Source organism: Notamacropus eugenii, chromosome 1 (genome assembly GCF_028372415.1).
Source record: "Notamacropus eugenii isolate mMacEug1 chromosome 1, mMacEug1.pri_v2, whole genome shotgun sequence".
NCBI lineage: Eukaryota > Metazoa > Chordata > Mammalia > Diprotodontia > Macropodidae > Notamacropus > Notamacropus eugenii.
In genome coordinates, this window is record NC_092872.1 from 332,321,158 (window position 1) to 332,393,246 (window position 72,089).

At 36.4% G+C, this 72,089-nt stretch overlaps 1 long non-coding RNA gene across 1 annotated transcript; it reads left to right on the plus strand.

The window, feature by feature from the left end:
* The first annotated feature begins 34,577 nt into the window (after nt 1–34,577).
* LOC140518046 (uncharacterized) lies at nt 34,578–58,410 on the plus strand. Its single transcript, XR_011971813.1, has 3 exons — nt 34,578–35,960; nt 49,734–49,783; nt 57,040–58,410. It is a non-coding gene; the product is annotated as an uncharacterized lncRNA (long non-coding RNA).
* The last annotated feature ends 13,679 nt before the right edge of the window (nt 58,411–72,089 follow it).

Here is a 72,089-nt window from a genome sequence, read left to right on the forward strand (position 1 = left end):
GTGAATACAGAAAACAAAAGTATGATCATTTAATCCACAGATCACCACCAGTGGAAAGATAGACTTAAAACTTCAAGGTAAGTACTGGGTGAAGTGTCGTAATTATAATAACAAAAAAACAGATATTACCAAGTAAAACTCCCTTCACCTGTGAAGGAAGGTCAGTTTGAATAACGCATGGTTATTTCAGTGTCATAAAAAGGACATAAGGAACGATGAAATATGACATTCCCCAAAAGTAAAAGAGAACAACCTACAACCCAGAATAACATATCCTACGAAGCTAAGGCTAATTGGTGAAGAAAACAAAATTCAACCAAAAAAGGGGGGGGCACTGGAGGCATTCCACAGAGAATGGGGAGGGAATCTCAGAGGTGAGCAGAATACTTTACTTGCAAACATTTTACAGGAGAGAAACATAAAAACATAGTTAACAAGGAAAGATCAGGTAATGAAATCAGTTTTCTTATGTTTTGGGGGTTGTTTAAAGATGAGAAGTTGAGCTGAGAGACATAGAACAAGGGACAAAGCTGAGAATTTAAGGGGAAGTTAAAAAATCAAGAGAATTGAAAGTGGAAAAGCTGAATTAACATTCTGTGGGCTAAATCCTATGATCCATCTTAAAGTGAATCAAATATCTGTTGTGAGAGCATAGAATGTGGTAGGACATTTTGCAGTATCGGGGTTGGGAGGTAAGAAACAGAGGGAAGCTGGTGATACCCACCTAGTCCATAAGCGAGCAAGAAGAGATAGTAATTTTTTTGTTGAGCTACATGGGGGCTATTAGAGAATAAGTTAAAAACAAGGAAGGAGGGCAGGGGACTGGAGAGAAGGAAGTCTTAGTTCTGGAGGAGAAAGAAAAGGGTTCTAGTAAAGAATTTTATCAATGGGAATGAGGTTTATGTATGTGATGGGATTGAGGGGGTCTTCTAATGTATTTAATATGGGAAGAGTTTGCTCATTAGGTGAGCAACACTTCAGAGAAGATTTGCACTTCCTATGATTGCCTTTCATTGTACTACTGGAAGGAAGGAAGGACGCATTTTTTATTAAATGACTATTGTGTGCCAGACACTGTGCTGAGCACTTTATAAATATCTTATTTGATTTCACAATAATCCTGGGAAATATGTGCTATTATTATCTCCAGTTTTTTAAAGGAAACTGAAGTTAAGTGATTTGTCCAAGGTCACATACCTAGTAAATATCTGAGGCTGGATTTGAATTCAGGTCTTACCTGACTGCAGGTCCAATGCTCTCTCCACTGTGCCAACTTGCTGCTTCTGTAGAGGAAATGTATGAATCCCCAACGATCTTCAAAACAGGGTGATGGGGGGGATGGGGTGGAACATAACCAGATAACTTGATCTTAGGAATTGATAGTAATTCAAGTGAAGGCAGAGGTTTGCACTAGGCCTTTAAGTTGGGACACAATCACCTTCACCACAAGATACTTCCTTTTAAAGTATTTTGAACTGTTCCTATTGAACTGATTTTTTTTTTTTTTTTTTTTTTTTAGCGAGACATAAGAGGAAAAAAAAGAGGGGAAGTTAGGTTTACACATAAAATAAATGCAATAGAAGAATTCAAATTTGGTATGGAAAAAGGATAGTATCAAAATGCAGTGGAAGCAAAACTATAGGGACAGTCCTATTAAAAAAATCAACAAAAACATGTATATAGATGAAAACATAGGCTTAACAATTGTAAACTTAAATGTGAATGGATCAAATAATTTAATTAATAAAGGAATGGATAAGAAAATAAAGCCTAATGATTTGCTTTATATAAGAAACTAAAACTAAGCCATACAGAATGAAAACGAGAAGTTGGAAAAAATTTACAAGTCATGATGTTATTCTAAAAAAGCCAGAGTTGTAACTATGGTATCAGACAAAACAAAAGTAAAATTCATAATGTTAAAGAAAAGAAATAGGGGTATTACATTATGCTTAAAGGTACCATAAGGAATGAAACATCAATTCTAAATGTTGATGCACCAAATGGAGTAGCATCTAAATTCACAATGGAATTGTTAATTGGATTGCTATGTCATTTATAGTAACAATAACTGTAAGAGATTAAGATGTATTTAGTTTTAAGACAGGAAAATTAAATAGATTAAAATAAAGAATATAAAATTGAAGAGATATGAAAGATACGGCATCTTTGGAGTTGGAACATTAAAAAATATTTCTTGGCATCTTTACAAAAATAGATCATGTCCTGGACAAGTTATAAATTTCAAAAAATGCTTAACACATTTTTATAGACCACAAAGCAATAAGAATGATTAATACAGGAAACATAAGCAAAAGTTATAGACCTAAAAGCAGACTTAATGATATCTGGACAAACAAGTGACTCCAAGAATACATCACAGAAACAGTAGCTCTGTGAAAAGAGAAAGGTGATGAGACATGCTATAATTTGAGGGATGCAGTTAGTGCACTCTTCAGGGAGTGCTTTACACAGATATGAAAATATATGTTAAGAAAATGAAAGGGTTAATAAACTGAATATGAAAATTTAAGAACCAAGAAAATAAAGCCAAAATATACCCAAACAAAATATACCCAAAATGTCCAAACAAGGACATTTTGAGCATCTGAAGAGAAATAAAATGGAAGGCAAAAAGATAAAATTGACTAACAAAGCTAATATATCCTTAGCTAATCTAAGAAAAAAGAATTTAATTACCAAAATAAAAGATGAATAAAGTGAAATCTCAACAATGAAGAAAAATAAATCAGAATCCACTATACATAATTATGTACTAGGAAAACAGATAATTACAAAAATGGAAAATAGCCAAATTAACAGAATATGAAATAAAACTCAATCACCCCAAATTCAGAAAATGAAGTGGAATAAACATAGAGGAGGAATAAAGAGGTTTGTAAACATAGGTTTATGTGAATTCACAGGTAAATTTTCTGACACATTTTAAAGAGCATTTAATCCCTGAGCTACACAGATTATTCTACAAAAAAAAAATTACAAAGAAAGTGAACAAGTCAATTAGCATTTAATAAGCACGTACTACGTGCTGGTTCCTTGCAAAGCACTGGGGATACAAAGACAGGTAAAAACAATCCCTCAAGGAGTTTACATTCTAAGGGGGGAGATCAGAGGCAAACATACAAGATATATGCAGGATAATTTGGAGGTAATCTCAGAAGAAAGGCATTTGCATTGAGTGGGCTGGAAAAAACTTTTTGACTGGAAAGATAGAAGGGACCAGGGTATGAAGAGCTTTAAGAAGCAAACAGAGCATTTAATTTGATTCTGGAGATAACTGGAAGCCACTGGAGGGTGACTTGGTCAGACCTGAGTTTTAAAGATCACCGGTAGCTGTGGAGAAGAAAAAAAATGGGGAGGGTCCTGAGGCAGAGAGACTAGCCATCTGGCTATTGCAACAGTCTAGGCATGAGGCGATGAGTTCTTATAACAGGGTCATGGCAATGTCAGAAGAGAGAAGGGGGTTTATACTAGAGATGTTGTAAAGGTAGAATCTACAAGATTTAGCAACAGAAAACACTCTACTAAACTCTCTTTATGAGACAAATGTCCTAATAAATAAAAAGATAAAGTAATTTAAAGAACTGTAGACTAATATAAATAATTATTGATACAAAATATTCAATCCTAGCAAAAGGACCATAGCAATATAATCCAACAAATAATTCACTGTATATGACTATTTAAGAAGACATGATTCAAGAAAAAAGGAATGAGAGAAAAACAAAGATTTGTTGACTACTCAGAAGTCTCACACAATTATGAAAATTTTCAAGAAAATAATTTTCAGGTCCTAGATTTGAAAAGCACCAAGGCACACTGCAAAAAAAGGAAAAAGAAATAGACTACATTTTAGCAGACAGGATAAGACTTTGTTGGTATTGGACTTATCCCTGTTTCAGCTACATGTAGAGTTAAATCACCAATTTGTCAGGGGGAAAATTGGAATAAATAAAAAGCAAGAAGAAAGAATTCTGAGAAAATGATGCAGCATGCAGTTGAAACATCTCAGTTCTGAACTATTGAAACAAGTGATCATTTACGAGAAATGTAAAATCAGAAATGATTGATAGTGATTCAATAACAATGCACACTACAGCCAGGAGACAAAAGAGCCTCCAAGGTTCCTTAGGAAACATTTGACTTCCTACATGGATGTTGCTCTTTGGAACACCATTTTAGAATATAAACTCATGGGTAAAACCTTAATAGTAATAGTGAAAAATTATGAGCATTCTCTCCTCATAAAGCAGAGGAAATCAGTGGAAGGTAAAAACCATTTTTAGAAGAACCTGGCAAGGGGTCCATCTAAGCAAAGTCAACACAGGGTTTTTAAGGACAATATTGGAAGGGCAACAAATAAAAATAAACTGGAAAAGACTTATAAAGATTATTATAACAAACTGGCTTTTGGGGGACCCTAACTTCATAGCCCCAGAAGTACTTAGAGATAGAAATGGTACTAAAGTGAATAGAGATGGGTCTAGCAGTCAAATTGCACCAAGAATGGTTAGAGGAGGGCCATGCTGGAGGAGACACTGAGTAATATATACGTATACCTAAATACATACCTAGCAGATACCTAAAGGACAGGAAGAAATTAGAAGTATGGAAAAATTCCTGAGCTTTAATAGCCAAAAAAAAAGTGACCAAAAATCAGCAACTATTGACCTATATGCCCATTTTCCCACTTATAAAAGTCTTGATGTGAGTTATTCTTGATGAGGGTATTGGTAGGCAACAAGCAGGCTTTTTATAAGTGATATTTAACAATGAAGCATTTATATCTTTGCCATTTTACGCTGAAAGATTTAGAGAATATGAGTGTTTACGATCTTTTGCTGGTTTTTGTATCCCCAGTGCTTAGCATAGTGCCTGGCACATAGTAGGCATTTAATAAATGTTTCTTGAATAGAATTATTTGTTGATTATGAAAGAGCATTGGATTCAGTGGTGCAAAATGCCATGACAGAAATCATCCGTATTTAAGGTTTCTTGCAAGACATAACACTTGAATTAATCAATCCTAGACATTTATTAGTTGTATGACCTGGGCAAGTCACTAGCACTGGCTTCTGAAAGAGATCTGTAACCACTCAGGTATGGGCCTGATCATTCCCATAAAAAGAAAATGTGGATAAAGAATAATGTTCAGATTATGACATGCATATAAATGGACAACTATAATGCTTTCCCATCACTGTATATATCTGAAACAGACAGAGTAGATTTACAGTGCTTTGGGTCCAGAGTTGAACAGAAGGAGCCCATGGTGGGCTGAATTGTCTTTAGGAAACTATTGAACTCCTTTCATTATTCCAAATTTCTTATGGAAAAACAGTCTGATGTTTTAAAATGTGCAAACATTTTATCTCTATTGATGTTTATCAGCGATACATGGAATGTAACAGTCTTTGAAGAACTAAAAATGAATATCACTCAGATAGCACCAGAGAACCAATGAGGAACTTTGAAGATGAATAGGAGTAAAATATCTCATCATGGAACTGTATGATAGAGGAAAAAGCAGTTCAGAAAAAAAAACCTACCAAAACATTGACAATATATGCAATGTTTTATACTTATAGCCACCTCCCTTTGCAATGAAAGCAGAGAAGTGCATTTTTTCAGCTCCTTTTTTTGGAACTCAGCTTGGTCACTGTAGTTATACAAAGTTGAATTTCAATTTCAATTTTCTTTCCATTTATGTTGCTGTAGTCGTATATAGTTTTCTTGATTCTGCTTCTTTTTGTTATCAGTTCACATAAGCTTTTTCATGCTTCTCTGAATTCTTCATATTCATAATTTCTTGTGATACAGTAACATACCATTACATTTCCAAGACCACAGCTTATTCTCTAATTGGGCATCTACTTTGTTTCCAGTTCTTTGCTACCATAGAAAGTAGGGTAGGAATGGAAATAGCAGAGAACTGCTAGCTCAGTTGGAGCCAGAAGGGCATGTAAAATAGTAATGGGAGTTAAAAATGGAAAGGTAGTATGATGCCAGGTCATGGAAGACCTTGAAGTCTGGTGAAGGAGGTTTGTAGGGAAGGGATTCACTAAAGATATAAACATATAATGGGAGAAAAGTGACATAACTTATGTGCATAAGAAGATTAAGTGATATGAAGGTAATGAGGTTCTAGACTAGAGTGTTGGCAATAGAAGGAGAAAGGAGGGGATGGATTACAAAGATAATGTATAGCTGTGGCACTGAATCTATTAATTAGATGTGAGAGGTAAGGGAAAGAACAGAATCAAAAATAGCTCCCATGTTACAGATATGGGAGACGGGTGAACTGTGCTGTCATTATGAAGTCAGAAGGTATGGCATATTTGGAGGAAAAACTATGAGTTCAGTTTTGGGTATATTGAGCTTGAGGTGCCAGTGGGATGTTCTCTGCTTCTGTTTTTGTATATGCTCATTTTAGTTGGTCTTAAAATCCATAACATACACACACATGTCTATGTATATGTGTATGTACACATATACATGTATGAATATACATATATATTTAAAGTTGAGTAGAAAGACAAGGAAGGCTAGAGTAGGAGAGATAGACTGGGAAAACAGACTCTTCAAGGAATTGAAGTTACCTTTAAGTGCAGCCTAAAATAGCAGTATTTATTATTTAGTGTCCCACTCCTGTCTTTTACTAATGACAGAAATAGATTATCAAAAAAAGTTGTCTGCTTATGTGGTGAAAGTGGAGGATAGGGACAATCCATGTTTCATTGGTAGCCTCAGAATGTCAAAAGAACTTGGGAAAGGCTCCAGCAATTTGGGTGGGCTCTCCAATTCAGTGAAACACTTGTGTTGGGCTTATAGGAGTCCATGGATTAGAGTCTCACAAGGAAGGGTTATGATTTACAATGTTAGAGTAAATATAGGACTATCCTTTTAAAAATTTCACTCTATGACCTTTGACCTCTTAAGACCTTTTCATATCCTGATTTTTTTCTTGGTAAATTTTTTGTTCATTTTAAACTTAAATATGAGATGAGAAAAGGAAAAAAAATATAATATTGGCATGTGCACAGCAGAACATAAGAAAGGATTCAGTATAAAACATTCCATTTCAAGAAAACCTATATAACAAATACTGGATATTGTCTTCCAGGTTACCTGGCTTTTCTTTATTTCCTTGTAGGTTTTCTTTTGTTCTCTGTTGTGTACTTTTTACTTTACTTTTTCGCCTTCCCAGCTTCCTTTCCAATTAAACATGGAGACATACGTAAATATCTTTAAATATACACATATGCATATATACTTGTATACATATATGTAAGATCATACTATGCAATTTCCACTTGTGATCTCTTTCCCTGAAGGTGGATAGTACCAAGTCTTTCCATGTTTTTTAAAATCAACCAGCTCATCATTTCCTATACCACAAGCAATATTTCAACACAATAACATCCTATCTGAGAGATTGTCAATGAAAGTTTTTTTCCCCCAATTTTCTGCATTCCTTCTGTTCTTGGCTACATTGATTTTATACAAGAAAATTTTCAGTTAAAATAATCAAAATTGTCCCTTTTACAATTCAACAATATTCTCATCTTATAGTTTAAGGTCTGAGACTGTTAAATCTCCTCCCTTTCTGATTTCTTTGAAATTCCTGACCAATGATCTTTGCTATTATTTTTCTAACTCAGTAAGATAATTTTTTAGTAATTTAATTGAGATGGTATTGAATAAATAGATTAGTTAGGTAAAATTGTCATTTAAAAAAATTATATTGGCTTCACCTGCCCATGAACACTAAATATTACTCCAATTATTTAAATCTGACCTTATTTGTGTAAAAAGTGTTTTATGTTTATGTTTATATAATTCCTATATCTGTTTTGGTAGGTATACTCTCAGGTATTTTATGCTGTCTAGTTATTTTAAATGGTCTAAAATAATATTGCTGACAGTGTAATTTCCCTATTTTTCTCTTTTAATTAAGTCTATTTTAGCAATAATTATATCTGAGATCATGATTATTACCCCTGCTTTTTTAAAACATATTCCTGTCCTTTATTTTATCTTTGTATCTCTGATTTTTACTGTATTTTCTGAAAGCCATATATTGTTGAATTCAGATTTTTAATCTTTTATCCATGTCCATTTTATGGGTAAATTCATCTTACATTCTAAGCTATAGTTACTTATTGTGTATTTTCCTCCTTCCTATTTTTCCTCACTATGCTTCTCTCCCTATTTCCCTATCCTTCTTCACTCCTCTACTTTACTTCTCTACCCATTATCTTGCCCTCCTATTCCTTAACTTTTCCACCCCTCTAAGAATCCCTCCCTTATCTTCTCTACCTAACTATATCCCTTGCCCTCTTATTTCTTTCTAAATTTAGAAGACTTTTATACATATATGTGCATATATATATATATATTTCCCTCTTAAACCCATTCCTGATGTAAGGTTCCAGCATGACCTGCCTTTCTCCCTACTACCTTCTATTATCAGTTCTTCCTTTTATGCCTCATTTGTATAAGTACTCCTTTTTATCTCTCCCTACAGTTTTTTTTTAAATCACCGCATCATACATAGCTCAACCCATAGCTCTTTCTTTCAAACTACCTAAATAATGTTAACCATCATGAGTCCTGATAACATTTTCACATATAAGAAGTAAACAATTTGACCTTATTGAGTCCCTTGTAGTTAATCTTTAATATTTACCTCAGATTTCTCTTGGATCTTATATGTCAAAATTTCCATTAAGTTCTGTTGTTTTTGTCACAAATACTTGAAAGTCTTTCAGTTTATTAAATATTCATTTCTTTCCATTCAGGATTGTACTTAACTTTACTGGATAAGTTACCCTTGGTTGTAACCCCAGCTCTTTTGCTGTATGAAATATAGTGTTCCAAGACCTACAGCCCTTCAACATAGTAACTGCTAGATCTTATGTAATCCTTATTGTAGTTCTAATTTATTAATTTTTTTTTCTTCTTGCTTGCAATATTTTGTCCTTAACTTAGGAACTTTGAAACTTGGCTATGATAGTCCTGCAAGTTTTCCTCCCAGGATCTCTTTCAAGTGGTGATCAGTGGATTTTTTCTATTTCCGTTTTGCCTTCTTGTTCTAAAACTTCAGGGCAGTTTTCCTTGATAATTTCTTGTAATATTGTGTCAAGATTCTTTTTTTTAAATGATAGCTTTCAGATATTTCAACTATTCTTATATTATTTCTCCTTGATCTGTTTTCCAGATCAGTTGTTTTTCTAATGAGATGTTTTACTTTCTCTTCTATTTTTTCATTCTTTTGATTTTGTAAAAAATTATTTCCTGGTGTCTTAGAACATCCTTAGCTTCCCTTTGCCCAATTCTAGTTTTCAAGGAATTATTTTCTTCTTTAAATTTTTGATTCTCTATTTCAAGTTGGATCCTTTCCATAATTTTCTTGATTTTCATGGATTGCTCTTATTTTTTTCCTAATCTTTCCTTGATCTCTCTTATTTGACTTTTAAAGTCCTTTTTAAGTTCTTCAAGGAAGTCTTTTTATGCCTGGGACCATTTGACATTTCTCATTGAAAAAGGAGTAGCTTTTTTTTAGCTTCATTATCTTCCTCTGAATATGAACCCTAATCTTCCCTATCCCCATGGTAGCTATCTATGGTTGAGTTCTTTCTCCTTTGCTTGCTCATTTTTATTTATTTACTTTTTGTCTTATTTTGTTTTTAATAGCTATTAATACAATCAAATTCTAGTCCGAAGATGTGGGGAATGATGCCCCAAGTCTCGGGTCCTTCTTACTATTATTTTCTGAGGTCTGTCCTGGGCCCAAGCTTGGATTCTCCTCTCCACTCCTAAGACTCAGCTAGGGCCCCCAGCCTCATTGTCCCATAAATGCTCTTGCTCCCTGAAGTCCCTCTCATCGCTGCAAACTGTCCTTTCTGCATTGGAACTGAAACCAAACCAGGAACTCTGCTCCCCCCACAAGTATACACAGCCAGCAAGATCCTTGCCCATCTGCTACAGCACTTTCCAGGCACGTGCTAGCTCCTTCTCCTTGTAGCTGCAGCCCAGGAAGCATCAGCACAGCCATGCTTGGCTTCCTTAAACACTGGAAGGTCCTTCAGTTTTCTTCTCAACCTTCTGACCACTATACTGTCCATGAGGTGAAAGCTCCTAAGACAGAGGCTGCCTCCCAATTCAGTTGCCCCAGGGCTTGTTGTTCATAGATTCTGCAGAGTCAGTCTGGAGATGTTTGCAGTTCATTCAGGCAGAACCTTAGCTCCTGAAAGTCAGGTCTTTCCTGGGGACTTCTTAGATTGTCTTGGGAGTACAACTGCTTTATCCTGGCTTTTATTTATTTCCACTAGTCTGCATTCCCTCTGAGGTGATATTGCCGTTTTTTATGGATGAAATTTGGAGAGCTGAAAGTTTTCTGACCTACTCTGCCATCTTTCCAGAATCCTCTGACTTTATTTTCTAATGTTATTTATCTATCCAGCTAATTGCCTTTGATATGTTCAAGTCAAAAGCTCAGATGAATGACTTTTTAGGTAAAACTGGACATTATACTTGTTGATCTTCTGTCAGCAATCTGTGAGGATTACAGAAAATGGGAGAAATACTATAACTGGAAAAGGATTAATTACCTGATTTTAAAAAAAGAAAAAAAAATTGAACTCAGCAAACTCTAAACCAATTGGCAAAATTGCTACTACTGGCAAATTTCTAAAATGTTTTACTAAAGAGGTGGTTAGTGAACATCGAAGAAAAGAAATAGCCAGCATAAGGAAGGAAGTATGGTTTTATCATAAACAATTTATGCCAGATTAACTTCACCTTTTTTCGGGGAGGGGGAGGAGAACCATGTTACTAGGCCAGTAAATCTGGTGAATGTTGTTTGCTTATGCTATCATCTACGTTTTAGCAGAGTATTTTATAAAATATTTCATGCTACACTTATGAAAAAAATATGGAGAGATGTGAACTAGATGATAGGTGCATCCATAAAGAGTTGAATGCCTGGACCCAAAGAATAGTTCTTCTTAAATGTCAGCTTTGAAGGAGGTGTCTTAGTAGAGTGCCACAAGATTCTGTCTTAATCTTGTGTTATTGAGCATCAACAATGATTTAGATAAAGAGATAATGAAGAGACCAGTCAAGTTGATAGAGCAGGAGGAAGTAATTCAGCCTATCTCTCCCCCATAACTCCAACAAAAATTTAGGAAGAATTTCAGACTTTTGGAAAATCCAAAGAGAATACACAGTAAATAATTTTTCCAACTCAGGGAACAGGAATAAGAGCCAGCTGGCAGCTATGTTGCTTTTAGTCTTGAGCTATTTGTGGGAATAGCTTGAACTATAGAAACTATCTAGGCACCGGGCTGACCTGTGACTGTGTTCTTAGGTAGCAGGGACAGTATCTGACTATGTTACACTGAGCCCAGAGCTGTACTGAAGAACCAGTGTGGAATAAGGAGCATATCCATAACCAGGTGTGAAGTTGACTTGCATTTGTGTTCCAGGGCAAGGGGCATCCCAGATCTAGCTCCTAAATGGCCTGAGGCTGAGTACTAGACAAGGATCTAGAATAAGAGAGCAGCAACTGTCATGGATTCAGTCAACAAACCTGGGCAGAGAGCTCAGACCAAGTGTAAACTCAAAGTTCTATTGCTCTGAACTCATAAAACCTTCCAGGTAGCTTTTGGGGCTAGACCAATAGGAGTGTAATGAAACTCCAACCAGGGGCATGTCTACAGTACAGTTATATCACTTAGATTCTTCTAACTATGCATAGACCAGGGGACAGAAATCAGACTTCATTCTGGATCTGACTGCTTAGGATGCACTGAAAGTCTGCAGGTCTCTGACATGAGCTACTCCTGAGATCCTTGAGAACCATACCATTAAACATCCAGAAAAAGCACCAGCAGGACCGCAGAAAACATAAGTCAGGGACAAATAAGATCCCAAAATTACCTCCAAAAGTGTGGAGAGCCTTGCTCTAATAAAAAGTCCTAACTTGAGAAAAAAAACGTAGAAGAATAAATGATAAAACAATAGTACCCAAAGCAAAAACCTAGAAGAGAATAACTTCAAAATTAACAAAGCCTCAGAGAATAAACACAAATGGGCCACAAGGTCAACTAGAATTCTTATATGTTACATAACTGAAATATACAAATAGAATACACAAACAAGAAGGAAGGATGAGACAAGTAAGTGTCACTTAAATCTTCCTTTTCATCTGAATGGATCAAAGTTCATACACATATGAAGTTCACACAGATACACACCCACACAAGACAAAGAATTTGCTTTACAAATAAATTAAAGCAGGAGTCGAGAGAATGGGAAGAGGGAGGAATAAGAAGGAGGTTGTATACTGGGAGGGTGTAGTGATAAGCAAAATAAACTCCAATCTTGAAGGGTGGATTCTTTCCTTTAAAAAGAAATAAATAAAAGGAACCTTTGTTTGGAGTCTGGATGAGAGGAAGGGAAGAGGGACAGGGAAGGAGAAGTAGATTGCATCAAAAATAGAGGTCTGGTGCTGAGCTCATGCATCTCTCTCATCTCTCCCGTAAAGTAGACACAGGGAATAAAGAGAAGAAAAATTATAAGAGAATATGGAGGGGGGAAATAATTATTAGTTAATGATTACAACTGTGAATGTGAATGGGATAAACTCACCTATATTATGGAAGATAGCATGATGGATTAGAATGCAGAACCAGACCATAAACATATATACATATATACACACACTTATATATTACAAGAAACACACTTGAGACATAAAAACTCATACAGTTAAAACTAGAGGCTTGAGCAAAAGTGATTGTATGATTGTATTGCTGATCTTGAAAAAATGCAGATAGTCATTTTGATTTTAGATAAGGCAATAACAAAAATAAATTTTATTAAAACAGATAAACAGGGAAATAACATTATATATTGAAAGGTACCAAAGACAATTAATTAGTATCAATACTAACACAGATGCACCAAATGGCATAACGTTTAAAAACTTGAGGCAGGTATTTAAAATCTTTTTGTTGTTGTTGTTGTTGTCTCATGGATATTTAGCAGTCAGGACAAGTCTATGGACTCCGCAGAATAAAATAAAATTCACAGGATTACAAAGAAAACCAATTGTGTTGAAATGCAGTTATCAAAATATTTTTTAAAAGTTCACAGACTTTGTGAAATCTATCCATGTACCCCTTTGGAGAATTCATGGACTCCAGGCTAAGAACCCCCGACTTAAAAGAAAACTGAAATTACAGGGAGAAATAGTAAAATAACAATATGGGGTATCTCAAGTTATCCCTTTCAGAGCTAGATGAATCTTTAAAAAAAGAAATTAAGGATCTGAATGGATTTTAGAATAGTTAAATATGATGCATTTCTGGTGATTAGAGAATAGAAATAAAAAGAAATATATATGTTTTTGTGAATGAATCTTTATAGAAGTTCATCATGTATTAATGCATAAAACATCCTAAAGAAATGCAGAAAAATGAAATACATCCTTTAGTGACCACTATGCAATAAAATTACATTCAATAAAAGCCCATTAGAAAAGGACTAGAATTAATTGAAGATCAAATAATTTCTAAAGAATTAGTGAGTCAAAGGACAAATCGTAGAAATAACTAACTACATTTATGATAATGCCAACAAGACAAAATAGTAAAATTTTGGAGATGCCATCAGTGCAGTACTTAGGTGAAAATTCACATTTCTTTCATTTACACATTCATTTCATATTTTCATTCACATGGGGATCTGCAAGCTTTCAGTGCTTTCAAAATACTCTGACCCAGGACAGCTGGGAAGCTTTGCTGGTTTAGAGTGTCAGAACTGCAAGCTTCCGTTTGTTCTGAATTCCTGTTCTGGTTACTCCTCCACAGGCTTCAAACTGGGAAGGAGGCTGGAATTGAGATCCTGCCCTGTTGCTAGACTCAGTCCTGTTGCTTGCTTCTGAACTTCTTTCTTGCCCACTGTACCTCCCAGAGCCCACTACCACTCCTCACAGTGGGTAACCACCCCTAGGAACAGGTTCCTCTTCAGAATGCCTTGGATCTGTGACTGAGAACTGGGTAGTGAGCAACAAGCCTTCTGGTTGGCATTTGTTCCTGTACCCCACAAAATGGTACAGTACTTTGGTATAGGTCCAAGACCTCCTCTTGACCTGGAGCACAGCCTGTCCTGGGGCTGGAGGGCTCCTTGTAGTGTGCTATTGACCACAACCTATCCCCATTGTCCACAGACTTCTTTGTTTCCATGTGCTGACCTCAGCAGAATAAATGACTGATTATGGTTATTTTGATTATAATATATAAGCATGATTTTTAAAAATTTCTCAATCACAATTTGGTCTGGTGTGGAGGAGGTGTGGTGGGGGTGGGGCTCCAACTATACTTCTTCCTGCTGTTCTGCCAACTTGGCTCTCCTTCATGGTTATATTCTTGGCTACTATTTAAATCAATATTTCATTAAGGGTATCAATCTGTAATTTTTTCCTACTTTATCTTTTCCAGGTTTAGATATTGGAGATATATTCTCATGGTTTCATACTAACCCTTCTTTTTTGTAAGTAATTTATGCAATGTTATTTTTTTCCCTTCAGATGTTTCATAGAATTCACATAGAATTCATCTCATTTTTCATTTTTTTCCTTTAGGATTTTTTTTAACGGCAAGCTCAGTTTATTTTTATAGTTTGAGGTTATTCAGATTCATGATATCATTAATTTATTGTTAATCTACATATTTTATATTTTTGTAAAATATTTTAATTATCAGCTTTAATTACTTTAATTGGACACAATATTTTCTAATAATTTCCTTTATTTTCTCTTTTATTTTTGATTATCCTACAGTTTAACAATAAGATTAGCTAATAGTTCATCTCTTTTAATAAGTTTTGTCAAGAAGATACCTCCTAGTTTTAATCAATGTGGCCGTTTTTGTTTTTAGTTTTATCTCTTTTTTATTTTTAGAATTTTTTTTTGGCTGGCATTTTAAAAATTTGCTTTTTTTAAAGTTTTTTTTTAGTTACAATGCTAATTCATTTACTTGTTCTTTCTCTTTTGTAGATAAAGTATTTAGATTGATAAATTTTCCCCTAAGAATAGCTCTGGCTGTATTCCAAAAAATTTTTATGTTGTCTTATTGTTGTTATTTTTTTAATAAAATTATTTGTTTCTATGATTTGGTTTTTTTTTTGAAGCTCCAATTCTTTAGGATAAAATTATTTAGTCTCCATTTAAGTATGAATCCTTTCCTCAAAGGCCCTTTACCGATCCTAAATTTTTTTTATATTGCTAATAAAGCATGTGTTTAATATTTGTCTTTATTAATTTGTTTAAGAGATTTTTATGCCAAGTATATTGTCAGTTTGCTTGATATTCATCTGAGTAATACACATATAGGTATATGTATATCTATATCTATTCTCATTAATTATTCATTAGGGATCTATCATATTTAATTTTTCCAAAATTCAATTTAGGTCTTTATCATTTTTTTTTTTGTCTTGTTAGATTTTTCTAGTTCTGAAGGGGACACATCAAGGTATCAACTATTATGGTTTTGCTTTCTATCTTACTTTGTAATTTGGTTAACTTTTCCTTCAAGTCACTATGCCATTCAGTACATATATATTAATTATTAATGTTATTTCATTAGGTATAATGACTTTTAAAATTTTATAGTCTCCATACTTATTTTAACCAGGTCTATATGAGATTATAATTATTATTCCTGCTTATCTGAATTTGTATAAAGCATAATTCTGCTTCATCCCTTTCATTTTAAAGCCATGTGAATCTTTATATTTAAGTGTTTTGGGTTTTTTTGTTAAAAATATATTGTTAAATTCTGCTTTCTAATCTATTCTGCTACTGCTCTCTGTTTTATGTGTTAGTTCATCCCATTCATGTTCATGGTAAGGGTTGTTAATTTATTGTTAATTTCCTTGCATTATTACTTCATATATTCTTCCCCATTTTCCTGTTGTTCTTCTTTTCTTTCAGTTGTGTCTGACTCTTGTGACTCCTTTTGGAGTTTTCTTGGCAAAGATACTTCAGTGGTTTGTCATTTCTTCTTCCCTCTTTTTCTACTGTACCATTATGAAGAATGAGGTGAAGAAAGAAAAGGAATCTGATCACAGTAGAAATATCCTAATGAAGTGGCCTTTTCCAACTCCTCTGCTTCCCTCTTCTTCACCATTTCCAGACCCTGATCTCTAGTTATTGTACTTTCTTTTCCTCTTTTTTATTGCCCTTTATGATCAGCCACCAGAAGTTGAAATGAATGGTTATTTTCCTTGTTCCTATTTCCTTTCCAACTCTGTCTCTTATACTTCCCTCCCCTTTCCATTTTTCCACCTGTATGTCGTTGAGTTTAATGTATTAGTATTCCAAACTCTTTGTGTGCATGTGTAGTCTACCCTCCTTTATCCTGTTCATGAGATAAACTACCTTCACTTCTCTACATTCGTATACTTTTTGTATTCCCCTCATTTATGTGGAAATAATAATTTCCTCCTCCTTTGTCCTTATTTCTTTCCTGTATATTTTTTTTCCCCTCCATTTTTTCCACCTTTAAAAACAACAAAATAAAACATCAAAACACGTTGGCCCTGGGTTTGTCTTATTTAACTCCCTGTGTTATCCATCAGACAGTGAGACTGAAGGGATACTCGTACCTCCCTTCCTTCTAAGTGTTTCATCATTGTTTTGCTCCTTCCAAATGAACAAATATATTTGCTTTTTAGGTTTCTCTTGACTCCAATGTTTGTCTTCAGCTCTAGCCTTTTCATCAGGAAGGATAGAAAATCCTCTATTCTATTAAAAATCCATTCCCCCTGTAGAATTATACTCATTTTTTGAGGTTAAGTTATTCTTGATTGTAAGCCTTTGTACTTTGCCTTTTAGAATATTATATTCAAAGATTATTTCCTCCTTTATAGTAGGTGCTGCCTGTCTTGTATGATCTTGGCTGTGGTTCTATGGTATTTGAGCTCAGTTTCTAGCTACTTCCTTTGATCTGGAAGCTCTAGATTTTGGCTGTGATGTTTCTGGGTATTTTTCCACTTGAGATTTCAATCTACTGGGTTCATTTTGGGTTTAGAGTAGCCCACATTCATATTGTTCCCTGTTTTGGGGTTGCTATAGGACATGAATCAGTAAAGGCTCTCTCTTCCTTATAGCTCTGAGTCCCCATCATTCCCAGAAATGTCCCAAGAGCAAACCTGTCTTTCTTTTCTGTGTTTTACCCCTGTTACCTCTTATTCTTCCAGCATTTGCCCAAGGACACCCACACAGGTCTGCCATGCTGTTAGATGCTTTGTCTTAGAGAAACAAACAAACAAAAAACAGAAAGCAAAATAAATTCTGAAGAAAGTAGCATCAGGAATCTAGCTCATTTCTCTCTCTCTCTCTCTCTCTCTCTCTCTCTCTCTCTCTCTCTCTCTCTCTCTCTCTCTCTCAGACAAAGTTGAGAATAAAGCAAAGGACAGGAAACACTAGTTCTGTTCTCAGAAACATGAACTGCCCTGGTCACTGCATCTATTCCACATGGCTTCCATAGAGGTTAACTACAGTCCTTATTTCAGTGTCTCAGCTTTTGCTCTCTCACCAGTTTGTTCACAACTGCTACTATAGTGGTAGCTGAGATGGCAGCAGCACCTGGGGTCCCAGCCCTCTCTGCTCACCCATTTTCCATCTGCCTTTCACTTTGCCCTGCCTTCATACTTGCCTCTTGCTCCATGCCATTCAATCTTGCTCCTCTCTTAAGTCTTCTATCTTCCCTTTCTCTTAGAAAAGATTTCAGATAGTCCAACTATTTATATATTATTTCTCCTTGATGTGTTCTCCAGATCAGTTGTGTTTCTGATGAGATGTTTCACTTTCTCTTCTATTTTTCCATTATTTTGATTTTGTAAAAATTATTTCTTGGTGTCTTGGAACATCATTAGCTTCCCTTTGCCCAATTCCAGTCTTCAAGGAATTATTTTCTTCCTTAAATTTTTAATTGTCTTTCAATTTGGTTACCTTTCTTTTCATAATTTTTCATAATTTTCTTGATTTTTCTTGGATTGCACTTATTAAATCACTTGACAGTCACAGCAGGACTGTGTCAGGGTTAACTTCTTGGTCAAGGAGTAGAACAGATTTCCATTCTGACTGGTGGTCATTCATCTCTAGCATTTATATCTTCTTGGCAACTGAACGTCAGCCACAATTTTGACTTTAAAGTCCTTTTGTTTGTAAGATGCCAGGTAAATATACTCTTAATAGTTTTTTTAGGTGCATTCCCACTTTGGTTAGGAATATGTCAATCCTTTATTTTAAGTTGTCTTTCAGAATTCCATTTTCAGGGACCATCTTTTTTTCCCTTTAGAATTTTGTTTTTATTATGAATTCATCAAATGCTAATATTTCAGTAAGCAAAAATAGAAAGGAGGATTATATATAAAATCATGGTTTTATATTATGCAGTTTGTTTTAAAGTATATATTAAAATAAAAATGATGGTAACAAAACTGTTCCATTTGTCTTTTGAATTTTCTTCTTTCCCTTTTTTTAATGTTTGATTGCTACTCTGTTCTTTATTTTCTATTTTTACCCACTCTGGTATCCCTATTACTATTCCTACCCCACCTTGAAAATAAAAACCCTCTGTTATAAGAAATGAAAATGGTAAAGCAAAACCAATCCATGGATTAACTATGTCAGAAAATGTATGTTTCAATTTGTACCTCTAGTCTACTAGTCAAACTCTGCCAGGATGTAGGCATGACTCATCATCAGTCTTGTGGACCTGTGATTGGTCATCACATTGATCATAATTAATTCTTTCACTTTTTTCCCTTTATAATCTTGTTTTAATTGTACAGAACGTACTCTTGGTAAGGTTCACTTCACTCACCTCGGCTCATACATGCTTCTGAAGTCTTCTCCATCAAGCACTTTTGGTGTTTTTCTTAGCTCCAACTGCGAGATCATATCTGGTTTAGAAAATGGTGGCCTCAGAGAGACAAGATACCTGTAGTTCTTCAGCATCACATGCTTGTACAACCTCTTTTGAGAAGAATATAGTTGCCCCTATCCTTCCTGGGTGAAGTGCTCAGTGATATCACTGAATATCACCGATTCTTGGTACCACCAGTTTGTCAGAAACACTGTGATCTTTCACTCCTCAATTCTCTTCTCTGGTGAAAGGTGTGTGTGTGTATGTGTTCATCCTTAGTTGCCGAAGAAGACCATGCCATCAGAGAAATGATGACATGACTTGCACTTGACTTTGTTTTGAGTGAGGGAGGGCTGTGCAGGTCACCAGCCTTACTTCTCCTCCAGAGCCATCTGAATCCAGTGACCAGATATTCATCCACTCAGGATGACTGCAGATGACCCAGGATGAGACAATTGGGGTTAAGTGGCTTGCCCAAGGTCACACAGCTAGTGAGTGTCAAGTGTCTGAGGTGAGATTTGAACTCAGGTCCTCCTGACTCCTGCTCTATCCAGTGCACCACCTAGTTGCCCTGGTGAAAGGTAAGAGTTTGCAGAAAGCAGAAGAGGAACCAGTACTCAGGAAAACAGAGGAACTCCGGACTCAGGCACCATCTTCTCAAATATCTGTTCATTTACCTAATTTGCCTTTTTCTTCTGAAGCCCCTGCTAATGGTTGGCAGCAGTAATATACAAACAAACAAACAAATAAATACAATTTACGTCCCTCAGCTTCTTTTTTAAAAAGTGATACTTTCTTTTTGACACAAGATACTTCCCCCAATGCTCTATAAACAATATTCTCTAAAAACAGTTATAACCACTTAATAACATGATTTTGGCTGATACTACATATCCTTGCCATCCTAAAAACCCTTCACATTATCCTACTGTTTCTTCAAATTATTTAGTCTCTCTCCTTCCTTTCATGGCCAGCCTTCTAGAGAAAACTATCTACAACAGTTGTTTCTATTTCTTCTCCCCTCATTCACACCTCAACATTTTGCACCTGCTTGGCTTCTTACCTCATCTCTTTAATTGTTAAGTCTGGTGTTTTTTTCTCAATCTTCTTTCTTGATCTCTCTGCAACATTTAATACTACACTTTGCTGGACACTTTCTCCTTTATCTTCTCTAGACTACCATTCCCAGTTCTATACATATCCTATCCTAATCTCTCTCCCAAGGTCCAACTGAGCATCTCTAACTTGCCTGTTTCAAACTGGATATTCCATAGGCATCTGAAGTGAGATTATATACATAAAGCTCTTCACAAAACTCACAGTGTTAGCTATTGTTATTATTAGCTACTCTATGTCCAAAATGGAGTTAATTCTCTTCTCCACCCCACTCTGTAACTTTCCTATTTCAGTCAAGAACACCACCATTCTTACAATTAGTTATGTTTGTAACCTCAATGTCATACTCAATTCCTTATTCTTGCCCACCCTATGTATCCTTAGTTGCCAAATCTTGTTTCTGTCTTGACAAATCTGTCTGCTTTTCCCTTCAAACAGGGTTACCACTCCATTTCAGGTCCTCAGAATATTTTGCCTGGACTATTGTAGTAACCTCCTAATTGGTCTCCTTCCTTCCCCTCTCTAATTGACTTCATACAGCAATTACAATGATTTTCCTAAAGCACAGGCCCACTTGTGTCACTTCCCTACACAACAAACAGCCTGGCCTCCTTATTGCTTTTAGGATTAAATATAAACCTCTGGGTTTTAAGCCTTCAAAACTTTACCCCAATCTAATAATATAGTATGCCCTTCCCCATACTTTGCTGTACAGCCATACTGGCCTTGCAACTGGCCTCATGCTTGCAGGAAGACATACCTTCCATTTCTACCCTTTTGCACTGATTGCTTCTCATGTATGTAATGTATTTCCTCTTCACTTCCAGTTCATAGAATTAATTTCCAAAACTCTGCTCAAGTGCCACCTTCTACATAACGTCTTTCCTGACTCTCCCCTCCCCCATTCTTTTGCTCTCCCTCTCAAACTGGATATTTTTGCATATACTTATATACATATCTGTTGTCTTCCCCCATTAAAATGTAAGTGCCTTGGGGTCATTGTCCGTTTCGTTTTGTCTTTACATCCCCAGTACTAGCACATATTAGTCATTTAATAAATATTGATCGATTGGTACTAGATTTCTAGACATTAGGATACAGTCCCACTAGTGTGATTTCTTGGTCACATTGTATGGACAGTTTAGGAAATTTTCTCACATAATTGCAAATTGTATTCCAGAATGTTTGATTCAATTCATACCTCCAGTCAAAATATTTTTCCTTTTATTATCATTTTTGCTAATTTGATTAGTATGAGGTGATTTTTCAGGGTTGTTTTTATTTTATACTTTTTCTGTGTATTAGTAATTTAGAATAGGTTTTCAGATAGTTGTTCACAATTTTGAAAGGAAGAAATTCAAGCTTTTCCTCGCATTTGATCACTTGTCTTTTAAATAATAACTCTTAATCTCATAAAGTTGTGGCAATTATTCATAGATTTTTTGATAATAGTTTTGTAAGAGAAATTTAATGCAAATATTTATTCCCAATCTGTATATTTTTTCCTATTTCTAGCTGCATTGATTTCAATTATGCAAAAGCTTAAATTTTTTTATAATCAGGATAGTACCTGGTACATAATAAATACTCAATAAATGTTTGTTGGTTGATTTTATTTGCCTTTTCTGATCTCTTCTATCCTATTTGCTTACACATTTTCCCCATATTTATGAAATATATTCTTTAAATTTTAAATGGTATAACTATATTCAGATTGTTTATTCATTTGGAATTTATTCTAGTACAAGGTATGAGACTTATCTTTAGAATGACATAATTATGAAGGCTTTGAAAATTGATTCTACAGGAGGAGAAAAATACCACCAGTACGGACAAAATTTCAGACCTCCACCATCTAGATTAAGATTTCATAAAAATAAATGATAGCCAGAAGCTACAGATACTAGAAGAGAGGGATGCTGCCAGGGAAGCCAGTGAAAGCCTAGGCAAGTGGGTCAAAAGTTCGTAGCAACATCCAGAATGGGGAAGACCTTGACAGTGCCCTGATAGGAGAAGATTCAAGATGGATAACAATGGCAACACCTTAACTAATGAAGCCCCCTGAGGGAGGGGAGGAGAAGATCACTCAGTACCCTAATCAAATAACTTAATCAGGGAATTCCCAGGTAGTGGAAGAAGATTCCTATACTTTAAAAAACCATGAAAATCCCCTGATCAGGAACAGCCAACCACAAAGACACTAAATATCACCAGCACTCAGAGTACAGGCACACCAAGGGAAGTAAAAGATACCAGCAGAAATCCAGTAAAGTGGGGTCAGTATCAAACTTCACTACTCACCCCCACCTGCCGAGAGAGAGAGAGAGAGAGAGAGAGAGAGAGAGAGAGAGAGAGAGAGAGAGAGAGAGAGAGAGATTAAACTGAAGAATGGAAGGACAGAAAAGGGGAGAGCAGAAAGAGGAATCTAGATATAACAAAAGCCCCAAATCAAGGACAGATGAGATTTACCCAAGAGAAAACAGCAGAGACTAATTCCACAACAATTGCATACAGAACCTCAGATTAAAAAATAGTACAAAGGAATTACAAGAATGTTGTTCATTCATAATTTTCAGTTGTGTCTGACCCTCACCGAATTTTGGAGTTTTCTTGGTAGAGATACCAAGTACAGATGCTGGAATGGTTCTCCATTTCCTTCTCCAGCTCATTTTATGTAAGAAAACTGAGGCATACAGGGTTAAGTGACTTGCCAAGGGTCACACAGCTAATAAGTGTCTGAGGCCATATTTGAATTTAGGTCTTCCTGACTCCAGGCCTGGCATCCTGTTCACTACATCATCTAGCTGCCCAATTATAAGAGTATCTAGAAGAAATGAAGCAAGAGATTTTAGAAAGTGGAATTTAAATTAAATGAGAATTATGGAGAATAAAACTGAAAGGAAAATTAGTAGCTTAGAATAAAAAGTGCTAAACCTTACTCAATAATGGACTCCTGAAAAATTAAAATGGGCCAAACAGAAATCAATGACTTCATGAGACAACAAAAATTTTGAAAATTTAAAAACCAGAATAAAACTTAAGATATCTAATATCAAAAATAACTAACTTAGAAAACAAGTTAAGGTGCTATAACTTAACATATAGCATATGTTATGTCATGATATTGTTGAACTACATGAAAACAGGGACCAGAAAGAATGCTTGGTTGCCATATTTCAAGAAGCACTAAATAAAAACTTGCCAGCTCTACTAGAATTAGAAAATAGAGTGAAAATAGAAAGATTCTATTAATCACTTCCTGAGAGAAATCCCAGAATGAAAACATCCAGAAATGACATAGCTAGAATCCATAAATAAAATATAATAATAATAAATAGATTGAATAATAAATAAGTAAATGAATAATAAATATATTTTTAAAATAATAAATATAGTAATAAACAATATCATAAACCACCAGAAAGAAAGCATTCAGGTACCAAAGAATTCTAGTCAGGATCACACTATACCTGGTCTTTATTACTTAAAGGAAAGACAATTTGATAATAAAATATTTCAAAAGGTAAATGATAAAGATTTACAACCAAGAATGACTTACCTTAATAGACAGTATAATATCACAGAGGGGAAAGTGGATCTTTTATGCAATAGGAGACTTTCAAACATTTCTGATGTAAAGGTAAGAACTGAGCAGAAATTTTGAAGTACAAATAGAGAAGTCATGAGAAACTGAGAAAAGTAAACACATCTGATCAACCTGAAGGGGCTAAATGATGATGACATACCTATTTTCTAATGATTGTAAGTTTCATATCGGGAATTAAATAAGAAAAGCAGAAGGATCAGGGTGCTTTTATTCTATTTTGATGATCTTAAGAAAGGAAAGGGGAAGGAATAAGGAAGATGTTAGAAAGAAATGAGGAAGAAGGGGGGGTACTTCATATTACTCATAATTGGGATAGGAGAGAATATATAAAAATAGAGAAAGGAATAGAGGAAATTGACATCACATGAACTTCACTCCCATCTGAACTGGAGAAAAGGTTGAACATACAGATTTGCATGAATGCATGAGCATAAAGAGTTTGATCAACTTGCTTTGATCTCTTTGGGGTACAGACCTAGCAGTGGTATAGCTAGGTCAAAAAGCACTCATTATTTTGTAGCTCTTTGTGTATAGTTCCATATCGCTTTCCAGAATGGTTATACCACTTTACCTGTTTTTTCATAGCCCTTCTAAAATTGATCATTTTTCATTTTTTGGCTATCTTTGCAAATTTTATAGGTGTGAAGTAGAACTTCAGAATTATTTTGATTTTCATTTTTCTAATTAATAGCCATTTGGAGTAATTTTTTCATGTGGCCATAGATAGTTTAGATTTCATCTCTAGAGAAATACTTAAAACATTAATCAGTTGGGGAATGACTCTTATTCTTATACATTTTAATTAGTTCCTTATATATCTTGGAAATTAGATCTTTATCAGATGAATTTACTGTAAAGAATTTCCCCTAGTTAATTATTTCCCATTTAATAATAATTTTGTTGAATTTCTGTGAAACGTTTTAATTTTACATAATCAAAATTATTCATTTTATTTTCTCTCTATCTCTTATTTATAATTCTATCTCTTATTTGAGCATGATTTTTTTATGTATTCATAGATCTGATAGGTAATTTTTTCCATGTTTCTTTAATTTCCTTGTGATGTGACTCTTTTTTTAATGTGTCCTAGGGGACTCACATTAGGACTTTCTTCTTTTCCATATGCAGGATTCACTCTTCCCTATGGAGTTTGAAAATAGAGGGAATAGTGGAGTCTGCATGCCTAAAAGAATGTTTGCTGATTAATTGATACCTGAGTGGTTTAAGGAGCCAGTACAACAGGAGAATGTAAGCCTCTATAGGGCAGGGGATGCTTCATTTTTGCCCTTTATACCTAGAATCGAGTAAATGTCTTGCACTTAGTAGGTACTTGATAAATTTATTTGTTGAATTGACCCGGAGGCATATTGCTGTGGCATGACTCCCTTCCCAGAAATTAACCAATAGAGATGTTACAATTAATCCTCAGATAATTATAGACTCTTAGCCAGAAAGGGCTTCAGAAGCTTGTCCATCTGTTACTGAACAGAAGTCCACTCTACAACAGACCTGACCCATGGGGACTCCTTTCATCTTGTTCCCTTGGCCTATAATGTTCTCTTCTACCACCTTAATCTGCCCTTCCCTCTCTTAACTATTTTAAAAATCTGAACTCAAATATCACTTCCTTTAGGAAGCCTTTCCTGACTTTAATCTTTCCTCCCCTAAACCCTCCATTTACTTTTTCTTCATGCCTATGGCAGCAAAAGCCTCTGAAAATTGTTGGTGTTCCCTCCCTCCTCTCGCTCACCCCCGTGGCAAAATGTGAAAAATTAGAATCTTATCACTGAATCACAGAATTTCAGAGTTGTAAAGGATTTCAGTAGTCATCTATTCTAACCCATAATGGATAAAGGATTCCTGCTTCAGTATACCTGATAATGGTCATCTAGTCTTTATTAGAAGACATTTAGTTATTTTGAATTTAGAAGGTGATTCAGCAGATGCAAGACAGTTGGTTCTCCTTTACCATGGCAGATGTCATGTTTTAATGTAATTCAGAAATTGTTCATCCCAATCTTCAAAGGATCTAGGGGGCCTAGAGTCTAGACCCTAGACCAGAGATGGAGAACCTATGGCCTTAAGATCACAAGTGGCCCTTTAGGTCCTCAAGTGTGACCCATTGTTGTCAATGGTATGACTTGGCTTAATGACACAGTTATTAGGCATCGATATCCTGGGAGATCAAGGACTGAGGTCAGGAAGTTTGTGAATGGGCACTTGTACTGAACATCACAGTATGAGCTAATTGGGAGAGTACCATGGTCCCCAGTTGCCTTAGTGCCTACATGCTCTAGTGTATAATTTTATGAGTCACTCAAGCTCCAGCTCTTGACCACTTTATACAAAATTGGAAGATATGAGTGAATCTCATCGCCCATGCTGTAGTCTGGAGCAGAAGTAGGAGTCCTAAGATTGTTCTGTACATGTTGTGCACTTCCATAATAATGAACTCCCAGTTAGCATCACCATGATGGCTAATGGGAAGGCAGAAGAGTTATAACCCATCCATGGACAATGGGGTTCCCCCAACCCCTGCATTTTGCAGCCATGTTCTCTTTCTGAGGTTATGTAATGGGATCAACCCAGGAAGATTGCACTTTCTTTAAGAACTCATTCTCTCAAAACTATTTCCTCCCTATTACATCCAGAAATTAACTCAACAGAGTTAAGAGAGAATAGAGAAAATTTTTAAATAATACTACCTTTTGTATACTACTATAAATCATACTATATGTGTATACTACTATATATTGTGTACTACTATATATGTACACATATATACCACTATATATCTATACTGCTACATATAGGTATACCTATACTACTATATATGTATATATGCTACATATTATATACTACTATAAATCGTACTACATATGATTTATATAATAGTTCATATTTTACAGGCATTATTACAGCTCTTAAATAGTTCATTATTACTGAGAAGAAATGAAAATGAATAGTTATAAATTACTTCTTCAAGGAGCATGCATGTTCTTCATGTATGTTGTGGATCCTGGATTGAAAGAACTGACCTCACCCTCTCCCCTACTGAGTTTCCATATGTAGAGCAAGGAGGGGAATGGGAAGAAGAGGAAGAACTACTGAACTATCATTCAGCTTCCTTCAGGTGTTTCCTCCAGGTGTGTTGCACCTCTAATGGAGAAAGCTGACCTTGAGTCCATTCTGTCCTGCATAATCGATCAAAATGTGGCAGTTGTGAATTCTAGCTTCAGTTCCAATAGTGGTTTTATTGTTTTGTTCTCCATATATTTCAGTGGCAATTAAATTTTCCTCAACTTCAAAATAAAAGAGATTTATATTGGGCAATTAAGGCATGTGTTACACATCAGAAGATGTGTAACAAGATTTCACTTTATCTTTACTGTCAAACTAACATAGCAGTAGCTTAATAGACACAAAAAAGTACCCAAACTCTTGTTAACACAGGATTCTGGGTTATGGTTACCAGCATTTATTTATCATGATTTTATGGGGCTGTCTTTTGTGTCTTTTGCCTCTGTGTCCCCAGTGCCTCTCAGCTTAATAAATATTTACTGATTGGTGTATCTGATGGTAGAAGGGTATCTGATGTATAGAAACAAGCTTTAAATTCTGATTCTTAATTTCCCCTATTTTGTATCAATAGCAGTTCTAACAGGAAAAAGGAAAACTTGTTTATCATCTATCTCTCTCTTTCTGATTTTCCTCTCCCTGGACTTTCTATATTCTCTTTTTCAAAATTTGGATTATGTCTGGAGGGTTGAATGATGCAGATCTGTCTTGGCCCCTATAAAAGAAGGGTGCTACAACAAAAGAAAGAATAAAACCTTTCTACTTGCCTGGATTGATCCTGGCTTCTTTATGATAAGAGCTACTTGGTAGCACATTTACCCAAAAGTGGTACCTATTTGGACTGTGTAACCAAGCCAGGAGGAGTGTTACTAAATAATGGTACATCGTTCATGGCAAGAAATGATAGTTGTGCTTTGCTTTTCATTTAATCTTATAGCAAAGGTAGCCTGTTAATGGATAGGGAGTTGTCCTCAAAACCGGGAAGACCTGGGTTTAAATTTCACCTTTGACATATGTCAGCTGTGAGACCCTGGGCAAGTCTTTTAATCTCTTTTTTACTTTTAGCAACTCTTTCACTTGCAGAGAAGGTACTGACCTGCATGAGTAGGGGGATTTTTCTCATCTAGGAGTTTCTGATATCAATGAAATGATAGGTCCAGTCCCTATCCCAGTTAGAGAATCCCATTGATGACCTATTGTATGAGACAGTAGCATAAGGGATCCCTGTCATTCAGGAAATGTACAACAGGAGAAACCAGTCATGTAGCAAGAGTAAGGTGTAACAGATGGAGAGCCCATATGTTGTACTGATACCCAGAAAATGTGAAAAGACCAAGAGGAAGGCCTTTAGCATGATGGGTGAATCAGCTGGTAGTATAAAGACATTTTTAGGCTCTCCCTATAGAGATACAAACCAAAAATCTGTGTGTAGGATGTTAAAACAAAGGTGAACTGATTATCTAAAAAGGACAAGGGACCTAGATATTCATTATGAAGTGCTTTTCTTATATTTAATAACTGGTAGAATCTCTAAAGAAAGAACTGATGGAATCTGAATGCAGATTTTCCTTATTTTTCTTATTTGTGTGTGTGTATGTATGTGTGTGTGTGTGTGTATGTGTGTGTTTGTCCTTCGTTGCCGAAGAAGACCTTGCCATCAGAGAAATGATGACATGACTTGCACTTGACTTTGTTTTGAGTGAGGGAGGGCTGTGCAGGTCACCAGCCTCACTTCTCCTCCAGAGCCATCTGAATCCAGTGACCAGATATTCATCAGGATGACTGGGGATGACCCAGGATGAGAAAATTAGGGTTAAATGACTTGCCCAAGGTCACACAGCTAGTGAGTGTCAAGTGTCTGAGGTGAGATTTGAACTCAGGTCCTGCCCAAGGTCACACAGCTAGTGAGTGTCAAGTGTCTGAGGTGAGATTTGAACTCAGGTCCTGCCCAAGGTCACACAGCTAGTGAGTGTCAAGTGTCTGAGGTGAGATTTGAACTCAGGTCCTGCCCAAGGTCACACAGCTAGTGAGTGTCAAGTGTCTGAGGTGAGATTTGAACTCAGGTCCTGCCCAAGGTCACACAGCTAGTGAGTGTCAAGTGTCTGAGGTGAGATTTGAACTCAGGTCCTCCTGATTCCTGTACTGGTGCTCTATCCACTGCACCACCTAACTGTCCCATTTGTGTGTGTATGTTTTCCTTCACATGACTAACATGTTTTGTTTGACGGTACATGTATAACATATCAAATTGCTTGCCTTCTCAATAGGAAGAGAGGAATGTGAGAGAATTTGGAATTCAAAATTTAAAAAAAGGAATGTTCAAACTTGTTTTCACAAGTAATTGAGGGAAACATAAAATAGTAAATAAAAATATTGGTAGAACAGGTAAATGTTTATTATTGTGAGTACTACAATTTCCCAGATGTTAAAATTCTGTTCTAATACAGTAATTCTTTCAACCGGATGTTGAGAATACAGTCATCAGTTCTTTGGGTAAGAGAAAAGGGTGTTAAGAAAAGTCTAAAAAAATACAAAAGAAGTTTTAGGTCTTTGGACTAATCCTTAATCACTCTTCAGGGTTGAGGTTCTGCGGCATGGCTTCCTGCCAGCATAATATTCAGTTAGAAACAATGTAGTTTTGACCTAGAAACTCAGTAACCAAGGTGACTAATATAGCTTCATATACTGTCATTTTCTGCCTCCCCTCAGGAAAAAATGAGTAGATATCAGTTCTTCCTCAACTGAATGTATGCAAATTTATAACCATATTTGGAAGGGTCATAAAGTGCAAAGAAACGTGAGTAACTTACTCTTGGAGGTACAGTTGATTTGTAAAACAGATTCATGAGTATTGGGACAAAAATGGGCAGATCTTTCATTTTTATGGTTGTTTAATACCTTTGAAAAATAAACTACAGTGTTGATTAAAAGTATATTTTAATAAACAATAACTGAAGAAAGCTGAGATTACAAAAGTACCACTGTAAGACTATTTTTATGTGGATTCTAGAATTAATGTATCTTTAAAAATCAGTTATGTATTTAGTAACTCCTTTGGATGAAACCACACATAACATCTTATTGTCCCAGATCTTTTACTTTTTTAAGGTAAAATATTCTTTTTGTGTTTCACCTTAAACAGTATTGTTATCGTCAAATTTAGTTTTCCATTTTGATACCTCCATGTATTAAATTCCCCATTTGTCAAAAAGAAAAGAATAACATCTCATAAAATCGTGCTAAATAAATGGTTGTAAATTACACCGTCACATATACTGTATTTATGTTATTGGGATGGTAAGAAAGGATGGATGATGGCAGGCCTGTACTTCACGATGTCCCATATAGTAGGTACGTCTGTTTGGTCAGGACTTCCCCACTCCCCAGCCCCCCGAAGTTATTGCTGTATCATAGAGAAGAAACAAATATATTGGGAAGAAGAAAAGGAAGAGGCTTGAAAAGGGAAGGCACATGAAGAGGAGTGAATAGAGCTCCTGGAAAGATGTTGAGCTGATGTGCTTTCAGCATGCTGCTTGCTATGAGGAGGTAGAACAGCAGAATTGTAGAGAAGGTGACAGATAACTAGTGACATATAGTCAGCCAATAAACATTTATTAAGCACCTGCTGTATGCCAGAGCTAAGTATTAGCGATAGAAAGAAAGGCAAAAATACAGTCCTTACCTTTGAGGAACTCATAATCTAATGGGGCAGGGTACATGCAAGTAACTATGTACACACGCTATAGCCAGGATAAATAGGAGAAAAGCACTAGAATTAAGAACAGTTGGGAACGGCTCCCAGTAGAAAGTGGGATTTTAATTGGGACTTAAAAGAAGTCAGGGAAGTCAGGAGGTAGATATGGTGAGGGAGAACATTCCAGAAACGCCAGACAGGATATCCAGAGTCAGGATATGGAGTGTCTTATTGAAGTAACAGCAAGGAGGCTGATGTCACTGGATCACAGAGTATGTGGGGGTGGAATGCAAGGCATAACAAGATGGAGAAGGTAGGAGAAGGCTAGGTTCTAGGGTTTTGGAAGCCAAACAGAGAGTTTTAAATTAGGTCCTGGAGGTGATAGAAAGTCACTGCTGTTATTTAAGTAGCAGAGGGAAACTCACTTTGGTGGCTGAGTGGAGAAAAGTTTGGAGTGAGGAGAGACTTAAGGCAAACCCTCCCAACCTACAGGATATTATAGTAGTCCAAGCATGAGGAGATGAGGGTGATGCCAGTATGAGATAAGAGAAAGGGGCATGTTTGGGAGATGTTACAAAGATAAAATTGATAGGCCTTGGCAACAAATTGAATATGGAGGGTGAGAGAAAGTGAGGAGTCAAAACTTTATAGAAGTTTCTGATAGCAGATTAATTAACTTTGATCCATAGGAAGGCTAGTGAGTTTCATTAGGTCCTTTCAGGCTTTGGACCTCCAAGTCTTGCAGGGTCTATGTGGATAATGATTAGGACTAGGGTTTCATTTTATCAAACAGTTTGTTTTTTAAATTTGAAAATCAGTAAAGAATATTTTTCTGACAAAGAAAGAATACCAAAAAAGCATGTACTATAAGTATATGTACATATTAAGTATGGTACATATATGTACTATAAGTATTCTATACTTAATATAGAATGGTAAAAATAAAGGTAATTATTATAATACATGTAAGATTTTTTTTTCTGCCTTAAGATCATAGAATTTAAATACCAAAAGAAACCTTAGAAAACATTTACCTTAACTCTTTCAGTGTATAGACAAGGAATTAAAAAGAGACATGAAGTGACTTGGCCATATCACATACCTAGTTAATAGCATGAATAAAAATTCTGCTCTACGCAACAAGCCTGCTAAAGACAAATACATTAATTTCATAAATATAATTCTAAGCATTTCTTCTTAGACAGAGGGAAATCCAAAAGGGGCAGAGTTCCCCTATATCTTTGCGAATCTCTCTGACAGAAGCTATTTCCCCTTACAATTTAATGTATTCCCAAACAAAAGATGCAATTCTACCAGAAAAAAACGTAGTTACAGGGGGCTCGTGAAAGTTCAGCTAACGGCTTTGATTCATCAGACAGAACAATAGTAACTTAATTTTTTGGCACATCCTAGAGAATAATTTTCCTAAAATCATTCAATCCCTCTTTAACCCTTCCCTCTAAAGCTTTTAAGCTGAATAGTTACTTCTGGTAATTGACTTACTCAGCCTTCCCTCTCTTAGTCTTATCATTAACCTTATATTTCCATGGAGGAATATGAGCTGAAAAGGCTTCTCCTTTTAGAAACTATCAAAGGTTGGGCCTTTGATAAAAATGATGTAAATATATTTCACTGAAGGACATTGTTTCAGAACTGATAGTTAAAGAAAGATTGATAAGTACATTTCATTAAGATTAGACCAAGGACTTTAGATTAAAGTACCATCCTCATATTATTTTGTAATATGTAACCTAAAAAGGAAATGGGGGAGGGTATGTTTCCCCAACAGCAGAACCAGGACCAGAACTTGGACCTTATTATTAGAGCAGAGTTCTTTTTATTATGAACTCTCTGCTTCCCAATAGGAGCTTTGGTTTCTGCAGAAGGAACAATGGATCTTTTTTCTTTTAAGTGCTTATGAAAACAAGGAAAGAAGCCAAATTCCTTGTTCCTCAGAAGCTCCTTCAGTTTTTAGAAGACAGTGACATTATTTAGCACATGAGTCAAATCGGAGTGGAACAAACTTTATTGCTTTTGCAGAATCTATTATTTTAGTAAAATATTCTTCCACAACTTGGAATGATTTTAAAATTTAAGTCCCATTACCACCACCTACCATCAAGGAAACTTATCAAGGCAAAAGGATATATTAATCTGCAATAGTAATTAGAATCAGAGAATCTTAGCGTTAAAGAGACCTCAGAGGTCACAGTTCAATTCAGCCCTGATCTTGAATTCTTTCTCTAATATCCCAAAGGGCCATTCAAACTCTATTTAAGTTTAGTAGTTCTTCAGTGATCTGAAGCAGTGACTACAGTATCAGTCACAAATGGTAGCTTCCACCTCCTTTCTATAGGGAATCTCTCTTCTATCTGGACCATTTGCAAGTCCTTCTTGACAGTAGCAAACACTCAGTGAGCTATTGTATGATTTATGTGCACTGAATTGTAATTGTTGAACAGAATAACTCTCTTGTTGTATTTATAAAAAAAAAATCTTTTAATGATCTTAATATATCCATGAATTATGCCTTATTGGAAGAGATCCTTCAAGGCTGTATTTTGATCTATTAAATGCTCTTTTGTAATTAACAAGTAGTAAGCTCAGTGGAATTTTGTATTCTGTGTATGTTTCAGCCAGTTGTGTGACTTATGATATGGTCTGCTCTAGAAAACAGTTTGTGAAAACCTACTCTTACATTCTTGGCATACTGGATAGAGAGCTATTTTAAAGACCTGAATTCAAGACCTGTCTCTGACATATCATTGTGTGCGATACTGGGTAAGTCATTTAACCTGTCTATTCTCTAGGCTTATAGTTTCTAATTTTCTCACCTGATAGTTCTTAATACTAATGAAATCATAGATCCAGGCCTTATCCTTATCTCTATCACTTTGATATGTGTGCAAAACATTCTCATAAAGATGAAAAAGTGAGTATGTGAATGGATGGATATTGAAGCTTTCTTACTTTCTAGGGTAATAATATAAGTGATTTTCCATTCTTTTGACATCTTTTAAACCTCCCTGATAGCTTTTAAACCCCTTTTTGAGAATTAGTAAAATGGTCTCTCAGTGCTTGGAAGATTGTGTCACTTTCACAATGGGCTTCATTGATTGGTACATTTTTTCTGGTCTAGCTTCTCTTTCTGATTTTGTCAGCTTTCAGTGCCATTTCAGTTTCATCACTGGGGGTAAAGGTGTTAGGGTACAAATCTTGTGGCTTCCCTATCACTAATGATGAAATAGATTGTTGCAGAAGGATAAATAAATTTGTTCCATTAAAAAAATGTTTTTTCATCCTTCCAAGTTTTATATAATATTCTCAGGATCATGTAGATCTATTGTGTCTCATACAAAGCCTTGGAATCAGAGAAACAAATTTAGGTTTAGAACTGAAAGAGATCTGAGAAAGAAGAATATCTGGTAAAGGGAAAAAACTTCAGAATACTTAAATGTAGTAACAAATCATGAGTTCAGAAGACTGATGGTAAATTTGCTTCCCAATTATTGATGTAACCAACCTTAAAGAGCTGTATAAATATTAACTATTATGATAATTTGGCATTTACAGACACAGCCAATGTGTTGATATATTTTGTTTGACTACACGTACTGGTCACAAAGGATAACTTCTTTTAGGCAGGGGGCTGGAGTTGGTGGGTGATAAGAAAAGAGAGAAAAAAACATCAATGAAATATTAAAAATACACAGAAAATTCCAGAGGAACAATGGGGACACCTCTTATCAGAGAAGTGATTCCTGGTGTAGAATGAAATATATATTTTTTGGATGTGGTTGATGAAGAAATTTGTTTAACTTGACTCTGCATATTTGTTACAAGGGTTTTCTTTTTTCTTTTTTTTTAAATTGAGAGAGGACAGGAGGGAGAAGAAGTAGATTTTCATTCATTGAAAATAAATTAAATTAAAAATAAAATCTTGACAATGGTGAAAATCTTTTGTTTTATAAGAAATCCAACATCAAAATGCAAAATAATATTCCAGTCAATTCACATAATGAGCTTATTAAAGTACTTTATTGCTTTAAAAGAATAAACAGAAGAAAGCAAAAAGAAGTCCAAAAGAGGACAGAGAATGCTAGGTAGTTTTGTTACTGTGTATATCAAACAAATTCCTTTTCATATGTAATGCAATTCTATTACTTGTGTATTGAAAAGTTCATTTTGTGGATGTTTTAGTTCTTAATAAAAAGTTGAAAATATATTTTAAAAAGAAGAAAGGAAAAAATAGACATCTGGTTTAAATCCTTTCGTTTTACAGATGAGGAAATTGAGACTTAAGTGATTTGCCTGAAGTCAGTAAGTGGAAGAGCTAGAATTTGAACCCAGGACCCCTGATGACATGTCCTGCATTCTTTTCAATGTACCAACAATTTCTAAAAACTTGTTTTCACTTCTGCTGCTTTCCTGTTTTATGAGATGGTTCTACTTATAGTTTTCCTTTATTCTCCTCTCTAGTATTTTATAAATGGAGTGGTATTCCAAATTGATGATGCCCTTGACTACCATAGTTGTTAAGGAGATCAAATATTTCCAGGCTAACACAGTTTTGGGCTCTTTTGGCCTTCCTGTAATAATAGCTATTTTATATTGCCCTTTTTTTGTTGTTGTTGCTGCAGAAACTGGTGAAAATAAAGGTCAGTGTTTTTTACATTTTTTTCCTTTTTCCATTTTTTGGTTTCAACATCTGGTTTTGATGGGGTGCTTAGGTACATGTACTTTGGCCCCAATTCTAAAATCACATTTCTCTTTAAAAATCACATTTCTCCCTAGCCTCAAAATACTATCTCAGGCAGTTTCTCCCCAGCCCAAGGACACAGCCTACCCTAGCAACAACCATTATCTCCCTTCCTGCTATCGTAGCCAGATGCACCTATAGAAATCATTAGTTTGAACCAGCTGTGTACTGAACTGACTTAACGGGCTGTGCATTGGGTCATAATGACATTTATTACTCACTGACCAATCATATGTATCCTAGACTTGGACATACCTATACTCCCTTACATTAATCTTGTCTAACAAGACATTGATGAGAGAAGCCTGGTTATTTCTGGTCAGCCCTAACCACTGGTTGACTTAGTGATGGTTCAGGCCTAAAACCACACCTCCAGGTAGCCCCCACCTTGGGTTATTTCCCGATGAATTTTGGGTAAAATACCTACTCAGTAGATACCAAAAGTGCATGTTCCTTTAAGAACTGACCACTCCTTAATCACTCCCTAATCCCACCCCAAAACACCTAGTTAGCATATTTGGCACAAGTGATATTATAGAATACCCTGTATAAGCTTTCCCTGTACCCCTTTAAGGTGGCAGGTTCAGTAAGAACTCTTGCCCGCTGAAAAGTGTAATCAATCTTTACCTTGACTTCAACAATGCTTGAGTCTGTGAATTCTTCTCCAGACAACCTGCCCCTGATACCCTGGTCTTTGTGGGGGTCTCACACCTCCTTTCCAGCCCTCATCAGTTTGAAAAGGTAGAGAAGATGCTATTGCAAAAGTTTACAGTGTGTTCTTTCTATCTTTTTCCTTTCTTTTAATTTGATGATTTTGGCCTTTGCTCTAACTGGCTGATAGTCAGACCACACACAAACTACTAATTAGTAACTAATTTCCCATTTGTTAGATATAATCAATTGCCTTTTGTGTATGTGTTGTGATGTTTAGTGTTCATCTCTAGACCAATACCTTCTGACTTTTTCTTGAAGGAAGTATTCATGATATGTAGGCATGAGACTTCTGAGGAGTCTTTAAGTCTTCGGCCCTTTTCATTTCTCAGACCTACTTTTTACCACTCTCTCCTGAGTTTACTTTTGCATTGGAGTCAGAGTACATAGGCTGATTTGATTTGAAGCTCCTTGGCAAATTCTTTGTGGAGCTTCCTACCTCTTTGCCCTCTGCATCACATGGCAATGCCAGGGCTGCAACTTTCTCCAAGATGGTTCCTTTGCATGAGAACTGCAAGATGAGATGACCAAGTGTTCCATGAAATTATGTTTCTTGTTATCTCTGGGTACATGATAAAAACATGATAAAAACTCTGATAGCTTCTCTGCCTCTTTAGGCAGCGCCTATGAGTTGTCCTCCTTAGTTTAAACTTTATTCCTACTTTTGCTTCTCAGTAAATTATCAATACAGATGTGGTTCAATTTTTTCTCCTAGCATGTCATCGGACAAAGTCCAGAGAAGGGAAATACCTACAGTTAAGCTAATGTTCATTGAATGTTAAAAAAAAAGTGTGATCCTTAGTTCCTAAAGGGAAGGTCATGTGTTTGTTTGTTTGTTTCCTTGGATCCTGTGGCCCAAGAATTTATTACCCTGGGGACTGCCTGCTGAGAAAAGCTCCTCCCTTTCTTCTGGTTTAATTGTACTAGTTCCCAGGTAGCACTCAATCTCTTATGGGATCCATACTACCAACCATTAGATATAGGCTAATTGCTAACTTTATGGTGTTACATTTGAGTGAATGAAAGGACATGAAATATAAATGCTATTAAATGATATAAAAATGCTATTATTATTATTATATAGAAGACACTGGTTTCTATAGAATAATTCGTTATACCTCCAATCTAATAATAATGGCATCTATATATCATTTTATGTGTTATCTCATTTGATACTCATAACAATCCCTGGGAGATAGATGCCATACTAATCTCATTTCATAGTTGAGAAAATTAAGGAAGTGATTAAATGACTTATCCAAAGTCCCATAGCTAGTAAAATTTGATTGGAGACCAGATTCAAACTCAAGTTTTCTTGACTCCCGGACCAGATTTGTACAGATTGTGACAGTGTGAAGACATTACACAGAATCCATTAAATTTCTTAAACAAAATTGTATAGGTGCTTTTTTCTTTGTCATTTATCTGTAAGAGGTTCTCACTCTACCCCACTGTAAAAGGGTATGCACAAGTGGTAATTAGGACTTCATTCTTTCATAATTTTCTTCCTTTTCCTTTACTATCTGTCCTGCAACTTTATTTTGGAAAATGGAGCAAGTACCATGTTGTTTGTGGCTCATTCTGACTTTGTCCACAAACCCTTCTGCAGATCTAAACTTAGAATTAGTCAAATGTGGGAACATCTGGGCTAGGACTTCTTTGTTTGTTTTTAAAGAAGTAGTTTTCTTTCAGCAATATCAGCATGTTACTGTTGAATGTGGAGTTGTAACTCTGCATGGACTATGGACAGTCAATAGTATGAAATTAGTTACACTATTGCAAAACAGGTAGTTTTTTTTAAAGTACTATTTATCCCATGCCAGAAAATATTTTCTCCTACTATTACTTACTTTAAAAGTTTTGGTCAGTCTCTTTTAAAAAAAAATCTGCTTATGGCGCATTTTGTCTCAGATCCATTCCAAGTTGTATATTTGTCAATGAACATTTATTAAGCACCTACTGTGTGTCAGGCATTGTGCTAAGTACTGAGAATACCCATACCAAATAGGAAGAAAGATAGTTCCTGACCTCAAGGAGTGCACGATATAATGGGAGAGACAACAAATATGTACAAGCAATCTATATACAGGAAAAATACAAGAAAGTAACAGAGAAAGCACTGGGATTAAGAGGGGTTAGGAAGTACTTCCTGTGCAAGATGGGATTTTAGTTGGGATTTAAAGGAATCTAGGGAAAGCCAGGAGCCAGAGACAAGGAGGTAAAGCATTTCAGGAGTGGGGATTGCCAGAGAAAATGCCTGGAGCTGAAAGACTTGGAACAGCAAGGAGGCCAGCGTTCAGAGATCAAAGAGTAGGACGAAGAATGCAAGGTATAAAAACACTGCAAAGTTTAGGAAGAACTTTGAACACCAAACAGAAGATTTTATGTTTGATCCTAGAGGCAATAGGGAGCCACTGGAGTTTATTGAATAGAGGGGTGACATGGCTGGGCCTGCACTTTAGGAAAATCACTTTAGTAGCTAAATAGAGGACAGATTGGAGCAAAAGAAGAACTGAGATGGGCAGATTCACCAGCAAGTGTTGTAACAGTCCAGGAGTGAAATGCTATACACTAGACAGGTGACAATGTGCATGCGTGTGTGTGTGTGTGTGTATGTGTGTGTGTGTGCATGTGTGTGTGTGTGATATTTGAGAGATGTTAGAAAGGTGAAGATATTTGTTTTCCAGTTTATAAAAATGAAAACAAATGAGATGTGGATTCCACGGAACCCAGAGAATTCAGGATTCAAAATCACCTTCATACCTTAAGACATTAATAATTTATGTAATGTAAAAATCAACACTGGTCCCTTATACCAATAAGATAATTACATCAATATTGCAAATAGTTACTTGTTCAGAGTAAAGTATACTTTATTATTTAGGTTGGTAAAATTAAATACATGTCAAATTTTAAGGTCTGATACCATGTCCTGCTTCTTTAGCTATTCCCATATTCCCATTCTTACGATGATTCTGAGTACAGTAGATGCTCAATAAATGCCTATTGAATAATGTTCTAAAAAATCTTTAGCTCTCTGTGCACCTCTTGCTAGGTGGAAGCTAGGTAGTACAGTAGATGGAATGTGAGACTTGGAATCAGGAAGACCTGAGTTCAAATATTGCCTTAGATAATCACTAGCTATGTGCCCCATAGACAAGTCACTTAATTTCTAACCTGTTTCCTCATCTGAAAAATGGGAATAATAATGGTGTCTACCTCACAGAATGGTTGTGAGGATCAAATGAGTTAACATGTAAAGAGCCTTTCAAACCATAAAGTGCTAACTGTGGTTGTTAATAATATCCCATCACAGTTTTATAGTAGCTTTTAACCTATACCTTCTACCTCACTTTTAAATATGATCCACTTGTCAATGAGGAGCCTCTGGAGGAAATTCAGGAGTGACATGGTTTGTTGAACCTGGTATGTCTGCAGGGGGTTCCCACTTTGAACGGTTCCTGGAAATATCAAAGTTGGTTGTTGTCTTTTGCTCTCTAAGAGGACCAAAATGACCTCACTGTGCTAGAGCCAAGGTACAGAGTCAAGATACAGCTACAGCTTTGCCCATAGAGCACAGAGCCTTCTCTGATGAGGGCATGATGTGCTTGGTGGTCTTGTGCCAGTGTCTCCCATGTGACACAATCAATTCCAAAGTTCTTAAGAGAGACCTTGGGAGTTTCTTTGCACTGATTCTTCTGACTATCATCATAGAGGTAACTGAGCATCTTCCTTTGTGTTTGCCTATTAGAGCATGTTTGGTGGCTTTAGTATATATCATAGAATAAGCATGGAAAGGTAGCAAGAGGTGAAGTGTGTGAAAAATGATTATTAATAACTAATATCTTGGGGAGATTCAGAGTTGCCCCCCATCTAAAATCCTGACTTTGTAATTTCAATTCCTAAGGACATTGCTGGTGATGAAATTGGAAGCTATTTTGTTCTGCCCAGGCTTGAGTGGGGGTATACATTCCTTAGATTGAGAGCTTAAAGCTATGAGTGGTATGATACCTTCCCTATCCAAGAGACACTCAGCCCTTCATTTTAATATTGCTCACCTCAATCACATTAGCCAATTTGATTGCTGTTTGATGAACCACCCACTGTTCTGAAGGGTCCGTAGACTGTGAGTCTGCCCCATGATTGTGTTTGGTCTAAGAGAGATGGCCAAATCACCATCCTTTTATTAATAACCTGCTGGCTTTATCAACAAAATGATTAAATTATACAGAAACTATGTCTCTCCAACCTTTTTAAAGGTCACAGTGGAAGTGTTTATTTTTTATCATTCAGTCATTTCAGTCATGTCCAACTCTTTATGCCTCCACTTGGGTTTTTTTTTTAATGCATCTCTCACATTTTTAATAACCTGAAGTTATAAGAGGCACTTTCCTTATAGCAGTTTGGGGAGACAGAAGTAGTAATACAAGCACTATTATACCCCTTTTATAGATGGGCAAATTAAAGTGCAGGGATTTCAAGCTTCTTGACCTGAATCAGACAGATAGTAAGGGTTAGAATTTAAATGTGAACCCAGGTCTTCTGATTCAACATTCAATGCTCTTTTCATCAACATCAATGCTCTTTTCCCCCTTCTGGATCTCCATTCCTTTTCTTTTAAAAGGAAGTCAAGGGAGTAGAGCCAAGATGGTGGAGTAGAAAGATACATATACACTAGCTCTTTTCCCACAGCCCATAAAATATCTGTAAATAAAGACTCTCAGCAAATTCTAGAGCAGCAGAATCCACAGAACAACAGAGTGGAGGAGATTTCCAGCCCAGGATGACGTGAAAGGCCAAAAAGGGAAAGGTGTGTCACACCAGACATGGAACAGAGCCCAGCCCAGCCTTGGCCAAGCACATGGCACCAGGAGGAGGACACGAGCAGGTCTCGGGGGTGCATCCCCAGCAGCAGTAGTGGCGGTTTGCAGATCCCTCAACCCACAGGCCCCAAAAGTCAGTGAGAGGGTTTTTTCAGCTGGCCCAGAAGGGAGCAGGGTCTTCCCATTGCTTTGGCCTCAGGTGGCGGCAGCAGAGGCTGCATTGGGTGGCAGCAGCTACCATAGCAGCCTGCATCCATTGTTGGATTGTAAAGCCCCTGGGGGAATTGAGCAGCTGATCTTTATCTCAGCCCCCAGTATTGGCTTGGTGGAACTGGAGGCCAGGTGGTTGTGGAGAGGAAACTGTACTACTCACAGATTCTGGGCACAAAAGTTTTTTGTTGCTTCCAGACTAGTGTACATGCATGATTGTGCCACCTTGGAGGAACTGAGACCTTGCAGATCCCCAGAGTATACCCTGCTCTTGACAAAGGACCCAAAAGTCAAGTAACTGGTTGGGAAAATGCCCCAAAAAGGGGGGAAAAATAAGACTATAGAAGGTTAATTTCTTGGTGAACAGATATCTTCTCCCATCTTTTCGTATGAGGAAGAACAATGCTTACCATCAGGGAAAGACATAAAAGTCAAGGCTTCTGTATCCCAAACATCCAAAATAAATATTCAGTGGAAGAGCTCAAAAAGGATTTTGAAAATCAAGTAAGAGAGGTGGAGGAAAAATTGGGAAGAGAAATTAGAGAGATGCAAGAAAATCATGAAAAGCAAGTCAACAGCTTGCTAAAGGAGAACCAAAAAAACTGCTGAAGAAAATAACACCTTTAAAAACAGGCTAACTCAATTGGCAAAAGAGGTTCAAAAAGCCAATGAGGAGAAGAATGCTTTCAAAAGTAGAATTAGCCAAATGAAAAAGGAAGTTCAAAAGCTCACTGAAGAAAATAGTTCTTTCAAAATTAGAATGGAACAGTTGGAGGCTAATGACTTTATGAGAAACCAAGAAATCACAAAACAAAACCAAAAGAATGAAAAAAATGGAAGATAATGTGAAATATCTCATTGGAAAAACAACTGACCTGGAAAATAGATCCAGGAGAGACAATTTAAAAATTATGGGACTACCTGAAAGCCATGACCAAAAAAAGAGCCTAGACATCATCTTTCATGAAATTATCAAGGAAAACTGCCCTGAGATTCTAGAACCAGAGGGCAAAATAAATATTGAAAGACTCTACTGATTACCTCCTGAAAGAGATCCTAAAAGAGAAACTCCTAGGAACGTTGTAGTCAAATTCCAGAGTTCCCAGGTCAAGGAGAAAATATTGCAAGCAGCCAGAAAGGAACAATTTGAGTATTGTGGAAATGCAATCAGGATAACACAAGATCTAGCAGCTTCTACATTAAAGGATCAAAGGGCATGGAACATGATATTCTAGAAGTCAAAGCAACTAGGACTAAAACCAAGAATCACCTACCCAGAAAAACTGAGTATAATACTTCAGGGGAAAAAATGGTCTTTCAGTGAAATAGAGGACTTTCAAGTATTCTTGATGAAAAGACTAGAGCTGAAAAGAAAATTTGACTTTCAAACAGAAGAATCAAGAGAAGTATGAAAAGGTAAACAGGAAAGAGAAATCATAAGGGACTTACTAAAGTTGAACTGCTTACATTCCTACACAGAAAGACAATATCTGTAGCTCTTGAAACTTTTTTCAGTATTTGGGTAGCTGATGGGATTACACACACACACACACACACACACACACACACACACACACAGAAAGAGAGAGAGAGAAAGAGCGAGAGAGAGAGAGAGAGAGCACAGGGTGAATTGAATAGGAAGGGATCATATCTAAAAAAATGAAATTAAGGGGTGAGAGAGGAACATATTGGGAGGAGAAAGGGAGAAGTGGAATGGGGCAAATTATCTCTCATAAAAGAGGCAAGAAAAAGACTTTTCAATGGAGGGAAAAGGGGGGGGAGGTGAAAGGGAAAACGTGAAGCTTACTCTCATCACATTTGACTCAATGAAGGAATAAAATGCATGCTCATTTTGGTATGAAAACCTGTCTTACAATACAGGAAAGTGGGGGAGAAGGGGATAAGCAGGGTGGGAGGGATGATGGAAGGGAGGGCAGTGACAGGAGGGAGCAATTGTAAATCAACACTCTTGGGGAGGGACAAGGTCAAAAAAGAGAATAGAAGAAATAGGGGGCTGGATAGGATGGAGGGAAATACAGTTAGTCTTGCACAATATGACTATTATGGAAGTCATTTGCAAAACTACACATATAGCCTATATTGAATTGCTTACCTTCTCAGTGGGGATGGGTGGGGAGGGAGGAAGGAAGAGAAATTGGAACTCAAAGTTTTAGGAACAACTGCTGAGTATTGTTCTTTCATACAAGTGGGAAATAAGAAATACGAGTAATGGGGTATAGAAGTTTTTCTTGCCCTATAGGCCAAAAGAGAAGATGAGGATAAGAGAAGGAAGGGATGTTAGAAGGGAGGGCAGATTGGTGGTTGGGGTAATTAGAATGCTTGGCATTTTGGGGTGGAGGGAAGGGAGAGATGGGGAGAAAATTTGGAATTCAAAATTTTGTGGAAACGAATATTGAAAACTTAAAATAAATAAATTAAAAAAAAATAAAACGAAGTTAGAGTAGCTGATCAGAGGTCATTTATTCCAATACCTTTATTCTACAGATAAGGAAAGTTGAACATGGAGATTGGGTGGAAAGAATGTGAAGGGACTTGCATGACATCACATAGATAGTTAACGGAACCAGACTTAGAACCCAGGTCCTTTGAATCCAGCCCCATAGTTCTTTTCAAGTCTCTTAAAAATATCTCATTCTTGTTTTTGCTCTTTTAATATTTTAAACCATGACTCGGAAATGATAGGAATATTCTCTTATGAGTTCAAACTCTTAGTAAGTGAATGATCCACTGGTATTCTCCCAGTGTCAGAAGAAAATAAGGAAGGCTTCCAATATGTTGGGTTAAACTCAACATACAAGACACATTTTTCACATGGTTGAGAGTAGTTTGTATATCTTCTCTTAAAGACTTTTTTTTCCACCTTGTTATGATCATTTATCTAGTATGCTCTTTTAAAAATTTTTTCCAATTATATGTAAAGGCAATTTTAACATCAAGTTTTACAAAATTTTGAGTACCAAATTTTTCTTCCTTCCCTTCTTCCCAAAATGATAAGCCATTTGATACACATTTGATACAGGTTATGTATGCAATCATATTTTCATATTAGTCATGTTATAAAGAAGAAAACAGAACAAACAGCCAAAAAACCCCCAAACAACTGAAAAAGTAAATTGAAAATAGTATGCTTTGATTGGGATTCAGACTCCCTAAGTTCTTTATGTGGATGTGGACAGCATTTTTCATTACGAGTCCTTTGTAATTGTCTTGTATCATCACATTGCTGAGAAGAGCTTAAACATTCTTAGCTGATCATCGCACAACATTGCTGTTATTGTGTACAATGTTCTATTGGTTTTACTCATTTCACTTTCCATCAGTTCATTCCAAGTTTCTTTGAAATTCAATAAGCTCTTCTTACGTACTTGTGTGAATTCCCTTTAGGCAATGAGGTGGTGCAGTGGATAGAGTCTTGGGCCTGGAGTCAGGAAGACTCATCTTCCTGAATTCAAATCTGGCCTCAGACACTTATTATGTGACCCTGGGCAAGTCACTTAACCCTGTTTGCTTCAGTTTCCTCATCTGTAAAATGAGCTTCTAGTTCTTCAGTGCATCTGTTGAGGTTTAGAGGTGCTGGGATACCAAAATAGTGACACATGTGTCCCGCCCAAATGAATTTGACTGGAGACTTCTTTTAGCTGTGACACTTGTATTAACAAGAGGCCCAAATTGAATAACAGCTAGATTGAATCTGAGCCCCCTTGGGGTTTTCTTAACAAAGATACTGGAGTGGTTTGCTCTTTCTTTCCCCAGATCAACTGATGAGGAAACTGAGGCTTAAACATGGTTAAATGACTTGCCCAGGGTCATACAGCTAGCGTCTGAGCTCCGTCTACTGCACCACCTAGTTGCCCCAGGTGTATATTAGACAAGGCTCAATAATTGGAAGGATTAAATGCAAAGCACTGGAAAGCTGGGTCTATCTTATTCTTTTGGTTCAAGATTTAAGGAGATCATACAATCAGTCCTATAGGTCAAAGTAGTCTAGTAATGAGTTGATCTCTGTATAGAATCTCTATAAAGAATTAATTCAGTATTTTATTTTGGGTATCTCTCCTATATGTATGTCTTCTGACTATCAAACACAACTTTTCTCTTGAGGCAATTGGATATCACGTAGGAATCAAAATTCCAAGACATTTTAGAGGTCTATTTATGGGATTCATATATATTTTTTCTTTTGCTTTTCAGTGGCTTGTGTCTAGTAACTCTTTGTAAAATCACTGCTGGAAATTCTTAGTAAATTAATCCTGAGAGGATGTGGGAGTGAAAATGAAGGGGAAAATAAACCCAGTACAAATTAATGACATTTTAAAAATAATTTCAACTAGATAGGTTATTAAATTGGAGGAGTTGTATGTTGGGAAAGGGTGAAATATGAAAATGAGCAGCTGTTGATGATTTGAAAAAAAAAATCCTTGTTTCTTAGCTAATCCAGACATAGCATGACTATGGAATTTTGGACGCTTTGTTTGAAAACAAGTAGTGAAATTGCCTCTAACAAGGAGCATATTAGAGGAATGCTCCCCTATGTTTACTTTAGGGTCTTCATCTTTTAAAGAGATAAATTCAGTGGAATTCATTCAGGAGAAAAAAAAATGGATCATTTTTAAGTCTAATTTTTTTTGTTTTATTGATCATTTAAAAAAATATTACATAGTTCCCAATTACTCACCCCTCCCATGTCAGTATAGAGACTTCATTTGTAACAAAGGCACAGAGGAAAATAAATTAACATTTTTCTCATCTCTGACAGTAATGTGTTATTCCCTGACATATCCTTTCCCTACACCTATAAATCTTCCTAGTAAAAAACAAAAATAAAGAAAAACAAAACCAATCATTGCAACAATTTCATCTTTTCTTGTCTGCCTCACACTATACCTGTAGTCCACCATTCCATGCCCCTACTGAGAAGAGGGAGAAGAATATTTTTCCCTCTCTCTTCTGGAATCAATATTGATCATCATATTTAATTTTAGTCCAATTGTCTTTTTGAGTTTTTAAATTTACATTGTTATAATCATCATGTCTAGTTTTCTTTGTATCAATTAATGTCCTCATGTTACTTTAAATTTCTTTATATACATTGCTCAATTACATTCATATTCCACAATTTTTTTTCACTTTGGATATTGGAAATGGATGAAATATGAAAATTAACAACCAGAGATGACTTTTTTTTAAATGCTCACATGTACCCACTTTGTTTCTGATTTGCTTGTTTGTTTGTTTTGTTTTGTTTTTTGCTACTAAGTTTTTTGCTAAAGTACTGCTATCACTATTTTGGTACGTAGAACACCTTTTCTTTTTGTCTTTGACATCCTAGGTAAACATTTCTAATAGTGGAATTGCTGAGTTAAAGGGTATTAACAGTTTAGTAACTTCTCAAACAATTCTAAATTGTTTTCTAGAACTGTTGGGTCAATTTCCATTTCCACCAACAGTGGCTTCCCATAGGCTCTCCGACATTGACTTTGTCTTTTATCAACTTTGATTTACCAGTTTGCTGGGTATATATGTGGTGGAAACTCGGTTATTTTAACTTTTATTTCTCTTATTAGCGATTTGCTATATCTCTATAGGGTTGTTGATAATTTTTACCTTTTTAAAAAAACAACTATTCATATCCTTTGTCCACTTAGTTATCCAAGAGTGACTCTTGGTCATATATATGTCAATTCTCTATCTTGAAAATCAGACGTTTTGCAGTTATGTATACACTTTCTATGCAAGAGCTGGGGGAAACTCATTCCCCATATCTGGGGAAACCATTGACACATATGTGACACCTAAATTTATTTAGACTTTTCTGAATTAATTTTAGCTGGGGGCAAAGACTCAAAGAGAGAAAATAACCCTCTTAAGTGTTGGGCTTTCAGGATTGAACCATATATAGTTAGTATGAACCAAGTTTTTATGGGTACCCTGAGCCGTGAATGACTTGTGAATTAGAAAGTGTTTTTTTAAAAAGCATAGTACAAAGTAATACTACTTTACATTATAACAATATGTCTCATTTACTATTAGGAGTTCCTAAGTTCCTTGATATGAGAGGTCTTGCAGGGACCCAGTAGCCTCCTTGCCCAGTTAAATAAAGAAGACAGAGAAGGCCAGATCTCCTGAGTCACCTTAGCTTACCAGAGTAAGGCCTGTGGTCGTGCTCAAAAACCCCTATTCTTACTTCCTGTAGTTTGAATAGTAGTTAGTTGCTAATTCTGTTGTCTAGTAACTACAGCATGAATTGGCTTTAGTCCCTAAATGCTGACCTGCACATGAGGTCCGGCTTTCCTGCTCCCTCTCCCAATGTTTTTGACCTTGTTTGACCTAGAGAAGAACACTATTTAAAAAAATAAAACAAACCCTGACAGGGTCTGGTACCTTATTGTACCAGAGATCTCAGCACAGACCTGACCTGCTTCCACCCTCCTTGACTCCCTCCCTCCTATTTTATTTTTTTCAATAAAGCTTGCTTGCTTTACCATTTTATGTGTTTTCTTGCATTGCTTTGCTTCCTGGGTATGCCAGTTCTCTCCTTTAGAAGTACCTGCTGTTGCCAACTAACAATTTTGGCAGCTGCTCCTACCTCATTTAGTCATAGCTCAGGGAAGGCAGAACTCAAGGGCTAGGTGGGAAACCCCATGCCTCATGGTATGACCCCATTCCTTTTCCCCAGGCTAGGACTGTGGCTAGGGACCTTCCCTAAATCAAATTCCCCTTGGCTTCAATATAAGTGGCACAGGAGGAAGGTTGCCACCCACTCCTTGTGCCGGAGTCCCAAACCTCATTCAGTATCTAGCACTGAACCCTGCCTACATTCACATATTTGTTATGATTTAAAATAATCAGACAAGTAGATGATGTAGAATGCTGGACCTGGAACTGAGAAAATTTGATTTTGAATTTTATCTCAGATGCTTACTAGCCTCGAGGCCCTGAGGCAAATCACTTAACCTCTCTGAGCCCACATTTCCTCCACTGTAAAATGAGAATAATGCTAACACCTATCTCTCAGGACTGTTGTGAGGATCAAATAGGATGATGTTTTTATGGGACTTTGCAAACCTTAAAATGCTGTGTAAATGCTAGCTATTGTTATTAATAAATGAAATCAAGGGTGTTTATTTTAGGCTTACAGTAAAAGATAGCCACATGACTGAGGGCAACATATATACATATACACACACATATGTATGTGTATATATATATATATATATATATATATATATATATATATATATATATATATATATATATAAACATATGTAAATATACGTGTGTATATGTGTGCATATATTCCGAAGCCTATACTTATGAAGTAAAGCCTGGAGAAAGCTGGTATGGAAGAAAGAATGCTGGATTTAGTCAGAAGTGATGGGTTTGGCTCCACATGAATTCAAAATTTCTTTTAGTTCTAGAAATTGTTAATTTTATGACCACAGAAAGTTTGACATGAAAGAATTAAAGGTTCTCAGTTGAAAACCACCTGCAATCTAATGCAATCTAACGTCCTTTTTCAGTTTTAGAGTGGGAAGGGACCTTTAATCTAATCTAGAGGTGTCAAACTCATAGTCAAACTCAAAGTCAGTGAAACCTGCAACACTCCCCAGTCCAGTACAACCAGATTAAAATGTAATTTGGAAATGTTTAACAAAATAAATGTTTAGCAAAACAAAACAAAATAAGTGTAATAAAAGATAATATTAATTTGTGGTTTTGCTTTAGCCATCAGGGATCCATTTCTTTTTGAGTTTGACACTGATGAGGGCTGGAAGGCAGGTAGGGGGTAGGGGTTACAGCTGGAGTTCCCTGCATGGGCTGTCTAGAGAAGAATTCACAGACTCAAGTATTGTTGAGGTCAAGGTAAAGATTTATTATGCTTTTCAGTGAGCAAGAGTTCTTAGGAAATCTGCAACCTTAGAGGGGTACAGATAAAGTTTATATAAGATATTCTATAGTAAAACACATGCCAAATATGCAAACTAGGTGATTCAGGGCAGGATTAGAGAGTGGTTACAGAGTGGTTAGTTTTTAAAGGAATATGTGCTTTTGTTATCTACTGCACAGGTATTTTACCCAGAGTTCATCGGGAGATAGCCCAAGGAGGGGCTACACAGAGGTGTTGTTTTAGGCCTGAAACGTCACTAAGTCAACTAATGGTCCGGGCTGACTCAGGAATACCAGGCTACTCTGGTCAATGTCTTGTTAGACAAGATAAACGTAAAGGAGCATGCATAGGTCTAAGTCTAGGACACATATGATTGGTCAGTGAGTGGTAAATGTCGTTATGACCCAGTGCACAGCTGGTTCAGACTAATAAGTTCTATAGGTGTAGCTGGCTACTATATCAGGAAAAGAGATCAAAGTTTTGCTGGGGCAGGCTGTGTCTTTGGGCTGGGGAGAAACTGCCTGGGATAATATTTTCAGACTAGGGAGAAATGTGATTTTTAAAGAGAAATGTGATTTTAGAATTGGGGCCCAAGCACATGCACCCAAGGACCCCATCAATGCCACTGATCTAATCCAACATTTTAATTTTGCTTTTATGGAAAATAATCTTGCTCAAGGTTGCACTGGTAGGTGAAGATCTCTCTTCCTATCTCTCTCAAGGAAGAAAATGAAAGAATTTCTTTTCTCCACCGATGTGTCCTCCTCCTTTTTTTAATCCCTCATTGCCTCTAAGACTTGCTTACTGTACAATTCTCCCATAGTGTGTACTCAACTTTTTCTCTGGTTAATGTGTTCATAGGTTGCAATTCATGCTTGTTCTGTGGAAACCCTCTTAGCAGTACCTAGCAGGTAAGTCCTGTGTTTTAACCTACATTCCAGGTTACTGATTTTTTCAGTTTGGAAAGAGAGAAAAGTGTATCTTAGGAAAAAAGAAGTCAGCTACTTTTACATTGTTATATACATATCACTGCTCTTCTGCAGCTTTTTCCATGTCACAAAGCCTATTTGAACCAGGAGAATAATACATACAATGACTATAATAATGTAAAATAAATAAAAACATCAGAAATTAGAGTGAATGTAATGACCATTTTTTCCCCTAGAAGACCAAGGAAAAAATGTGTTCCGCTCCCAGCAGAGAGGTGGTGGATGATGAATGTGGTATATTGCATACCCTCTTAGAAATGTGTTTATTGATTGATTTTAACTTTTTTCTTTTTTTATGATGGTGCATGTGTGTGTGTGTGTGTGTGTGTGTGTGTGTGTGTGTGGTGGAGAGAGAAGTTGGGAAGAAATTCTGGATTTAAAAAAACCAAAAAGAAATGAATAAAATGTATTTTGGGTAACCAGTTTAGATACTTACTAGACTTGATCATTTTATTGTTTTGGGTTGCTATCATTTAATATTCAGTCTGAAGACCCCTTAGGCTTGTTTTCTAATTCTTCAAAATTAATTAAATAAGCAAAATCTAATTAAAGAATTATCAAATTAATGTTAACTTAAATAACAATAATTGAAATAAAATAATCGCTAAATTAATAAATTTATTTATTAAATTTATATGATCCATTGATTATTTATTTTGTTTGCTGGGGTCTGATTAATTAAGTAAAACAAATTAAATTTGCTTTGATTTTATATCTGATCCAAAGATACTTTAGACTTGTCTTTTAATTCTTTAAAAAATAAGAGTATCATAGCTTTCCATCTATTCATCAACACATTTGGGTTACTCACTTTCACTAAGAAATCTATATAATTTTAATATACACAGTTCCATTTTCTGATTTGGGGGTGTCTATTTGCTATAAAATTTAGAGTAAGACCAGGTTTTACTCTGTTGTTGGGGAAATTTTGAAGAAAAATTTTAGTTGTTACCTATGACTCACAGGACCATTTGCATAAAACTTTCCTCTTTGGAAGAGATTGATTATTCGATGCTCTGAACCTATGTGAGGGGTAGAATTGGTGAGAGATTGAGAGAAGAGAGAACGTGGTTTTCTGACTTTCAGTCTCAAGAAAGAAATCACACTATTCTAGACTCTCCCCCATTCCTGAAGAGAGAAAGACTCTGGGAAGAAGATGACATGAGAGGAACTAGCAGTCTCCATCCAGTACATCCTTATCCCCAGCTTACTATGGAGAGACTTTAGGGAATTTCTCCTTGGGTGAGATTTAGGACTCTCTTGCTTATTTGATCTGACTTATCTTTCCCCAATGAGAGAATTCATTCACTCTGTATTGTCAGGTATATATTCTCATGCATGCTTTGTCTGACTTCTGTTTTGCTGTCAACTTGGATAAAAGAGTCTATTTGCTATTTCCTATTCTTCTGCGTGTTTATTTTGGAACTGGCTTTTGGTGGGAAGGGAGTCAAGACCTGGTTATGCAGCTTGGGCTCTCCTTCCCAGTTAAAGAATAACAATCAGGAGAGCAGCTTGAATCTAAAAAATTATTTTCCCTAGACTAACAGTATCTAAGTAAGCAGGTCTTAGGCTCCCTTCTCTCTGAAGAGAACAGAGAGGCCAAACTCTGGCCCCAATCACCTATTTCTCCTCCTAGACAGAATCAAGGTCTCCCTTGGAGAAGCAACTTGAGGCAGGAGGAGACTCTACAGATACCTGTTCTTGCTTCACCCAGGGCCTCATTTAGACAGACCCATGTGGACGCACGTAACCCACATGATCAAAACAACATAGCCACCATGCACACAATTCCTACAATACATTTGGATTTTTTAAGACTGTATCAGCAACTTATATTCATATTTCTAAAGACTGTAGTCTAACTTTTAAGGAGACTTCAGTAAAATGGGAATGATGCAAGTTTAACAAGAATCCTAACCAGATGGACTAGGGTGCTTCATCTTCCACCTGTCCACTAAGGAGCTCCTCTCTTTAGATGCACACATATTGTCCAGATGAGGTTCAATCCTTTGAGGACCTAACCCCTAGAAGTGTCAGGCTCTTTTTCTCATAATCTTTAGTTTATTATTCCCCCAAACTGGAGTCCTAGGGGTTAAATTACTTAAAAGCTGAATGATCTCTTCAAAGGGTCATGTTTGATATTGGGTTAATCCTTCAGCTAGTGCAAATCCTCCTTAAGAGAACTAGAGTAGTTTCTTTTTGAAATTTAATTTTAATTTTTAATTTATGGAATAAAACAAGCATTTCTATAATTGTATAATAAAAAAAGATGATTGCACATGAAACTGTAAATCCATTATGTACAACTTGTAAATGTTCAACAAATTTATCATGTAAATCTTTTTTTCTTTGTTCCCCCCCCCATGGCTACCATTACATACAAATAGGTGTATATACGTAAAAATTATTCTATACTTTCTTGTATTTATTCTACACATACCTGTATCCTTTCTACAGATGCAGATAGCATCTTCCTTCACATGGCCTCTATAGCTAATTTGCAGATTTATAATAGTCAAAATGACTTATTTGCCCAAAGTCTCTAGACATTCTTCTTGAAGTGTAGCTGGCACTTACTGAGGACCTAGGATCTCTGAACCTCTTACAATAACAAGGTGATTTCCAAAGCGGAAAACATTCACTTCAAAATCACTTTTCTGCCACTTGTTCTCAGGAAAGAGCAAACACAAAATGGAAAAGGCAGCCAGAAATCCAGGCTCAGATTCATCTCCTTGTGTCTCCTGTTGAAACTGCAGATGGGAGAAATCACCATTCTTCCAGGGTAGGGGGAAAGGTTATCACTCTTCCCCTACCTCTTCCCCTTAAGAAATAGACTTGAAGGATACTCACATTCTCAGAAGCCAGAAAGAGAAAAGACAACCTTTTTTTTTTTTTTTTTGGTTGTTGTTTTGAGGCAACTGGGGTTAGGTGACTTGCCCAGGGTCACACAGCTAGGAAATATATGAGACAAGATTTGAACTCAGGTGCTCCTAACTCCAACGCTACTGCTTTATCTGCTTTGCCACCTAGCTGACCCTTTTTTAAGGTTGAATCATTGACTTTTTCTGCCAGGGGGTTTACTTGTTATCCCCTAAACATCCATCAATACTGAGTCACACTTGGCCAGGGGTGCCACTGATGGACTAGCAGACATGGCTGAACCAAAATCAGTCAGGAAAGCTCTGCACATGCTCTATGGAGCCCAAGTTACAAAGGAATAATACTTTGTTTCTGTTCTAAATAGTACACCTGTTGCAAATAGGAAAGAAAAAGAAAAAACGAGCACTAAAGTTATGTCCCATTCCAAGGTTTTAATGTTATACGCAGTAATTAAAATGAATCCAGTACAAGGCAATAACTCATAGGAGTTAAAAATCTTTTTTGAAGAATTACCTGGGTTAAATGGCATTTGAATTTTGGAGCAATTTTATAACTGTTTACTTGGAATAGGTGGTCCGGTTTTGTTGAAACTACCTTTACTTGTATTTCTACTTTTCTTTTTCTTTTTGGAGTCATAGAGTGATAATTAAGTAAAGATGTCCACAGAAATAAAATAATAATAGCTTGCATTTATATGACTTTGAGATTTGCAAAATGTTTTACATACACTCATTTTATCCTCACAACAGCCCTGGGAGGTAGTTGCTACTGTTATCCTCATCTTACAAACCAGAAAACAGAGGCTCTCTGAGGTTGTGATTTACCAGAGTCATATTTATATTGTTTTCCTGACTTCAAATTCAGTGCTTTTTCCATTATGCCAGAGGGGCTGCAATGCATAGATGCTCTGTACTTAAGCAGGACAACCAGAGGACAGTCTGCCCTAAGGATAAGTAAAAATTTATCTATTCTTAAAAACTTCAAGAAAAGGAATCATCGTGGCCTTCCTTAGTAAGTAATCTTATTTCAGTTTTTAATTACCTTCCTGTGGATATCTTATCTAAATTCCTTATGCTGCAGTAGAAGTCCCTTCCTTTTTGTTCTGTGCTCAAGGAGATAAAGAACAGATTATCATCCTTTATATGTTGTACTTAAGAATCATAGATTCTACCTAAGAGTCTTTGAGATGAGTAAGTTCTGTTACAGAAGGAGGTTTTGGTTAAGTCTCTCCATCCAACAAAGTTTTGTATAAACTGGGAATTTTATAGCAATCACTTAAATACCCAAATGAATTTTTAATCACATCAGTTTGGAAGTTCTAGCCAGCAATGCAGATCATAACACATTCTTGTCTGCCCATAGACTCGTGTCCATATTCTCCCATAAATTCTTGAGAAAAGTGATTATTTTTCTGTTAATAACCATTTATTAAGGAAGGATTGAGGTTTTTTTCCTTTCTATTTCCTCATTCAGGGACCAGTCCCTGTAGGTCATTGGGCCAGCCTCTGACGGCTGTCCTCTGAAGAATAAGGCTGATGATAGATGAGATTGGCCAGATCCTCTGGGTACGTTTTGTGATCTTGAGTGAGAACCTACTGTACTGGGAGACCTTACTTTTGTTTATAGTAAATAGAACCTAATCTAGGCTCAGTTCAACCCTAAAGCATCAGACCTATGCCTGGGCACACCTTCACTGAAGTCTGGGGAATCCAGCTCATGAAATGGTCTCGGTAGAAATAGATTCCTTTGTCCAGATTGCTGGAGGCAGCTGAGTCTCATGATCATGTCACATTCTCACCAGGAGCTGAAAACTTTTAGCCCACCTCCTCATTAATATGTCTGTCCCCTCATTAATTGTTCACCAGTCAGAGTTGATTTTCACCTTTCAGGGACATCTCCTTTTCCAAAGTCATTTAAACATTCAGGAATCTCCATGGTTTTGTCTTCAGTTATCTAGAGAAATCACTAACTATTGATTATCAACTAGCTTAATTAATAGATTGATTATTAATGACCCAGAAACTCGGTCTCTCAGATTTTTCATTTGTCTCATTCTCAAAAGGGTATCTTCCCAACATAATAGAGGCCTTCCTCAGTTTTTCTTAACATGTCAAGGAGCCTCATGGCTATCAACTTGACTTCCTTCAACCTTAACATGTCACCAACTAATCTTCCTGTCATCCTTAATGAAATCATTAGGTCCTGTTTTTTTAAGTTCCTCATTTGTTACATTCTGTAGCCTGCTCACAACCACCATGAGCCTCTTCAATGCTCTTTGCAGGATACTCCTTTTTAATTCTTCAGGAGTTTTGTATTCCATATTTCACAGCCATTTAGCCATAGTAGTAGAATGCGGTGTTAAAATGAAGGGTTTTTCCTTTCATGGAAAAGTTGGAATTGTTAAAAGAATTTTGTCATTATATGAACGCAATCCAGACCCCACTTCTGTTCTTGTTCACCTCCGGACCCAACTTGTTGACCATAGATAACATCTGTCCCAGATGTGCACATAAAGAAGAAGTTTATTAGGTTGTCCTTCCAAATGCATATTGTAATAACACCAGACATTCCTCATCTACTTGGTCTTGCCTGTATGGAGGATCAGATCTAACTCCGTTGAGGGATTACAGATCTCTCCCAGGAGGCTCTACAATGTCCTAGGAAGTGGTGCAATAAACAGCATGTCAACCATAAATAGACCCATTTGGAAGATCTCCTTTGTCCAATTGATAATCATGCCTTGCCAAAACTCAGCTTTGGATTACTCCCACAGTCCACCTGCTTTATGTCAAATATGTGTGCTACTGAATGAACCTGGAGAAATCCATGAAACCATGCTAACTGGACACACACATCCACACACACACACACACACACATCCACACTCACCAAGTAATTTCACCTGGACTTTCACTGCAGCAAGGTAATCCTTTTAAACCTATCAAGTCAATTTATTAGGGCACCTGGGTGGCACAGTGGATAGAGCATCATCAGGTTTGGACTCAGGAAGACATGAGTCCAAATCTTGTCTCAGATACTTACTAGTTGACCCTGGCAAGTCACTTAACCCTGTTTGCCTCAGTTTCCTCATTTGTAAAATGGAGAAGGATATGGCAAAGCATTCCATTATCTTTTTCAAGAAAATCCCTAATGGGCATCTGGAAGAGTTGAACATGACTGAAATGACTGAAAGACAACAAATCAGTTCTTACTCAATGCAGTGGTTGTTCCAAATATTCTCACCTCTCCATAAGCCTCCCACAGAACCAAATTAACCTCAGCCTCTCAACTAATTTCATATTAAATAGTTCATTGAAAAAATTGAGGGCACTCATCAATAAAATAAAAAAAAACCTCTTTAAATAAAGAGTTTCTAGTTCCATCTTCCTGCTGTCGGAATATCAAAAATAGACATCTCATTAGGGTTCAACATTATTTGCACTTTTAAATTTCCTACTTTCTAGGGTCAAGAGAATTATCTATTGTGTGTTTCTTACATTCCAATTAAGCTTAAAGTCTATCTACACTGTGTCTCACTTGAAACTATCTCTAAATTCTTTGAATTCTTTTTCCTGTTTCAGACTTTGGTTAACCAGACTGATTCTATTAAAAATTGCAAATTGAATTTCTCTTTATATTGATTCAATATTTCGTTTTCTTAATGACCCTTCATAGTTCATTTTTTACTTTTTTACTTCTCTTCTTTGAAATCATAATTCAAACATTCCAGTTGTCTTGCTAGATCCAATTTATCTTTCTTTGTCACTGAATCTCTAGAAAATTAGAGCAATATTTTTCCTGTTTCACAAATCTGTTGCATAACTTTCTTCAACTGGGTGATTGATCACATGTCATGGTGTTAGCTTTATAGACCTCCTCTTGTCATCAGAAATATTCTCCAGTTTTTTTCTTATGAATTTGTAACTACTTGATGTATTCTAATATTTTCTTTATACAGTTATCCCTATTAGTGTGCATAATGAGTATCATATTTAAAGTTACAATTATGTAAAATATGGTAATTGGTCCCAGTTTAATGGAAATATGCAATTCAAATTTAAATAATATGATCACTTAATAGAATTAATTATTTGTACTAATCAGGATCTACCTGTATCTAATTCCTTTTAGATAAATATATTTCTAAATTAATAGATAATTAAGTTCTGCCAGAATCATCCAGAAAAGCCCACTGTGGTCAGGCAATACAACTATGTCTTTAAAATGAAATATCACCTTTTTGTTATTTTACTTGCCCTTTTCCTTAAGACACACCCTTTCCTTTAAACTTTTTCTAGGAGTTGAAAGATAAACTTCCTTCTTCAAGCTGAAAAAGAAGAAAAAAATTTCCGAGGACAATACTGACAGGGTGGGGTTCTTAAGCATCAGACAAAATAGCTGCTGTGCTTGCACAAAAAAAAAGCTGCTTTAGAGGATTTTCTTTGCTTTACTAAGAAAAAAATAAAGCTGTCATGTCTATTGCAATTGTACATAAAAAAATGTTGGCTCCCATTTTTGAAGGTCAATGGTATGAGGATCCTTAGATACTCTTATTCTCCATACTGGAGTCCTTCTTTTTAGTATTAGTCTCAAAGTTCATTGAGCAGAAAAGACTTGATTGGAACTTCATGCACCTTGGGAACTTGGCTTTTGATCTCATTGGCTTGCAGGAGTCTAGACTAAATCTCAGCCTGAATAATTCCAGTGACTTTTTATTGAGGCACTGCTGCTTTTATAGTGGTTTTTTTTTTCCTATTGCCAAAACCTCTGTTCTTCTCATTCAATGACCAGAGGGGGTGGATTTTGCATCTCTAACCATAGAACAAGTCTAATACATTAAATACACCAACAAACAGTATGAAGAAAACCAAACTTGTCACTTGTGTGCCAATTGGGAGATCCTAAAGAGAATTCTCAGAGGAGCTGGGAGCAATTAAGCTCTTGCTTACTAAATGGGGCCATTGGTCCTGGCTTGGTCTCCTTCCTACACTAAGAAAAAGTATAAGGAAAAGTCCTTATCACAAAGCCCAGGGTCAGATGAATATCCCTTTCTTTTAGAGCACATTTGGTCCTTTCCCTAAAAGAGTCACAGTTTGGCATGACAGTAAGGGGAGGTGACTGATAGCATTATAAGAAAGACTTACAGTGGTATTGATGGGGTGCTTGGGGGCCTGTGCTTGGACCAAAATTCTAAAATCACATTTCGCTCTAAAATTCACATTTTTCCCTAACACTATCTCAGGCAGTTTCTCCCCAACCCAAGAACAGTCTGCCCCAGCAAAAACCGTTATCTCCCTTCCTGCTACAGTAGCTAGATGCACCTTTAGAATTTATTAGTTTGAACCGACTGTGTACCAGCTGAACTGACTGTGTATGTATGCGTCATAATGACATTTACTACTCACTGACCAATCATATGTATCCTAGACTTAGACATACTATACTCTCCTGCTTTATCTTGTCTAACAAAACATTGATGAGATCAGCCTGGGTATTAGTCAGTCCTGACCTTGATTTTGTGACTTTTGGGGCCTAAAACCACACCTCCATGCAGGGACCCCCTCCCCACCCCGGGCTATTTCCTGATGAACTCTGCTCTGTGGATACTAAAAGTGCATGTTCCTTTAAGAACTAAGCACTCCCTAATCCTACTCTGAATCACCTACTCATCACTCTTAGCACATGTTTTACTATAGAATATACTATATAAACTTTACCTGTACCCCATTCAAATTGCAAGCTCCTTAAGAACTCTTGCCCATTGAAAAGTCTAATAAATCTTTACCACCTTGACCTCAAAAATGCTTGAGTCCATGAAATTCTTTTCCAGACAGCCCATGCAGGGATCTCCATTCCTGGGGTTTCTCTATCATTTCTCTCTCTTTCCAGAGCCCTTATTGGTATGACTTTGGCTGTTTAGTTTTCAAACTGCTTTACACATGTAACCCTAATTCCAAAACCATTAGTAGGAGACTCTCTCCTTATTAATGGAGATCAATGCCTTATGCCTGCAAGAGGGACAGGGCAGAATTGGTGAGAGCAGAAGAGAAGAGGAATCTGGTCCCTTGGGTCTCTTTGAGTTCTGGTATTATAATCTCTCTTTAGGGTCATGAAGAAACCCTGGAAGCCTGGGAAAAAAGCTAAGGTTTGCCCTGTAAATCACATACACTACCCCTTGGTGAATATCTGTCATTTCATTTGATCCTCACAACAGCCTTGGGAAGTAGGTGCTATTATTATCATCCCCATTTTACAGATGACAAAACTGAGGCAAATAGAGATTAAGTGACTAACCCAGTGTCACATATATAGTAAATAAATGTCTGAGGAAGGATTTGAAGTTAGGTCTTCCTGATCTCAAGTCCAGCGCTCTATGCATGATGACTCCTAGGTGTCATGTATGTAACCTATAAGGCAGCTATAGATGTGAACATAAATAGAAACATGCCCAAATACTTCTTAGTGTGTCTGCTATAACTGGCCTTTCTATAAAATGGTCAAAATCCGTGAACCTAAGAGTCAGTAAGACTGAGCCATTCCACCCCAAAGAAGTTCCTATAAGGATTCAAAAGTTTTCTTACCTCTTTTTAGTTAGCCATGGAAGTTTTTCAGATTGCAAGTGGCCAAAATCATGCTGATGTTTTATCAAGCATTGGAATCTGAATTTTTTGCCATGTTATTTAACTGTAGAAGAAAAAAGCAGCACTCTTTATTGCAAGTTTGTCAGACATTTGATTAATATATACATGTACACAAAGACACAGAGACAAATATGCAAGTGTAAGTGCACATGCACAAGACGTATATGTACATATACATATATAATATGATAAACAAATAGTGCTACTTAGATGGCAATTCAAATCACTGCTAATCGAAATTTTCCGAGCTCAGACAGTCTTCACTATATTATTTAGAAATAAAAACAAAAATTCCACAGTTAGGATTAAGCAAGGTAAAGAACATAGGTAATAGTCTCTGATGCATCAACTAGACATTTAATGTCAGAATGTATATTAAATTACACTAAATTAATTAAAATAAAATTAACATACATTACAATGTCCGAATCACTTTCCTAAACCATTCAGGAGTGAGGAAAGGAGGAATGATTTTAACCAGATTAGTCAGTTTCAGTTCTGTGCTCTGCAGGGTGACCACTCTGTTTTCTGGGAGATAAAGTTTGTACCTGAACTTTGACTTAGCTTCTCTTTAGAAACCTTTGAAAATGATGAATTTCAGGCTAGGACAGTTTCTCATGGGCATTTGATTAAGGACCAATAAAGTTTATTTCATACAGAGGAAGGCTTCAGACTAGGACACAGAAAATAAGATTTTTTAATATTTCTAAAATTAGGATTGTTGGTGTTCAGTTGTTTCAAACTCTTCATGACCCTTTTGGGTTTTCTTGGCAAAACTAATGGTATAGTTTCTCAATTCCTTCTCCAGCTCATTTTACAGATGAGGAAGCTGAGGCAAACAGGGTTAAGTGACTTGCTCAGGGTTACATAATTAGTAAACATCCGAGGCCAGATTTGAACTCAAGAAGAGGAGTCTTCCTGACTTCAGGCCTGGCCCTCTATCCACTATGCCACCTAAAAGCCAGGCTAAAGCAAAATTAAGGGGATTATTAGTATGTTCCCACAGACTTATCCTGTGATAGTATGGTGAAAAGAAGTAATGAAACCTGATAAATCTATGTTTTGGTTGTAAGTGAATAAAGAGTTCTCTGGTTTATCAAACAAAGCAATATTAATTTTTTATGACTTGTAACATTTTATTTGAATGATGAATGAAAATGTAATCAGACTAAGGAGAAAATCTATGTAATAAATAGACAATATATTTATCCTGTTTTAGTGGGTGAAGATAATTCCAAAATATAATCAATGTTGTCGCATTTTCACAAGCCTACCCATTATGTCAATAATGTTCTTATTATTATCATTTTTGTTATAAAAATGAAAACAGCAAATGATTTTCTCAATAAAAGTGTTTTTCATGTTCATATGATATGCTTAATTTGTTTTATTAAAATATGATACATAGCAAGTATGGGATAAGAACATTATATGAATTGTTTTCTGAAAAGTACAGGGGGTCAATTGTTTGGTAAAAAGTGGAACATTAATATATTGGAAACCACTGCCTTGGTGTTACTCAACCTACTCCAGGCAGATCTCACTTTGGCTTCTGACTGCTATTTGACCTCAATCAATAAGTATTTATTAAGCACTTGCTACGTGTCAGGCACTGAACTAATTATCTGGGGATACAAATGCAAAACAAAACAGTCATGTACCCATACATCAATGTAACATATGTAAAAAGAAAATTCAAGATAACTTTTTTGGGGGAAGCTGCCTTACGTAGGATGTGGGAAGGAGGGAGGAAACAAGCATTTATGAAGTATCTCCCCTGTGCCAAGCACTTTTCAAATATTACCTCATTTGACCCTCAAAACAACCCTCAGAGGGTAGGTAAGGAGCTGAGGCAAAGAGGAGTCAAGTAACTTGCCCAGGGTCATACAGTTAGGAAGTATCTAAGGCTGGATTTGAACCTTGGGTTATTGACATAGCTTCCTGGTGCTCTTAGTATAAAAGTCAATGCATGTAAGTTACCTGACTCCCCACTAAGGCTGCAGACTGGCATCATGATCAAGAGAAGTTTGGGAAAGTTGTATCCAAATGAATCTAGGGTGTGTACTCCCCTTGTTCTGGCTGAGTAAGCATCTTTTTTGCTAACAGTTAGTCTTGGGAATGTTAGTGATAGTTGACATTATTGGATTAGAATGATCACAGAGAAAATGGAGGAAGGAGACTTGATGCAAAGGAAGGTGAACCAGTCACTGTCCTTCCAGTGTTTATGATCGTGTTCTCCCCTTGTCCCAGGTTGATTATAGTGTGAACTGTGCTGGCACTCCACAACTAAACACAGACAGCTAACTATGAATATTTATGAATGTGTTCTGTGTCTTTAAGAACAATGAATTAGTCAATGCTAGAAACTGTCATTGATTGAATTTGCATACTTTTTGTATTTGGTGGTGATAATGATCTTCATGACCCCCAAGTGGAATAGGCTACAAACGACCAAAATTTGGATGTCATCTAAAAATTGTGCTAAAGAAGTTCTCCAAACTTTTTTTAGGTAGTATTTAGGAGGCCACTGGGAACCGTGCCATGTGGACTTTGTTGGTGCTGTATGATGCAAGGCTTTGGGAGAGACACTTGACTGACATGATGGAGCTTAATCCTCCCCAGGAGCACAGAGGTCTTTTTGAAATTTGGAACATGGACAAATGTACCAAATGTAGCTTAGTTCTGGGTCAGAGATGCATAAATGTAAAGTTTTTAAGGGAGAGTCAGATCCTACTCTTGGGAACTATGGCTCTCCTTCTCTCTCTGGGACGTCCAATGAGTGAGGAGTGAAAGGTTCCAGTGGAACTATGCAGCAGACATCTTCCTCTGTCTTGGTGGAAATGGCAACTGTTTGCATATGGCAGATAGACTATGTGAACTGTGAATTGAGCCCTGGGTCAGGAAGTCCTGTGTTCAAATCCAGCTTTAGACATTTATAGCTATATAATCTTGGACAAAGAAGTGATTAGCTAGTGGTCCAAAATTATATATGAACATATGCATATGCATATATAAAATTATAAATATGCAAAATAAAATCTCTTTTATTCCATTCCAATTTCTTATTTTTGTTAGTTTTATTTTTATTTTTTTAAATGATTTTTTTTGCTTTGTTTTCTTCCTTAATTCTCTCTCCTTTTATGTATTCTGACTTTTTTATTCTGATTCATGTGCTACACCCTTATTTATTCCTTCTTTAATCTTTCCATATTTCTCATGGGATTGAAGCTTCTGAGGCATATGATTTGAGCTTCATTTTCTCATCAGTTTCTGTATTAGAGATTTCATCCAGTCACCCCTTTTCTCTTCTTCACTCTTTTAAGTATTAATTTGTGATGGAAATAACGTTGGAGATGAGCAACATTAAATTCCACCTCCTCATCTCTGGGTACATGTTCACTCTTAACAGGGTAGCAGCTGCACCTAGGAGCTTGTATATCCTTTATGCTGGTCCAGAATGCTATCTATGTAGGGGAAATACTCTCTTAGAGAAAGTGGTCACCCAAAACGTCAACCCTTTCTCCCTACCCAAGACTAAATCCATCATGAGGCACCTGTTTTCTATTTCAGGAACTAACATCTTTACCCATAAGAGTGCTTTTCCGTTTAACCTTTTTCTCCCTTTGGGTTGAGACTTCTCTTTCCCTCTTCCAGACTTAATCCCTACCTAATGCTGCTTTACCCTTTCTCCTTCAATCCTCCTCCCGTCCCTTTTGCCAAGAGATTTAGAGGAAGCATCATTCATTTACTGTCCACCCCTGGACATGTTAGTCATTCTTTTCTGTCTTTGTCTATATTTCTTCATTTCCCTTTTACTTCTGTGTTGGAAGTTTTGATTATATCTTTATGGCTACACAATCAACAGAACAATAAATCAGTCGCTGATCTGTAGTATTTGCTCATTGGCAAGGTGTAAATACTCATGCTCAAAAACTAACAATTAGCTCTCAGGAGCCAGTTTGGGCTGGCTCAATTTGTTCCCCACCCAGATTTCCCTAGGAAACCCAGAGTTTAATTCATGTCTAGACCACCTCAGACTTGGTTAAAAGGATCCTGATTTTCCTAGCTCTCATGGCAAAATTCAAAGCAGAAATGCATGTTGCATGCTATATTTTACCCAGCAGAAAGAATCTAGAAAAATACAAAGTAATCACAGAAGCCCGTAATAAGTAAGATACTTTCCTTCTCTATGGTGAGTACCACTTTTCATCCCAGGGACCAAACAAACCTGCAGCTTCATAATATTTCCCTAAGGTTTTGAACTCCCACTAATACTTGGGGCTGCTAAAGAAGCAACTAATTCTCTTCCCATTTGTCCTGTACTGTCCATATAATTTAGGGAAGACTCAGGTTTGCTTCTCTACTTCATACCTCAGTTCCTTCATTCTCTAGTTCTAGGGAAATAGGTTTGCTTCGAAATACTGGGGTTAGACTCCTTAGCCATTTCCTTGATGCTCATGGCTTCTGCTATGAATCTCAGCACCAATCTCTTAGTCTAGGCAGCTTCTTTTTCTCTCAAGTAGGCTGTGTCCTGGAACTCTTGAGATTCCTCCAGGAGTCAGAGTTCAGACACTGCCACTAATCACTACTGCCTCTAGCTACTGCCATCACACAGTCATAATGGTAAAGACCATGTATGAAGCTCCGCCACATCTGGGCTTAGTCACTGAGTTCAGAGCAAAGATGTTCCTTATTGGAGAATGACAGAGTTGTGTCTTAGTCCCTTGAGCCCAAGTGACATTGTAATTCCTAATGCTTTTGCTGTAAAGTATTTATTTATTTCTAGTTTCTAGAAGTACTACTTTAAACATTATTGCATACAAAGTTATAAATAATGGTTGAGTTTATCATACTATTAATTATATGGCTTATGTGCATTATGGACTGAATAGGCTTTTGTGGACTGACCTGGGAACCTAAGTACTGTTTGCAATTTTGCTTCTCTGAGAAGTCAGATTACAGATAATCCTTTTATGTGATGCGGCCTGTGTGTAATAGAGTCTGTATTAAAGAATTATATATTTTTTATTCCTACATCTCAACTTCTGTAACTGTTGGCTACATTTATCAACTTTACTAGAAATACTGTCACAACTGTATTGTATGTAATATGAAAGTAAAAGTAAGTGGAGATCCCACCTGTATGATAGAAACAGAAATACAATGACATTGTAGTGCAGACTGATGTCATAGCACATCTAAAATAATTTTTATTTTCAGTTATTCTGTATTTGACAAATCACAATTAATGTGAATATTTCTATATTCAAAGAATATCAGAAAAGGAGGTTTATATATAAAATCATGAATCTCTATGACAGTTTACTTTTTTAAAAAATTCAATTTTACATAAACAAAATTGTCCATTTTATCTTCTGTGATGTCCTCTATCCCTTCTTTGGTCAAGAATTTTTCTATCTGGGGTGGAGCCAAGATGGCAGAATAATAGCACATACTTTCTGGAGCACTACCCCCACACCCAGCCAAATACCTGTAAAAAAAAATGGCTCTAAACAGCTCTGGAGCTTCAGAACCCACAGAATGATGGAGTGAAGCAAATCTCCAGCCCAAGACAACTGGGAAGTGTCTATTGCTCCACCATGGGAGAAGGGCACAGTCCAGCATGGGCTGCACCAGCATAGACAGGACCTGAGAAGGCCTTGGGGAGACTGAATCTCTCACACCTGTGGCAGTTTCCAGAGTTCAGGACCGCAAAACGCTAAGGACAAATTAGGTCAGTGAGAAAAGCCTGTGGGACCAGTGCAGGAGAGTGGAGTAGAACGGTCCCAGTCTCAGGGTGACTGAGGGGGGAAGGGGCAGAGAAACCTGTGGCAACCACAGCAGCAGCAGTGGCACTGTTTCTGGAGCTCTAGGCCCACAGTTTGTGGGGGAGGTGGTTAAGTGGCTGACAGTACACCCCCTAACCCCACTGGAAGCAGAGAACTCCCTTGACAAAGAGCTCAAAAGTCAAACAAATGGCTGGGGAAGTGAGCAAAAACAGGAAAAAGATCAGACTATAGAATTTTACTTTGGTGACAAGGAAGACCAAAGCATGCAAACAGAAGAAAACGAAGTCAAAGCTCCTTCATCCAAAGCCTCCAAGAAAAATATGAATTGGTATCAGGCCATGGAAGAGCTCAAAAAGGATTTTGAAAATCAAATAAGAGAAGTAGAGCAAAAATTGGGAAGAGAAATGAGAGTGATGCAAGAAAATCATGAAAACCGAGTCAACTGCTTGGTAAAGGTGATCCAAAAAAATGCTGAAGAAAATTAATACCTTAAAAATAGACTAACCTAAATGGCAAAAGATATCCAAAAAAACCAATGAGGAGAATTCCTTAAAAAGCAGAATTGGCCAAATGGAAAGGGAGATCCAAAAACTCACTGAAGAAAACAATTCCTTCAAGATTAGAATGGAGCATATGGAAGCTAATGACTTTATGGAAAATCAAGAAATTATAAAACAAAACCAAAGGAATGAAAAAATAGCAGACAATGTGAAATGTCTCATTGGAGAAATAACTGTCCTGGAAAACAGATGCAGGAGAGACAATTTAAAAATTATGGGACTACCTGAAAACCATGATCAAAAAAAAAGTGCCTAGACATCATCTTTCATGAAATTATCAAGGAAAATTGCCCTGATATTCTAGAACCAGAGGGCAAAATAAATATTGAAAGAATCTACCAATTACCTCCTGAAAGAGATCCCCAAAGGAAAACTCCTAGGAATATTGTAGCCAAATTCCAGTGTTCCCAGGTCAAGGAGAAAATATTGCAAGCCACCAGAAAGAAACAATTTGAGTATTGTGGAAATACAATCAGTATAACACAAGATCTAGCAGCTTCTACATTAAGGGATTGAAAGACTTGAAATATGATATTCCAGAAGTCAAAGGAACTAGGATTAAAACCAAGAATCACCTACCTAGAAAAACTGAGTATAATACTTCAGGGAAAATAAATGGCCATTCAATGAAATAGAAGACTTTCAAGCATTCTTGATGAAAAGACCAGAGTTGAATAGAAAATTTGACTTTCAAACATAAGAACCAAGAGAAGCATGAAAAGGTAAACAGGAAAGAGATATCATAAAGGACTTACTAAAGCTGAACTATTTACATTCTACATGGAAAGCTAATGTTTGTAACTTGATACTTTTCTCAGTATTTGGGTAGTTGGAGGGATTATATACATATAGACAGAGAGCAGAGGTTGAATTGAACAGGAAGGGATGATATCTAAAAAAATAAAATTAAGGGATAAGAGAGGAATATAATGGGAGGCAAAAGGGAGAAATAGAATAAGGCAAATTATCTCTCATGAAAGAGGCAAGAAAACGTTTTTCCAATGGAGGAGAAAAGGGGAGAGGTGAGAGGGAAAAGGGTGAAGCTTACTCTCATCACATTTGGCTTAAGGAGGGAATAACATGCACATACAATTTAGTATGAAAATCTATCTTACATTACAGGAAAGCAGGGGAGAAGGAGATAAGTGGGGTGTGTGGGGATAATAGAAGGGAGGGCAAATGGGAAGAGGGGTTAATTAGAAGTAAACACTTTGGGGGATGGATAAGGTCAAAAGAGAGAACAGAATAAATGGAGGGCAGGATAAGATGGAGGGAAATGTAGTTAGTCTTACACAACATGAATATCACGGAAGTCATTTGCAAAACTACACATATATAGTTTATATTGAATTGCTTGCCTTCTCAGTGGGGATGAGCATGGAGGGAGGAAGGAAGAGAAGTTGGAACTCAAAGTTTTAAAAACTAATGTTAAAAATTGTTTTTACATGCAACTGGGAAATAAGAAATACAGGTAATGAGGTATAGAAATCTATCTTGCCCTAAAAGAAAATAGAGGAGATGGGGATAAGGGAAGGGAGAGATGTGATAGAAGGGAGGGCAGATTGGGGTAAGGGGTAATCAAAATGTATAGTGTCTTGGGATGGGGTAAGGGGAGAGATGGGGAGAAAACTTAGAACGCAAAACTTGTAGAAACTAAAAATTAAGTAATTAATTTTAAAAAAAAGAATTCTTGTATCCATAGATGTGAATCTCTTCATCCTTCTAATTTGTTTAAAATGTTACTTTTAATATCAAAGTCATCTATCTACTTGGAACTTTTCTTGGTATATATTGTGACATGGAGGAGTTTAACCCTGATATCTGTTATTGCTTTCTAGTTTTCCCAACAATTTTCTTCAAAAAAGCAATTTCTTGCCTTAACAGTGGAGGTCTGGGTTTTTCCAAACACTATATTACTATGTTTTATGTTGTGTTCTATGTATCTAATCTGTTCTAATGATCAACTTTTCAATTTTTTAACCAGTACCAAATAGTTTTAATGGTTACTGCTTTGTAGTATTGTTTGAGATCTGACACTGTTAGTCCCTCTTCTTCCCACTTTTTTCCATTATTTCTCTTGAGATTCTTAACCTTTTATTCCTCCAGTTGAATTTTATATTTTTCCTAGCTTTATAAAATGATTTTTTGGTAGTCTGCTTGATTTTGCACTGAAAATGTAAATTGCTATATTAAGATAGTATTGTCATTTTTCATTATATTGGCTTAACTCTAAACAATAGTTACTATTTTTCCAATTAATATGTTTCTATATGTCTATATTTCTGTAAACACTGGTATATAGTTATATTCTTATAGTTCCTATTGTGTCATGAGAGGTAGTCTCCCAAATATTTTATACATCCTGCTGTAATGTTGAATGGAATTTCTTTTCTTATCTCTTCCTATTGGGTTTTATTGATATATTTAAAAGTTGACATTTTATGGTATTTTATTTTATATCTTGATATTTTACTGAAGTTATAAATTGGTCCAATTAATTATAGTTGCATTTTATAGTCTTTTTCAAGATATAAAGTAAAACATCATCATTTGTTTCTTCCTTGTCTTCTCTGCCTGTGTTTATTGCTATAACTATAATTTCTATGTTCTATCAAATAATAGAAGTGATTATGGACATATTGGCTTTACCCCTCATGTTATCAGAAATGCCTCTAGCCTTTATGCTCGCTTTTGGTTTTTAAAAGGTTCTACCTACCATAATTTAAAAAGGTCCATTTATTCTTATGTACTTAATGTTTATTTGTTTTTTTAAACAGAAATATATGTATCTGGATACACACATACATGCTGTCTATGAGGTTGTAGTAAATATTTACGTACACGTGAATGCATGTGTTCAACTTTCCTTTGTCTTGTTCAGATTGTAATGGGTTCTTTTACATGTGCAGAGTGCTTCTTCATGGTTTCAAAGAGAGGCTGCAGAACCTCTTTTAGGGAGAATTGTAATGATACGTCATGGAAATACCTCAGAGAAATGTAGGAGCATGTAACCATGCAGTGAATAGCAGCTTTTTGGATGGATTATAGTTGTGGAATTAGAGCTGAAGACGCCTTCAAAAGGCTTTAGTCTATCAAGTAGGTACTAAATGAATATTTGTTGACTGACTAACTGACCTCAGCATTGATGTCCTGAGGAACAAAGATTGACCTTTGGGACCCAAACCAGTTCTTTCCTATAAAGTAGCCATTCTCAAAGTGTGATTTGGAGACCCCTAGGGATCCTTGAGACCGTTTCAAGTGGTCTGCCAGATCAAAACTATTTTTACAATAATCATAGAGTGTTTTAATTTCTAATATTCCTAATTCAATATTGATAAATATAACACATATACCTAAAAGTTCTTTGCAGGGGGGTCCTTCATAATTTTTAGGAGCATAAAGGAGTCCTGGGACCAGAAAGTTGGAAAATCGTTTCTCTAGAGCTCTCATTTTGTTTGTAATATTAAAAAATTATCTTTCAAATCATTTTTTTCTGAGAATTCTAATTGACCTTGGCACAAGTGAACCTTTATTTGAGGCTGTGGCTATAGGGACTATGGTATTATTCCTTGTTTCCTGTATTTCCTGGGATGTATAAAATTTCTTTGTTGTCAGTATTTTCTTCTGTTTTTTTTCATATTTTGAGCACCCCTCCCCATCTTTGGGACTCTTTGTTAGGGTCAAGCTCCAGTTTGCTCCTGCACATTTGAATGAGAGGGTAAACTCCTGTCCTCATTCCTTCCCCTAGTGTCTGTTGCCAATACAAAGAATTGGCAGGTCCCAGCCTCACCTGTATCCTGTGAATGCAGAGGTCTGAGCTCTTCAAGGCTGCTGGGCAGTTGCTCTGTTCTGTGACTGTAAACTTTCAGAGCCCCTGGGGCTTGCAGACTGACAAATGCCTTCTTAGTAGGAGTTTCCCTTCAAAGCACACCTTCAGCCTTCAGCCTTCCTCTTTGGTCTTTTGGTTCCTGCATTAGGGCTCTGCTTGAGTGCCCTGGGACTTTCTGACTGTAGCACGCTGATCTTCCAGTTCAAGAGAATACTTGACTGCCTTGGGGCTTCCTGGCTGGCAGAGTAGAGGTTGTGGTGGCTGCATGGCCTTTCAGAATTACGTTTGCCTCACCACACACAGATCCTGTGTAGACCCCCTTCCTAAGTGTGTGCAGGCTTCTGAGAGTCCCTTTTGGTTGACTAGGCTGAATGAAGATACTCACTGTAGTTCCTTTATTTCATAATCATTATTCGGTCTTCTATTTTGTATCCTTTTGGAGTACAATAGAACTGGGTTGTTTTTTTCCCATTTACTTCACTGTCTTTACTGGAAGTCAATAACCTTTTGTTGTTCAGTGGTTTCAGTCATGTGTGATTCTTTGTAACTCCATTTGGGGTTTTCTTGGCAAATGTACTGGAGTAGTGAGACCTTTCCTTCTCTAATAGCAAACAGGTTAAGTGACTTGCCCAAGGTCACATATTTATGAAGTTTCTGAGGCTGAATTTGAGCCTGGGTTTTCCTGACTGTGAACCCAGACTATCTGCAGTACCACCTCACTACCCCCAATAGCCTTTTAACTTTTACCCCTTCCCTTCCCAATACATACTACACTTTGCCATTGGCTTTAACTGCTTAACATGCTGCTTTGATCATGTCATCACCCTGCTTTAATGAAAACCCAAACTCCTTAACCTTATGGTCAAGGTCCTAAATACCCATATTTCTAGTGTGTGTGTGTGTGTGTGTGTGTGTGTGTGTGTGTGTATGTACATACACACACATGTGTATGTGTATATATGCATATACATACACATATACATTATATGCATATAATGTATATATTATATATGTCAAACACATGAAATCCTCTGCTCAACACAAAATAATCTAAATGACATTCTCCAAACATCTCTCTTTTTCTGCCTCTACACCCTTCCTCATAGATTCCCCTTAGTTAAATATCCTCTCTAGTTTCTTGGCCTGTTTAATTGCTATGTGTCCTTCAAGGCTGTGCTCCAACCTTTCTCCTACATATAACTTCTATCCTCTTTGCTCTCCCAGTTGGATAGAAGTGATTTCTTCCTCTTCTGAGCTGTGACATCATCCACTGTCTGTAAATCATTCATTTGGCATAAAACATTTACAGCCTCATATTCGTGGTTCTCTTTTCATACATGTGTTACTTATCTCTTCAACTGAACAGTTAGTTCCTTGTGGGCAAGGACAACTTCATGACTTTTATGTCCCACTATAACCTAGCACAATGCCTTCCCCAATGCCTTCTTTGCAGTAATAGCAGGAGTTCAGTAAATATTTGTTGACGGGCATTGAAAACTGGCTATAAGCAGATTGAGCAAAGTTTTCCAGAACGCTGAGATTTCTAGCAGGTGACCATTTTGACTGCTGTTTTCACTAGTTTATTATTTGGCTTTCTTTTCTTAATGTCTCCTAGAAATACACATATGACTCCACTTTGAAATTTTTCATTTGAATATTTAGTAAAAGATTAATTAGATGCCACCAACATATGATAATGATTTTTACTTATCTCTTAGTATTCTGGGGAAAATGTGATTTTATGCCTTTTGAACTTATTCTTTTCAGGGCTCATGGAGGCATGAACATCATACCCTTCAAAATGAAAGAACAAGTGATTTGAAAAAAAAACAAAGCATTTTTTTTTTCATTTTTAGAAACTAACCTTGGGAATAAAATTTGTAAGTTTAGTTTTGTAATTGAATAGATGAGAGTAGTATAAGAGTAGTAAGAAACTTTCATTGAGGTAATTTTAGCTGTTTTAGTTTCTGAATGAGAACAATTTTCTGGCTTCCTTTTCAGTGTAAACACTGAATTTGACTCATCCACTCCTACAGCCTTATGAGTAATCCCTGTTCACCTATGGCTGTACTGAGTCTGGGTAGATCTTTTTCTACCATGGAACTTCCCAGTATGGAAAGAACCAACGTCTCTTATCCTGTTACTAAAATCCTGGACTTATTGCTTTTCAAGAAGATCCTTTCCATCATAGTTATTACAGTCCCCCTTCCCCTCCAAAATTAATATTAGCTACCATAAGTGGCCACTGCTAAAACTGTTATCTACTAGGTAACTTCAATACATCCAAGGCTTTATAGTTTATTGTGGGGAAGCGTTCTCTCAACCAAAGAAGATGATAATCCCTCTATGACTTAGAAAGAAAAAGTAAGTCTTTAGGAGTTTCTGTGGCCAGTAAACAAACAAACAGATAGATAGATAGATAGATAGATAGATAGATAGATAGATAGATAGATAGATAAATATGCACATAGAAAATTACCCCTGGTGCTAAGTTATTAACTAAACTAAACTGATTCTTTAATGATAGAT